At 41.8% G+C, this 66,406-nt stretch overlaps 1 pseudogene; it reads left to right on the forward strand.

Moving 5' to 3' along the window:
• The first annotated feature begins 17,917 nt into the window (after positions 1-17,917).
• On the forward strand, positions 17,918-55,948 carry LOC147917919 (CD48 antigen-like; annotated as a pseudogene).
• Positions 55,949-66,406: the final 10,458 nt, after the last annotated feature.

A 66,406-nucleotide genomic window follows, 5' to 3' on the forward strand; every position in this document is an offset into this window, starting at 1 on the left:
TAATTGCTTACATTAAGAAACAAGAGGGGGCTGCCCCATGGCTTAGTGGTTAAGTGCGCACACTCTGCTGCTGGCAGCCTGGGTTTGGAGCCCAGGTGTGCACCGATGCACCACTTGTCAGGCCATGCTGTGGCAGCATCCTGTATAAAGTGGAGGAAGATGGGCACAGATGTTAGCTCAGGGCCAGTCTTCCTCAGCAAAAAAAAGAGGAAGGATTGGCATGGATGTTATCTCAGGGCTGATCTTCCTTACAAAAAAAAAGAAAGAAACAAGAAAAATCTCAAAAAAACAGCCTAACCTTACAGATAAAAGGACTAGAAAAAGAAGAACAAACGAAGTCCAAACTTAGTAGAAGGAAGGAAATAACAAAGATCAGAGGGGAAATAAATGAAATAGAGACTAAAGGAAAATAAAAAATATAAATGAAACTAAGAGCAGGATTTTTGAAAAGATAAACAAAATAGAGAAAGTGTTAGCTAGACTCACCAAGGAAAAAAGGAAGAGGACTCAAATAAATAAAATCAGAAATGAAATAGCCAACAATACAACTGATCCCACAGGAATACAAAGGATCATAAGAGGCTACTATGAACAATTATACACCCAAAAACTGGACAGCCTAGAAGAAATGGATAAATTCCTAGAAACATACAACCTACTAAGACTGAATCATGCTGAAATAGAAAATCTGAACAGACCGATTACTAGTAAGTTGATTGAATGAGTAATCAAAAACTTCCCAACAATAAAAAGGTCCAGGACTAGATTCACCCTTCACAAGTATTCTAGGAAACATTTAGAGAAGAATTAATACCAATCCTTCTCAAACTCTTCCAGAAAAATAGAAAAGGAGAGAACACCTCCAAACTCGTTTTACAAGGCCAGCATTACCCAAAACCAAACCAGATAAGCCACTACAAGAAAAAAAACTACAGGCTAATATTGCTGATGAACATACACGCAAAAATCCTCAATAAAAAATTAGCGAACAGAATTCAACAATACATTAAATGGATCTTACTCTTTGATCAATTGGGATTTATTCCATGGATGCAAGGATGGCTCAACATCCACAAATCAAACAATGCAATATACCACATTAACAAAACAAAGGATAAAAATCACATGATCAACTCAATAGATGCATAAAAAGCATTTGAAAAAATAAAATATCCATTTAGGATTAAAACTCCCAACAATGTGGGTATAGAGAGAACATACCTCAAAATAATAAAGGCCATGTATAACAAGCCCACAGCTAACATCATGCTCAAAAAAACCTGAAAAGTTTTCCTCCAGTATCAGGAATAAGACAAAGATGCTTACATTTGCCACTTTTACTCAACATAGTATTAGGAGTCCTAGCAAGAGCAATTAGGCAAGAAAAAGAAATTAAAAGACATTCAAATCAGAAAGGAAGAAGTAAAACTGTCACTATTTGCAGATGACATGATACTATACAGAGAAAATCCTAAAGACTCCACCAAAAAACTGTTAGAACTAATAAACGAATGCACTAAAGTTGTAGGATACAAAAATAATATACAAAAAACATTTGCACTTCTCTACATTAATAACAAACTATGAGAAAGGGAAATTCAGAAAACAATCCAATTTACAATTGCATCAAAAAGAATAAAATACCTAGGAATAAGGTTGCCAAGGAGGTGAAAGAACTGTAAACTGAAAACCATGAGACAATGATGAAAGAAATTGAAAAAGACACAAATGAATGGAAAGATATTCCATGCTCATGGATTAGAAGAATTAACGTTGTTAAAACATCCATGCTACCCAAAGCCATCTATAGATTCAATGCAATCTTTATCTAAATTCCAATCACATTTCTCACAGAAATAGAAAAAACAATCTTAAAATTTGTAGGGAACAACAAGACTCTGAATAATCAAAGCAATCTTGAGAAACAAGAAGAAAAGCTAGAGGCATCATGCTTCCTGATGTCAAGCTACACTACAAAGCTTTAATGATAAAAACACTATGGTACTGGCATAAAAACAGACACATATATCCATGGAGGAGTATAGAGAGCACAGAAATAAAGCCACAAAATATGATCAATTACTTTACAAAAAAGGAGCCAAGAATATACAATGGGGAAAGAGTCCATTCAATAAATGCTGTTGGGAAAACTGGACAGCCACATGTGAAAGAATGAAACTGGACCACTATCTTACACCATACATGAAAACTAACTCAAAATGAATTAAAGATTTGTATGTAAGTCTTGAAACCATAAAATTCCTAGAAGAAAACATAGGCAGTTAGTGACATGACATTGGCGTTAGTGATGATTTTTTGGATTTGACACCAAAAAGAAAGACAACAAAAGGAAAAATAAACAAGTGGGACTACATCAAACTAATAAGCTTCTGCACAGCAAGGGAAACTGTCAACAAAACGGAAAGGCAACCTACAGAATGAGAGAAACTTTTGCAAATCATATATCTGATAAGGGGTTAATATTGAAAATATGTAAAGAACTCATACAACTCAACAGCAAAAAGACACAATCTGAACAAAAATTGGGCAGAGGAAATAAACAGACATTTTTCCAAAGAAGAAATACAAATGGCTAACAGGTACATGAGAAGATGGTCAACATCACCAGTTATTAAGGAAATGCAAATCAAAAGCACAATGAGATATCACCTCACAACTGTTAAAATGGATATTATCAAAAAGACAAGAAATAACAAGTGTTGGTGAAGATACAGAGAAAAGGGAACCCTGTGTGCAGTGCTGGTGGGAATGCAAATTGGTACAGCCACAATGGAAAATAGTATGGAGGTTACTCGAAATATTAAGAATAAAACTACAATACGATCCAGCAATTCCATTTTTGGGTATTTATCCAAAGGAAAAGGAAACCCTAAATCAAAAGATATATGCACCTCCATGTTCATTGCAGCATTATTTACAATAACCAAGACATGAAAGCAACCTAAGAGTCCCTTATTGATGAATGGATAAATAAAATGTGGTGTATATACGCAATAGAATATATTCGGCCATTGAAAATTTTTGCCATATGCAACAACATAGATGGACCTTGAGGGCATTATGCTAAGCGAAATGTCAGACAGAGAAAGACAAATACTTTATGATCTCACTTATATGTAGAATGTTAAAAAAAAAAAAAGTGAACTCATTACTACAAAGAACAGATTGGTGGTTGCCAGAGGCAGGGTCTGGGAGGTGGGTGAAACAGGTGAAGGCGATCAAAAGGTAAAAACTAAATGTAAAATAAATAAGTCTGGGGATGTAATGTACAGCACGGTGAATATAGTTAATAATACTGTATTGTGTATTTGAAAGTTGCTAAGAGAGTAGATCTTAAAAGTTCTCATCACAAAAAAATATTTGTAACTAAGTGTGGTGATGGAAGTTAATTAGACTTATAGTGGTGATCATTTTGCAATATATGTAAATATTGTGTCATTATGGTGTATACCTTTATCTAATAGAATGTTATATGTCAATTATATCCCAATTTAAAAAGACACAAAGACAAACAGAGATCTTTGAAAGCAGAAATTTAGAAGTTACTCATCACATACAAGGGACCCCCAATGAGATTAACAGCTGATTTAAGAAACCATAGAGCTCAGAAGGCACTGGGATGACATATTTGAAGTATTGAGAGAAAAAAACTGTCAAACTTGAATTTACTATCCAACAAAACTATCCCTCAAAAATGAAGGAGAAATTAAGACATAGATAAACAAAAACTGAGAATTTGTCACTAGCAGACCTGCCCTATAACAGATACTGAAGGAAGTCATTCAGGCTGAAATGAAAGGACACTTGTCAGTAAATAGAATGCATAGGAACAAATAAATAGCACCAGTAAAGGCCATTAAATATATAAAAAAGAAAACATGGACAGGTTTTTTGTGGTTGTTGTGTTTGTATTAGTTTTTTCTCCTAACTGACAAAAGAAATTCTCATAATGCAAAAATTATAAATCTGCATTAATGGGCACATAAGGTAGAAGATAGAATTGGTAGTATAATAACAGCACAAATCAGGATGAAACATAGCTATATAGGATCAAAGTTTAGTTTACTCTTTAAACTAAATTGGCATCAAGAGCCTACTGCCTGGGCCGGCCCCGTGGCTTGGCGGTTGGGTGCGAGCGCTCCACTGCTGGCGGCCCGGGGTTCGGATCCTGGGCGCGCACCGACGCACCGCTTCTCCGGCCATGCTGAGGCCGAGTCCCACATGCAGCGGCTGGAAGGATGTGCAACTATGACATACAACTATCTACTGGGGCTTTGGGGAAAAAAAATAAATAAATAAAATTATAAAAAAAAAAAAGAAAGAGCCTACTGCCTATATTTTCTTCTAGGAATTTTACAGTTTCAGGTCTTACATTCACGTCTTTAATTCATTTTGAGTTAATTTTTATGTACAGTGTAAAATAGTGGTCTGGTTTCATTCTTTTGCATGTGACTGTCCGCTAATTGATTTTTATGCTCTATTGTCTTCTATTTCCTCAGTGATCTTCTCTCTATATTTTCTCTCCACTACTAAGATTGGGATATTGAATTCTACAACTACTATTGTTGAACTGTGTATTTCTACCTTCTATTCTGTCATTTTTTGCCTCCTGTATTTTGGGGCTCTGTTTGTGTGTTCATATAGGTTTATAACTGTTATGTCTTCTTGATGGATAGACCGTATTGTCATTACAAAATATACTTCTTTGTCTCTAGTAACAATTTTTGTCATAAGTCTATATTATCTGAAATTAGTATATCCACTCTAGCCCTTTTAGCTATTGTTTGCATGGCATAAATTTTCCCATCTTTTTGTTTTCAGCCTATTTGCATCTTTGGATGTAAAGCATGTACCCTGTTGGCAGCATATAGATGGATCATGTTTTTTATTTTATTTATCCTGTCAATCTTTGCGTTTTAATTAGAACTATTAATCTGTTTATATTGAATTTAATTATTAACATAAAATTCAGCTCTGCCATTTGTAAGGTTTACATCGGCCATTTTTCTATTAATTGTCTATATGTCTTATGTATTTTTTGTGTCCCTATTCTGCCATTGCTAAAGTCTTCATGATAAAGAGTTATTTTCTATTGTACTATTTTATTTTTTTGTTATTTCTTTTACCATATATTTTTTCATTATTTTCTGACTGTTCTGGAGATTACAATTTAAATATTAACTTATAAATATTTAGTTTGTATTAATACCAACTTAATATATGTATGTTAATACTATTATAAGGTATATAATATTTATACATGAGAATTCAATTAAATAGACTGAATTTAAGACCAACATATCAAAGTTAATAGGCCATAATACATCAGTTGTACCAAACAGAAATATAATTGAAGGAAAAATGTTATAATTCCCGAGTAAAATAATGCCTGCAATTAAATGTAATAAATGGTTTCCCTTAACTGAAACTTGCCTCTCCCCTTGCAGATCATTATCTCCCCCTGAACTCCCCTGAACCTCTCAAGAAGAGGATGATCACTTTATCACACCACATACCTTAGGGTAGAGAGGTGGTCATGCCTTACTTGCTTCTCCCTCTTGTAGCCAGCTCACAATTCCTCCACCACATATTCAATCCCCATTCCTTTGAGGATATATCTGGCAATATTACATACTAACCGCCACAGCACAGTCATCTATCAACTATCCTTCCAATAACCTCTCATCAAAGAGAGGATCAGATTTTCCTGAGCCAAATTCCTGCACTCACTCAGCATGGCATCAGTACCGATGTGTATCAATTAGGATACTTGGCTGCCAGCAATAGAATACCTCAGCTGTGACACAGCAATCAAGAAGCCACCACCAGCACCGTTGGCTGAAGAGCAATGTCTAACCTGCTAGATACACATTAGTAAAAAATCAATATCCAACAACTTGTCTCCCAGTACCCATGGATGTGGTGCTGCAGAAAATCCAGTGACTCCATGACTGGCATTAACAAATAAACAGCATAAATAGCAAAGGGGTGGCTTCTCTCTCACTTCCACCCTGCTAGCCGACCTCTGAAAATAACACTCACATCACATCCAGAACCATAGCTGCAAGACAGTCTGGGAAATGCGAGTTAGCCCGCCTGCTCCTGCAGTACAGGAATCCCACTGAGTGCCTGTATACCGTATCCACCACAATTTCTTCACTGCCCTGTTAAAATTCCATGAGTCAACTCATAAACACTCTGGCCAGTCTCCTAAATGCGTTATTCTCACTGTCACTCAGTCCCACTTAAGTAGTAAATTATAAACCTTGGATGGATCTAATTGTCCTTCCACTCTGCACAACACTCTCACTGCCTGACAAAATCACTAGCCTCCCAGACAACACCATTAGAAATTCACAATATCTGGCCTCAAACAATCTTTAACACCACTCAGTAATCAGTAATGTGCATGATGGCTATTTAAATATAAATAATATAAATTTATAATAGCTTATATGTTTATATTTACACAAATAATATAAATTTATATCTAGCGTGTATTGAGTTCTTGCTATGTGACGTACACTGTTATAATCATTCTGAATGCTTTAACTCACTTAATTCTCATAAATACTCAGTGAGATAGGTATCATTATCCCCACGTTCCAGGTTAGAAAACTGAGACATGGAAAGACTAAGTCATTTGTTCAAGTCCACATAGATGGGACGTATTAGAACTAGCATTCAAATACAGGTGGTTTGGCTCCAAAGACCACCTTATTTCATCATTCTACTGGCTGCCTCTCACATTCAAAAACAACCATCAGCTATGGACCAAATGGTTTCCTCCCCAAAATTCATGTCTTGAAGCTCTAACTGCCACTGCAATGGTATTTGGAGATGGGGCCTTTGCAAGGATTTTAAGTTTAGATGAGGTCCATGAGGGTTGGACCTTCACGGTGAGATTACCACTGTGACACAGATCTCTCTCTCTCTTTCTCTCTCTCTGTCTCTCTGTCTCTCTCACGTGAGGACACATGGAAAAGGTGATCATTTGTAACCAGGAAGTGATTGTAAGCCAGGAAGTGAACTTCCACCAGAACCCAATCATACTGGCATGCTGATCTATGACTTCTAGCCTCCAGAAGTGTGAGAAAATTAATTTATGTTGGTTAAGCCACCAACTATATTATCTTGCTATGGCAGATGAGCAGACTAAGATACCATCCTACCTTATCACTCTTATCAAGTGACAGGGCCTCCTATTTCTCAGGGAAAAGTAGAGAGCAGAAAGGAATGATCTCAACTGCCTACCACCAAACTTTTAACTGACCTGCATTTGTTTATGTCTGCCTTAACCTTCTGTCTTGCCCCAGTGGAAGACATTGAGCTCCCAGTGTCTAAAGTTATTACCTTCACTGCACTTCAAGTCCCTTCTCCTCCCACCTCTCTGGGAACCTGGCTTTCTAATGTATTTCCTCTTTCTTTGGTATGTTCCACTGATCCATCTCTGCACACTCCTTTTGTGCATCCCTCAGATGTTCTCAGTACTCTCTCTTCTTAACATCCCACTTAACCTCACACCCCCAACTATTGTCCTATTTCTCCCTCTTCCACATAACAGTCACACTTCTACACTTTCTCCAAGACGCTCCATCCTCTTCCTCCTCTAGCACTCATAACATCATCGGGTGACCTCTCCAGCAGATGACATTATTGACCCCTCTCTCCTTCTTAAAACACCCTCTTCCCTCAGTTTCCTTGATATCACACTCTCCCTTTCCCACCTGACGTCCTCCTCAGTGTCTTTTCCTGGCTCCTCTTCCTCTACATCCATTCTTCCCTCAAATGTTGGTGACTCCAAGGGTTTTGTCATAGGCCCCTTTATCACATGTTTCATTCTCTCACTAGGACATCTACTCTGTGGGCTGCAATCATCATTCACATACCGCTAATGTCCAAGTTTATACCCTCACCCCACACCATCTGCTTAGCATCAGACCCTGCATTCAACTCAACAGGTATCTCCACTGCGGGCTCACACTCAACACGTCCAATGCTTCATTCGTTATCTTCATTTCCACCCTATTTATGTGTTCCCACTCTCAGTCAATGGTACACTCCAGACTCCTGGACGATTTCCTTAGCTCCTTCCTGTCCCTCCACCCCCTTGGGTGGTGGATCAAGTACCTACAACATGTCAGGTCCTGTGCTAAGCACCTCACACGCAATGATTTTATTTCATTGTCACAATCTTAAGAGGTTAAAAGAAAATAGTGAAACTTTAGCTGTTTCTAGCACTTATTGGTAAGGAAATTGAATCAGAATTCCCTAACTATAGCAGGCGGTAATGTTATTATTAACTACATTTCAAACAATCTATGGGAGAAGTGCACAACTTGAATTAAAAAATGTTTCATATTTTCAATTTAGACCAAATGGTAAGGGAGATGGCTCAGGAACTGGAGGTGAGTACACAAGATAACACCTACAGAGCCTAACAGGGCTCAATGCCACCAGTGACCTGCCACACCCTCTAATCCACTTCGTAGAGCTTGACTATCTTAATCTTCCCCTCTGCACACTCCTTCAAGAACCTCAATACATTCCTCACAACCTGGAATCCAAACTTTTTAACCTGGTGTTCAAGTCTTTCATTAGTATATAGAAGCATGACAATTTTTTCCTCTTTGGTTTCTTTCCTATAATCTTGCTAAACTCAATTAGTTCTAGAGGATTTTCTATGTAGACAACCATGTTCTCTACAAATAATGATAGGTTTCCCCTGCCTCTGTCCCAATTTGTGTACATTTTATTTCTCTTTCTTGCCATAATGCACTGGCTAGGACGTCCAGTACAAAGTTGAAGGAAAACTGCTGAAACTGGACATCTTTTCTTATTTCCAATACCAGGGAAAAAGCATTCAGTTTTTCCTCACTAAGACTGACTTGACTGTGGGTGTTGGGAATATACCCTTTTTCAGATTTATCAGTTTCATTGGTTTCTGCTCTTATCTTCATTATTTCCTTCTTCCTGCTTGTTCTAGGTGTTTTTAACTTTCAACTTTCAGAATATGAGAGCTTATTTATGATATATTTCTTCTTTTCTAATATAAGCCTTTAATCCTACAATTTTTCTATAAGCACTACTTTAGCTTCAGCCCACAAATTTTGATATGTTGTATTTTCATTTTCATTTAGTTCAGCTATTTCCTAATTTCCTTGGAGACTTCCTCTTTGACCCACAGAATATTTACAATTGTCTTGTATAATTTCTAAGGGTTTCAAGATGTTTCTGTTCTCTTTCTATTACTCATTTCTAGTCTAATTCCATTATGGTCAGACAATATACTTCATATTTTTCAAATCTTTTAAATTTCTCAAGGTTTGTTTTATGACCCAGGATAGAACCTATCTTGCTGAATTTTCTGTGTGCTTTGAAAAAAATGCATAGTCTGCACCACACATAGTTGTTTGGTGGAATGTTCTAAAACATGAATTAAGTCAACTTGGTTGCTGGTGGTGTTCACTTCATCTACGTTCTTGTTGATTTGCTACCTACAACTTCCACCTCTGGGAGAGGAGTATAACAGTCTCTGACAACAATAGTGGATTTGTCTTTTTCTCCTTTCAGTTCTGTCATTTTCTACTTCATGTTTTTTGAAGCTCTGTTGTTAGATGTATACACATTGAGGATTGTTATCTCCTCATTGTAAATTGACCCCTTCACCATTATGTGATACTGCGATATAATAGAAATATATATTTGGTTTTCCTCCGCATTTCTGGCACAGAGCTCCCAAAGGCCTAAGAATTTGCTGTGGTGAGAGAGATAAAGGTGGTTTTTGTTATGTTAATGAGGTGACTTTGGAATGCACCTAGAATGGCAGTTGGATGCCAGTGGGGTCAGCCCTGTGATTAGAGGGTTGGAACTTTCAGTTCTACCTCCCAACCTCTGGGGAGGGGAGAGGGGCTAGATATTGAGTTCAATCACCAATGGTCAATGATTTAATCAATCATGCCTATGTAATAAGGCCTCCATATAAACCTAAAAGGACAGAATTCAAAGAGCTTCCAGGCTGTTGAACAGGTGGAGATTTAGGGCGAGTGACGCACTCAGAGAGTTCATAGAAGCTCCATGCCCTTTCTCCACACCTTGCCCTCATCTCTTCCATCTGGCTGTTCCTGAGTTATATCCTTTTATAATAAACTGGTAATCTGCGAAATTATATCTGTGACTTCTGTGTGCCACTCTAGAAATTGATAGAACACAAGGAGAGGATCATGTGAACCTCTGATTTATAGCCAGCCAGTCAGCAGTACAGGTAACAACCCAGGCTTGCAACTGTTGTGTGTAATGGAGGGGGGACAGTCTGGTAGGACTTAATTCTTGAATGGTGGAATCTGATGCTATCTTCATGTAGATAGTGTCAGAATTGAGTTGAATTGTAAAACACACAGCTAACTCCCAAGAATTGTTTGTTGGCATGGGGAAACACCCCCAACAGACACACACATTGAAGTTGGTACCAGAACCCAATTACATATCCATCATTATTTCTGGGAATTTTTATCCTCTGAAGTCTACTTTCTCTATTAATTAGCCATTCCAGCTTTCTTTGAATTAGTGTTTGCATATTATATCTGACTCTCTTCTCTTACTTTTAACCCACGTGTGTTATTAATTTTAAGGACAAGACAGATGGAGAATGTTGTTTCCTGAGTGATCACAGTCCTTTAGGCCTATGTCCAATTGTCTGCTCCCACAACTGAGGTGTCCCCTCGGCCATCCTCTGCCTCTTCCTGTTCCTCCCCACCAGGGTCCTTGTTAAAGACCCACACAAATTGCATCACCACATTTTCCATGCAGGCCTTTGGTTTTCCTGACTGCTGATTTTTCTGAGATCCCCTCTCTCAACCCTCTTTTCTTCCTAGCTCTCTCATTCTCACTTACTGTCACACTGAGTATCATGTTTTTCTTGCTATCACAGAAACCATGCAGCCTGAGACAGTTCCCAGGGCCCCACCTACTCCTATCTCCATCCCCCAGTGGGGCTGAATCAAGTGTGACGATGATAACGGTTTCCTTCAGGCTAAAGTTCCAGAACTGGACACAAGAGGGAGAAGATATGTGGGGAAGACACCACTGGGTGAGGACTGGAGGGTTCCCCTCACCACTCCAGCCCCTGCTGAGGTCCTAAGGACAAGAACAATGACAAAAATTTATAGTGGTGTCTCTCGTCAGAATCGATTTACCTTTCATGAATTAAAGAAAAAATGCTATAAAAAATGAGTCAAGGGGACTGGATGGTGAAAGGAGAGAAAGATTGCCAAATATGGACAAGCATCCACAAACAGCCATGGTTCACATGTGGCAGGAGAGTCATTGACAGCACAGGCCAAGAGCAGGTGAGGGAGGACATGGGACACTAGAGGTGCAAACTCCCTGAAGAGACGGTTTTCATTTTAAATATTCACTTTCTTTTATTCTAGGTATAAAAGTATGAAGATCTTAAGTTCCACAAAAGCTGGCTCTGCTTCTGCCTCTTATCCCCTCAGATACGTTGTTTTATCAGTTATTCCCTCCCCAGTCTTATGCCAACTTCTCCCTCTCTCCTGAGTCTGTTCTCTCATCCTAAAAATATGACTGATCCTCTTCCACTAAAGAAAATCAAAAACTTTCTAAATGTTACAACCTCTCTGATCCATCTCCTTCTTTCTCGTCACAGGCAAGCTTCTTGAAGAAAAATCTACATTTTCTGATTCCACTTCTTCAGTTCCTACCCACGTCTCTCCCTGGCTCTCACTGTGCTCGTTGGTGTAATAAGGAAGGAAAGTCTCACTCACCAGAATTCCCCAGGGGCATGCTGATGAGTTCTGGAAGCCTGACAAGGTTGCTCTCTCAGAGAATCAATTAGAGTGAGGGGCAGTGGCTTATAACCCCAGAGGACATTACAGGGCAGGAGAGGGGACACGCGTGAAGACCTCAGGCTTTAGAGGGAGGCAGTGATGAAGGTGATGGCAAAGAGGGAAAAGCCTGTGTGTTGCCAATGAGATTTGATACCTCCCTGGGATAGAACAAAATCTACCATTATCTCAACAAACAAACTCGTTCATGGCTCAACTGGATTTTTTTCACGGAAACCAGGGTAGAGCAGAACCAAGAGAGCAGGTGTGAATGCAAGCAGGAAGGGGTTAATGTGGGAGTGAAAGGAAGTGGGGGGACTATGAGATGGTAAAGTTGTATATTTCAGAAGGCACAGGGGGACTAGTATTGTGTCAAACCCTGGAAAAGGGGCAAACCAAGTTCAATGACTTATTTGAGGACAAGATTGGCAGATACCATGAACTGGCTCATCCAACACCCATTAAGTCCCTGGTGGAGGATGCCTTCCTGTACTGCAGGGGATGAAAGCCAAGAACTACATTTTCCAGATTCCTCATGACTAAGGTCCCAGCAATTGTTTTTACATACACAAGAATTTTGTTTGAGACTCAGTTACACTGGGTCTAGGCAGGGTGCAGAGCATCTGTTTTGCTGGCAAGGAACACTGGCAGATACAGAAACGTTGCAGACCAGCAGGTTCTGATCCTGCAGTCTCCTGTTCATGGCAGAGGCAGCAGTTCTCTTAGCAGCCAAATTCTGCAGTGTGGTTCTGGAAGTCATTTCTGGAATCTGACTTGAGTTTGTTTCTTCAGCCTAATAAAAACATTGTTGAGTTAATAGATACACTTTATTAAACTTTTTCCATCTTACAGTAGCTGAAGAGAATAATGAGTCTACAACTAAAAACTTGACAAATACAACAAATATTATCAAAAATAGTTCCTGGCAAGAGAATCTAAAGGAAAATAGAATATGGAATTCTCTATCTGACAAGGGTGGGTGGGAAAGCCAGAAGGATGTAGTGTATTTTATTTCATTGATTTTCTATACTCTCAAAAGAGAAAATAAAAACAGCTGCACGGTTCTGTGTGAGACAGTTTTGAAATGTCTCCATTTTGTGAGGCTGGACAGCCTAAGAAACACTATTCTGGGGGTAAGGGGGCTCCAATGTTGGGGATGGTAGCTCCTGTGCTCAGGTCACTCAAACCACCCTCTGTGTCCACAGCAATGAAGTGGGAGCCCTGCCGTGAACTAAGTTCTAAAGGCTTCAGGTTGGGAGAAGCCTGACTGATGGATAAATGGGGTCACTGCTTAACCTGTTCCTGCTGAATCTCCACGACAGACAAACCCCTGGTCTCCAGTCAGTGAGGGACACCCAGAGGGCTAAATCATCATCAACACCTCCTCTTGTCTACCACTTTCCAGTTTACAAAGCACTTCCACCTGTGAGAGACAGCTATCTTTAGGATTACCTTCCCATTTTACAAACGAGGAAACTGAAGATCCAAGGAGGTTGGTGAAGAAACCCAAGGTCTGAAAGTCAGTAGGTGGCAGAGCCAGGCCTAGAACCAGGTCTCCAGCCTTTCAGACCAATGTTCTTTCTAGATCCAAGACCCTCTCAGGGAAGTGAATCTCTCACACTAAGATGTCTTCAGACCTTAAGAAGCCACACTGAGTGTGAGGGAGGCCTGTCCCAGAGCAGCCTTTCACATCCCTCACCCCACACCCAGGCAGGGGAACCAAGGTCTGTGTCTGCATCTCACAGCCTCTGAGAACCAAGGCAGCCCCTGGCCAACCACAGCCGCCTCCCCCTGTACTCAGTGCATCACAAATGGGCCTGCGCCTCCAGCCCAGCCCACACCTGCAAAGGCTGCTGGCCTGAGAAGCCTGAGCTGGTCTCCCAGCAGGGCCCGGGACTCTCACATCTGTGAGCTGGAGGCTGGTGAACCCCCCTCCCTCCCTGCGACAGTGGACACTGTCGTCCTAGGGAGTGTCTCAGTCTGGCTTTCACGAGGTCTTTTCATTTTACTCTTAACCATCCCGTCAGTCATGCCAACTACATTACCTTGTAAACCTGGAGAAGCCCTACTGGTACAGACTGCTCCCACCCCAGCCTGGGCCCAGCTCCCTTGCAGGGCTCCCGACTAACCTCAGTTTGTCAGTGACATTCACCCCAACCACATCAGTCAGGCCCTCTCTGCTGGACTTCCTTTATCACAAGGTTTCCCTCACTGGTCTTGGCTTGATGGGTTCCCAGCATCTCTATTCCATCCAGTGGGGGAGGACAGAACACGACACCCAGCATAAACTTCTGCCCACCCCAGGGGCTCAGGCCACCCACTCCACCCCACAGGGCAGTGGGTAGGCTCTGCAGATCCCACACGCAGACCCTCTGACCTTTGAGACCCCATCCCTATGAGAACACAGAGGGGAGGGAGAGCCCCAGTGGGAGCAGTTAACTGGGAAAAGACCTCCCCATTTATAGGGGTAACTCTTCTTCCCCTATGAACATAAGAAAGGATGCCCCATGTGCCACCAGTCTGTGAGCCAGCTCCCGCTCCCAGGAGTAAGACCCTTCCCTCCTGTCCTCAGTCACATGTCTGCTGACCCTTCCACAGCAGCTCTAATGGCCCCCCTGGGGGCGTGCCATGTCTTGTCTCAGATGGAATTAGGTGCTCTTTGTGCTGGGCTCTCACAGCACTTTAGTAAGTTGTCAATCATTTGTGACATCAACAGGTATCACTTGCTCTTGCTCTCCCCCGTCTGATGCAGGACACAGACCCTGTGAACAGGTGAGGCAAGGAGGCCACTCACGCTGGTGCAAGTGCAGGTCAGCACCTGAGAGTGGGTGTCTCATTGTCTCAATCCTGCCTGTGAGGACCCTGGAGTGTCACATATGCTCTCGATCAAGACAAGCAGCTCTCAGCTAAACTACGCACAGCGGCCATCACTGATTTCCATTCAGCAAATGTTTAGGGAGCACACCTGAGTCATGGCAGGGCCAGGGACTTCCCTTTCCGTCCTGGTCACCATCTGCTGCTTCACTGATTCCCAAGGTGGCTTCACAGGACTAGTGCTGGCTCACCCAGCACCTCCTCTTCCGACAGACACTCGGCCCCTGAGGACCCACACCACAACGTTCTGTGGGAAAACAAAGGCGAGCTCCTCTCTGCTAGTGGTCCCCATGGACCTTGAGCAGTCACGTGTGTGCTTTCCTTCCCCAGCTAGCACCACAGCCCACCCCGTCCTGGGTGGGTGCCACACCTCCCTAGGACTCAGGCATGACTCCATCATGGGTTGGGCCCAAAGACAAATTCCAGTGTCAGCCATCTTGCTTTCCAGTGGAGACAGCGTATACATCTTTTACTACTCAAATTCAGTTATTTGCCCTCAATAACAAAATAGAAGAAAGAGAAAAAGAAATAGAAACTTAAATTGTGCAGCAATTCTACTCTAGTAGTATTTACTTTATTCAAAAGCTGAAGGACTTGGAGTGAGCTTGACATGGAAGCTGTAGATCCACGGGTTCCCTTGGGATCCCTTGGTCCATCTCTCTGTTCCCAGCAGCATTTCCCAGTCGGCAGTGGTGTGCTGGTAACTGCCTAACAGCTGGCTCCTCAGGAGGAAAAAGCCCTGGTCTCTAGCATTTGATAATTTCTGTGGTGTAAATACTCCTACTAGGGCTCATTTCAAACTACCAGCATGTTGACACTGCACACAGAGTTGGGAAAAGATGCATGAAATCAGCTCTCACAAGCCAGTTCCAGCTGGCTCCAGCACACCACTGTCTGGGGGGAATCTGAGGTTTCAATATGCAGGACACGTTTCATACAGCATGGCCCCTAATACCAGCCAACCTTTTCATCAGGAAGAAAAGGCATCTCTTCCAGAGCAGAAGGAAAAACTTGTTGAGGGTGGTAGGTCAGCCTGCAATACAGCAGCATCCTAAGGGATTCACAGGAGTAGTGTTAACTGTATTTGAGTTCCAACTTAAAACCGAATTCTCCCCTCCAATAACCAAGCTAAGGCTTTGGTACTCCTCAGCAACCCTCCTCCTTCACTAGACAGTCCTGGCCCAAACTTAAGTGGGGACCCCACATCCCGTCTACCTCCCCATGAGGCTGTATATCCTAAGGGCACAGAATGACTTTTACCGTGGGATCCAAGCACGCTTGGAAACAAGACTCTGGAGACAAACTGATGTTGATTCCATTCCTGCTTCTACCACTAGCTGTGTAATCATAGGCAGATCCTCAGTGGGCTCATCTGTAAAATGGGATTTTACCTACTTCACAGGGTTGTTGGGAGGACTAAATAAATATAGTACAAAGAGCAGCCAGCACAGAGCACCACCAACAGGCACAACATCACTACCTCCCTCCTTCGTCTCCCCAGGGGAGTGGGGCATGAGCGATAGTCAGACAATGTTGCCACTTCCAGTGGCTGAGCTCAGAATCGCCCAAAGGCCTGCAGGTCTTTCTGGATTTGAGGAAAACTGCATAGAGAAGAGAAGGGAGTTTTCATAGATTATCTTGAACAGACATTTCTTTTGCTGTTTGTCCTAAGGACCATTTTCATAGGCTTTAATTTTTTTTTTAATAATTTTACCAGTTTCACTGGGGGGTAGGTCAACTGGTATCATGCCAGAAGTCAATCAATCCTTCCAATACAATTTTGATTGCTTTTATCAATAGGCCTTAATAATACCATCTGTGCTATAGCTATTACTTAGCTAGTCCAGCAATAAGCCACAGACTCTCACTCTGTTTTCCTTGCCTAACAATCAACTTTTCCACATTTTGGGAGCCAAATGACATTTCCTTTAGTGGCTTTTATTTTAACTACTCTTACTTCTAAAGATGTTTGTGATAATTTCCTGATACATTTGTGCCATTAAAGACTACTCATTTCCAAAGGAACAGGACTATAATGAGGCCTGTGGATTTGGGTGGAATCTGTGTCTATGGATGAGAAATCTCACTCTCAATTCCTGACACTTGAAAAAGTGCTACCACCTCAAGTAGCACCAAGCAGAACTAGTGCCCAGATCTTAGTTTCTACTACTGTTCCCCATAAGAAGAACTAGAGGTCTTTGGAGAATTGGCTGAGCCTACAAATCCAGCAATTTCATGGCTGGGTATATAACTGAAGGAAATGAAATCAGGATCTTGAAGAGGGTCTGTCCACCACCCTCATGTTCATTGCAGCATTATTTACAGTAGCCAAGACATCAAAACACCCAAGTGTCCACAGATGAATGAGTGGATAAAGAAAATATGGCATGTGTATATACAGTGGAATATTATTCAGCCATAAAAAGAAAAAAATTTTGCCTTTTGTGACAACATGTGCGGACCTTGAGGGCCGTATGCTAGGTGAAATAACTCAGACAGAGAAAGACAAATACTCTATGTTCTTACTTATATATGGAATCTAAAAAAGCTGAACTCATAGGCATAGAGAGTAGACTGGTACTTGCCAGGGCTGGGGACTGGGGGAGACGGGGAGACGTTGGTCAAAGACTACAAACTTCCAGTTATAAAATGACAAAGTTCTGGGATTTAGTGTACAGCATGGTGACTATAATTAACAACACTGTATTATACACTTGAAATTTGCTAAGAGAGTAGATCCTAAAAGTTATCATCACACATGCAAAAAAATGGAAATTATGGGAGGGGATGGAGATGTTAACTATCCTCATTGTGGTAACCATTTTACAATATATACGTGTGTCAAATCGTCATGTTGTACATCTTAAACTTACATATGCTATATGTCAATAATCTCAGTAAAGCTGGGGGAGAAGAATGTTTATGGTGGTTAGCTTTGTGAGGTGTGATAAGTGATTTTTATTCTTCTGTGCAATTTTCTTGTTTACCAATTTTTGTGAAATCAATATGGGTTATTATCAGAAACAAAAAACCCTTATTATTAAAAATTCATGCATCATTTGGCTCATCAGGCAAGGAGAGTGTGTGCTGAGAGGATTCAAGAAGAGAGTGGGGATGGGAAGGGGTGGAGTCAGGGAGATGAGTAGCCAGGGACTAACCTCCCTCACCCAGCAGTCATGGACTCCCTACGCAGCAGCTGGTTCCCCTGCCAGACCCTGATGCTCCAAATCAGCCTCATTCTAGGTGAGTAGCAGAACAGGTGGGGCTGCTCCAGGGAGGGTTTGGCGGGAGGCTGAGGAGTCAGGCGTGAGGGGGACTGATGGGCAGCTGGGGCTTGCCTGGTGTTAACATCCTGATTCCTCAAGTTTTTTTGAGGTTGATTGGGAGGGAAAGGGGTCTAGGGCTTTTCTGGGATGCCCTCAGGAAATTCCTCAGAAGATGAAACCTCCATCAGACCTCTACTTCAAAAGGCAATTATTTGCCCTGCTGTGTTGGGCTGCTGCCGCTGAGATGTCAGAGCACTGACTCATTGTCCACCTTCCTGTTTGGTGGGAACAATCTCTACAATCTCAGGTCCTTCTCTCCGTCCCCTACCCATGGCTCAGCCTACTTCCTTCTTCTACTCCCCGGCAGAGGAGGGCATGTGTGGTGAGTGAGGGGCCAGGACAGCTTCCCACTGCCCCATCATTGGGGACAGCTGAGCGGTGGCACCATCTGCAGAGGCAGGGGAGGCGGGGAAAGTGGGCCCTTCCCCCCTCACTCTGCTGGTGACCTTTCTGTGTGGTTACAAGTTGTTTCCAAGCTCTCCATGGGGGCGGGGGTTATGCTGCAGGTGCTGCCTCATGGGAAGCAGGCTCTGACTTGGTGGCCTGGTGCCCCGCACTTGTCCCCAAAACGTCCTTGTGGTGGAAAGAGGGACTGAGCTCTGCTGTCAGACCCACTGGGTTACAAATTCTGGGCCTACCACATATTGGCCATAAAATTTTGGACAAATTATATATAGCCTGGAAAAGTGGCTTTATCTTTCTGAGCTTCAATTTCCTCAATTATATTCTACCTCAATGGGTAGAATAATACCTAACTCGAGGTGTTATTTGGGACATTAAATGAATTAGTGCACTTTTCAGCCAGTATCTGACACAGGGACACAGATTACTCATGTATGTAGCATTATACGTTGCTTACTTGATGAAAAACTTGCCAATAGACACTGTGAAAAAAAAAATGATGTTCTTTCCTTGTTTTATAATTGATAGTTTTATCATGATCCAATGATTTAAAAACAGGGAAGGTTTTTCTCCAGGAAGTGAGGTACTTGTGGTGATGCAGAGATTGCACACTTTCCTATGCTCCCCACTCCTCCTCTACCTCCTACACAATGGGGAACATTGTAGGAATCTTTAAAACAAAGTCCATTCCCCCTTACAAGTCAACGAGAGAAATACTACCACAATTGTTGATTAATGAGAGGATATGAAAAGATGAAACATAAAGAAAAAATAGATAAGATAAATAAGATGAAAGATAGTCATCCTCACAGGTAATCAAACATGCAAATTAAGAAAATTGGATATCATATTTTGCCTATCAAATTAGCACGGTGTATTTTTAATGTGAATACTCAGTACAGTAGGAGACAGTGCGACAGGCACTCTCATATATTATAGGCAGTTTTTTAAATGAATAAAAAGCTTCTTGGTAGTTCATTTGATGTCTCAGAAACATTTGAACATTTAAAATATTTGTACCTTTTCCTCGGTAATTCCACTTCTGGGATTTACCCCAAGGAAAAATCCTTCATGCAGAAGAAACTTATGCACAAAGACATTGATTTTGGTCTCTTTATAGCAATGAAAAAATTGGAACCCAATAAAGATAAATGACATAGGGGCAAGTTACAGCACTAAGGAGGTGACGATGACTGCTCTAGGTAGGCAGTGTTGGCTGAGCGACCGAGAAGATGAAGAGGACTTGGTCAGAAGGAAGACAGGAATGAATACGTATTGAGCATCCACCAGATGCAAGATCTATACTCGGAGCATCACATGCGTTCTCTCATTTCAGCCTCATATTACCACATGTTTCCTGAGGGGCTGGAAAGGATAAGGAGGCAGGGAGACCAAGACAATGGAAGAGCCCTTGCTAATCACTAGGCACTGTGACATACGACAGGAATCTGGCTTTCTGTGTGGCCTCATTGAGTAGACGACACTACCCTCGTTTTACATTTGAGGAAACCAAGGCTCAGAGAGGCCAATTAACTTGCCTGAGATCTCAGAACTACTAACTCTCACACTAGGATTCTAGTGCCTCCAAGGCCACATTCCACCTCAGACTGCAGAGAGCTGGGGACTCAGGCTGCATTGTCCTCCTCTCCTAACCCTCCCCCACCCTCACTCCCACACCCAGACCTCTGAATTCTTAACTAAGGGAATAGGGGAACCTCTGCTATTTGAAAGAAATTTCTCTCACGTCTTCTGTCCCTCCCTACCCCAGCCTCTAGGAAAATTATTCTATTTACGTTTCTCAATAGGGAAACAGCTGCTCCCTTAGTGCCTTCCCCTATCCGAATTCTCTTTCCTTTTTCTACTCAACAAAGGCTATCATTTCCTAGTTAGGGTCACGGAGTCTGTGGGGTCAGTGAGCAGTTTAGGGAGTCCTGCTGGGGTTTTTTTAATTGAGATGTAGTTACATCTAGGCTGGCTCCTCTGTGCTCCCAGACCACTTCCAGTGCTCTGCCATTATAGCATTTGTCGACATTCTCAGGGACTTGTGTACATGGCAGGGTGAGGGGTGCACAGGAAGCCGCCTCTGCCCCCAGCGGCCCTCTCTTTGTGTGCTATTGGTTGCCACATAACCGCTGAGGGTGGTAAGTCCCTCAGAGAAGGAAATGCAACTGTTCCTGCCTCGCCCAAGTAGGCATTAGCCTTATCTGAATTCTGAGCAGATTTAGAGCAGCCATTACCAGGCTGCATAGAGTCTCATATGACAAGAGAGGGCAGAGAGGTGGGAGGGTCCTAGTGGCTCTAGCCACAATGTCCTTTCTAGCCCTTAAACACTGACAAAACAAAAACTCTTTGTTGTAAACACATCTTGGATTAAAGCAGATTCAGGCAGCTCTGAGTTCATGATTAACTCATTTTTATTAAGAATCAAAGTTGAATGAGCTAGTGAACTCTTGTTCTTTTTCTAAAAGAGTAATTTTTAATATGTTCAAACAATATGGCATCATATCATCATATTTAATTTGAGTTCCTTACAAATTCACGAGGGAAAAATTTTGAGGAAGTATATTTGCGTGTGTCCTCAAGGAGGGCACAAGATGTGTTGGTATATGAGAGATGGAAATGGCTGTAACTGCACTGCCCTTACCTAGTCTTTCAGTCATTATTGGGTTTGGTCCTTTTCCTGTATGTTTTACGTGTTCCAGACGTGTACTAGGAAGAGAACTGGAAATCAGGAACCTGGATCTTATAAAGACAGTGGCACCAACTTCCCTGTATTGATTTTTCTCAGTTTTCTTGTAAATTGGAACTGCATCTCCCTGTTCATAGTAAAGAATCTTTTCTGCAGCCTGTGAGAAATAGCTTAATAAATTTCTTTAAATATACAAGGGAAAGAGAGAGTGGGAGAGAGAGAAAACAGAAGTCAGGTGGCTCGAGACCACACAGATACACAGATCTAGCTTCACTGCTGTGTGAAGGTCTGGCAGCTCTCTTCATTAAATTGTTGGTCTTGGGAAATTCCCTCATTCCTGTCTTTTCCTGGACCCTGGCCACTTGTCTTCTCTTTAACAATTTAGGTCTGTCATCACAAATAATCCATGATCAATCTAAATCAAAGTTGGGGTGAGTTTATTATGAGACAGGTTTGAGAACTACAGCCTGGGGCCTTCCTTCCCCAAGGACGGAAGGGGACCAAAGAAGTGGGGTGTACAGAGTGGTTATGTACTGTGTTGGAACAAGGAGCATGCATCACATACGACAGGAATATCTCCTTTACTACTATCATCAGAGATTAGCTGGCACAGCAATTCAGTGGGCAGCAGGTCAGTGGTCACAAGGTGAATACAGCAGGTCAGTACTTAATCCTTAGTTCCCAGGAAGAGATGTTTATCCTTAAAGAAATGTCAATATGGGGGAAGTTACATCTCTATCTTTAAGGGCATCATTCCTGACTTTGGGACATTGTAAATGTTTAAGGCAGATGTACAATGCATGCTCAACAGGCCACGTCAGGCCCTTTTGGAAAAACAAGTTCAGGCCAAATTAGTTTTAAACCAAATGGCTTCCTCATATACTCCAATATATACTATTGCTTTTCATTTATTCCTCATTTTCCTCATTTTGATCTATAATCTTTCAGTAGAAAGCACTGATGATCAAAATATTGTCCCTTGGCACCAAGATGGTAGGTGCCCGCCCTGGGTCCATCATGTCCCTCAGTGCTGGGCTTTATCTCATTTATTTGCCCAGTTATCCACATTGGGGCAAAATAGTCAGAGAAGCATAGAGGTATATATTAACAGAGGAAGCATTTTATAGGTTCTATAATTTTTCAATTAATGTATATTGTCGCACAAACATTGTACATGTGCTTTTACGTGACTCTTCATACTCACATTGTTTACAATTATAGAATGGTATGATAACAATGATGACAATTCAATTATATGAAAAGATTAGTTTTAAAATGAGTTCTTTGGGGGGCCAGCCCAATGGCATAGTGGTTAAGTTCACGTGCTCTGTTTTGGTGGCCCAGGGTTCTCAGATTCAGATCCTGGGTGCAGATCTACAAACCGCTTATCAAGCCATGCTGTGGCAGATGTCCCACATATAAGGTAGAGGAGGATGGGCACGGATGTTAGCCCAGGGCCAGTCTTCCTCAGCGAAAAAAGGAGGATTGGCAACAGATGTTAGCTCAGAGCTAATCTTCCTCACCAAAAAAAAAAAAAAAAAAAGAACTCTTTGGCATAGTCTTTATCAGAAAAGGAAATTCATCCAGGTTTGTAAGATTGATCGTCTATCTCAAGTCACTGAGCAATCATTACTCTAGGCTGCATGCCACTCTTAACAACACTGAGTAAAGAAACTAGGTAATAGTTTGAATATTATGACTAATACAAGAATTCCAAGGAGTACAGAAATAGGAATTGCAGTCTGGATCAAAAAAGAGAACCAATACCGGAAGGGGCCAACCAAACAAATCAAGACTGGGTGTAGAATCACTTAAGGCCTTTGGCTTTTTTTTTTTTTCATGTGCTTTAGCAGAGATGACACATTGGAAGATTCATCACGTATAAAAACACAGCATTCAGTTTGATTGTACATGTATCACCTCAGGATGCAGTTAGAATATCTAAAGCCATTCTATTTGGAAGGACAGAATTTCTCATTAAAGACATTTTAGTATTTAATAAGGCTATTTCTGCTTGACAATCATTAAGGGCTTGTTGAATAAATTTAGTCAGGGCTTCTATATGTGGTATGACATCTTCTATCCCCAAGGAAGGAACAAATATAGCCACTAGGTGACCATACCAGTGGAACACTGAATGAGCCCACCTGGCCTTAAAGAGAGGAAGATTGGCAACAGATGTTAGCTCAGGGTGAATCCTTCCCTGCATCCAAGGGAAGCTCAGGGTGCAGTATTTTAGCCATCTGGGCAGTAGCCAAGGCCAGAGATTTGTTCCACATAACAATTGGCTTCCATTCAGAGCCGCCTGATAAATGCCTGGTCTTCAAGACCTGTCTGTGCCAAATCAATCACTTTCTTTAAGTATGATACTATTCTGGAAACCTTAAATGGAACAATTATAAAATAGGTATATGATTTAAGCATTACAAAGGTTTAAATGAGGAGATATAAGGTTGGGAATACAGGCGTGGTCCAGAGTCTTGGAAAAGCTGTCTACAACAGATGCTGTTTTCTTCTCATCCTAGTTTGGAGATATTTGCATCAGTCAGTTGACGTCAGGTACCAGAAACAGGAACTGAAACCCACTCAGGTGGAGAAGCTTTTTTCTCTTTTTTAAAAGAGAAATATGAATCCATGAGTCTACACCTTTTGATTCTGAAGCACATGAATTGATCAAAAGTACCTGGTATGGTCGTTTCAAACAGGGCTGCAAAGCGTCTTTTATCTGGTATCTTTTCCAGTAAACAAAATCTCCAGGTTGAAATCCATGATCCTTAAGGTCTTCATCTCCCAGGAGCTCACTGTGAAAAGAATCAGCTACCAACATCTCATTTCTTTAAGTGTCTCAATGAGACCTTGACAATAATGTAAGATATCTCCTTTAAGCAAAGTTTGTTCATACATTCCTTCTTCTAACTGCATAGACTGTCCAGTTATTATCTTCAGAGGGGACAGCTGATGTTTACCAGACAGTGTAGATCTAAGATTGAGGAGCACTTAGTGGAAGGGCTTTTGGCCATGAGACATTAATGCTTCTGAAAGCTTTGCCAATTGAGTTTTCATTGTACTGTTAGTTAAAATGTTACATTATTGGCCAAATGTTGCAAGTAGATTTAATTATTTGTCTGGTGAAATAAGTTCCCTGATCACTGTGTAACTCAGTACGAATTCCTCAAACAGGAATTATCCTTTACAATAAGAATTTAACTAAAGCCATCGCTCTTCTGCAAGGAAAGGCCTCAACCCAATGTGAGAACACACAGATCTTTATAAGATATATTTATCCTTGAGATGGTGGCAACTGAACAAGCCCAATTGCCATACCTCAAAGGGCCCCTCAGGAGGGGACAGTGGCCTTGTGAACCATGAAATAATTTCCCTAGATTGTATTTTGGACTTATAGCACGAGTATAGGCTTTATGAGCCACCATGGGAGAAAGTTTCCAAAAATATTGTTTTCCCCATAAAATCATCCCTTCACTTGCCCAATGGGTTAATTGCAGTATATGCTGGAACAGTGGCAATTGTGCTCCAGTAGGCACTATGGTTTCTTGTTTTTTATTGAGCCCAAAACACCTCTGCATGGTGGTATCAAAAATTCCCCCTTTTTGTTGCCACCTTTGTTTCTCTTCTTCCATGGTAATTTCTTGAGCTTGTAGAAGGAAAACATTTACTGGGTTAGCAGAGTAGAAATAAAAAGTAGTGGGCATTCTCAAGGCTGGACAGCATATCCAGTTTGATAATGTCCTTGCTTAATTAACATTTAAGACCAATCTGTAAACTAAATTAGATAACAGAATGCAACCGTAGTTGTTTTCTTCCTGTGGTGCTGGAAGCAAGGTAGCAGGGTTAAGATAGTGAATAATATTTACCTATGCAATATAACCTAAGAAAGTTTATCATCATTTACTTGACAATGCTTCCCATGCAGTTTAGCATACCAAACAAGCCTAATTAGTTTAGTATCTCCCTCTTTATGGGAAGAGAGAACAAATTTCTTTGAGCTGTCCCGGGGGCCCTCTAAAAATTCTCAGAGAAATTTTTTTAAGTCAGAAGAAAGACTTCATTTAAGACATGAATTTTGGGGAGCTTGTTGAAAATATCAAAAGGTTTTAAAACACTTGGTCAAACAAGATCAAGTGTTTGCTGATCTTGTGGCACTGTGAAACAGTGGTCACTGTGAAAAATGCTTAGTTATCTTTTTTTTTATTTTTTTTATTGTGGTAACATTGGTTTATAACATTACATAAATTTCAGATGTACATCATTATATTTCAATTTCTGTATAGATTACATCATGTTCACCACTCAAAGACTAATAACAATCCATCACCACACACGTACCTAATCATCCCTTTCACCCTCCTCCCTCCCCCCTTCCCCTCTGGTAACCACCAATCCAATCTCTGTCTCTATGTGTTTGTTTGTTGTTGTTATTATCTACTACTTAATGAGGGAAATCATACGGTATTTGACCTTGTCCCTCTGACTTATTTCACTTTGCATAATACCCTCAATGTCTATCCATGTTGTCACAAATGGCCGGATTTCATCATTTCCTATGGCTGAGTAGTATTCCATTGTGTACATATACCACATTTTCTTTATCCATTCATCCCTTGATGGGCACTTAGGTTGCCTCCAATTCTTGGCTAATGTGTATAACGCTGCAATGAACACAGGGGTGCATGTATCTTTACACGTTGGTGTTTTCAAGTTCTTGGGATAAATAACTGCTGGATATTTACTGGTGTTTTCATGTTCTTTGGATAAATAACTGCTGGGTATTTATCCAAAGAACATGAAAACACAAATGCGTAAAGATACATGCACCCTTGTGTTCATTGCAGTGTTATTCACGTTAGCCAAGACTTGGAAGCAACCTAAGTGCCCATCAAGGGACAAATGGATAAAGAAGATGTGGTATATGTACACAATGGAATACTACTCAGCCATAGGAAACGATGAAATCTGGCCATTTTTGACAACATGGATGGACATTGAGGGTATTATGCTAAGTGAAATATGTCAAAGGGACAAAGTCAAATACTGTATGATCTCACTCATAAGTATAAGATAAAAACAACAAAAAACAATCACACAGAGACAGAGATTGGATTGGTGGTTACCAGAGGGGAAGGGGGGAGGGAGGAGGGTGAAAGGGATAATTCGGCACATGTGTGTGGTGATGGGTTGTAATTAGTATTTGGGTGGTGAACATGATGTAATCTATGCAGAAATAGAAGTATAATGATGTACACCTGAAATTTATACAATGTTATAAACCAATGTTACTGCAATAAACAAAAAATTTAATAAATAAATAAATAAATACCCAGCAGTTGAATAGCTTCATGATATGGTAGTTCTATCCTTAATTTTTTGAGGAATCTCCATACTGTTTTCCATAGTGGCTGCACCACTTTGCACTCCCAACAGCAGTGTATGAGAGTTCCCTTCTCTCCACAACCTCTCCAACACTTGTTGTTTCCTGTCTTGTTAATTATAGCCATTCTGATAGGTGTGAGGTGATATCTCATTGTAGTTTTGATTTTCATTTCCCTGATAGTTAATGATGTTGAACATCTTTTCATGTGCCTGTTGGTCATCTGTATATCTTCCTTGGAGAAATGTCTGTTCAGATCTTTTGCCCATTTTTTAATTGGGTTGTTAGCTTTATTGTTGTTGAGATGTATGAGTTCTTTATATATTTTTGATATTAATTCCTTATCAGATATATGGTTTGCAAATATCTTCTCCCAATTGTTAGACTGTCTTTTCATTTTGTTGATGGTTTCCTTTGCTGTGCAGAAGCTTTTTAGTTTGATGTAGTCCCATTTGTTTATTTTTTCTATTGTTTCTCTTGCCCGGTCAGACATGGTACTCAAAAATATGTTGCTAAGACCAATGTTGAAGAGCATACTGCTTATATTTTCTTCTAGAAGTTTCATGGCTTCAGGTCTTAAATTCACATCTTTAATCCATTTTGAGTTAATTTTTGTTTATGGTGTAAGATAATTGTCTACTTTCATTCTTTTGCATGTGGCTGTCCAGGTTTCCCAACAACATTTATTGAAGAGACTTTCCTTTCTCCATTGTATGTTCTTTGCTCCCTTGTTGAAAATTAGCTGCCCATAGATGTGTGGGTTTATTTCTGGGCTCTTGATTCTGTTCCATTGATCTGTGTGTCTGTTTTTATGCCAGTACCATGCTCTTTTGGTTACTACAGCTTTGTAGTATATTTTCAAATCAGGGAGTATGATAGCTCCAGCTATGTTCTTTCTTCTCAAGATTCTTTTGGCTATTTGGGGTCTTTTGTTGTTCCTAGTTATCCATTTAACCAAAGTTAGACTCACTCAAAAGTAAAGAAAAACTTTTATAATCTTTTTATTTAGAGCAGACTAAAAGTCTAGGAAAATTATCCTTTTAAGAAAGGGAAAACCAGAGGAAAATCAAGATGGCAGCGTAAGCAGACTCTGAACTCACAGCCTCCCATGGACACAGCCAATTTACAACTACTTGTGGAAAATTACCCCTGAGACAGAACTGAAAACTGGATAAGAAGATCTCCTGCAAAAACGGACAATCCTAATTGAGGTGGAAGAGGCAGAGACTCCCTACTGGAGAGGAAAAACGCCGCCCTCACAAGCTGCCAGCTTCACGGCCGCCGGGGAGCAGCCCACAGGTAGGCAGCCCTCCCTGGAGGCGCGGGGCCCTGAGCCGGGGAGCACCCCCGCTGTGGGCATTTTGTGGACCCGGCACAATCAAGACAAGTAGCATAATATCTGACTTTGCCTGCTACTAAAACATTGGGGAGTACCCCCAGAAAAGCTGGTTCACAAAGAAACTAAAACCGGCTCTTAAAGGGCCCACGCACAAACTCACCCGTTTCAGAAAGCAACCTAAAATCACCAGAAAGAATGGTGCACAGTGCTGTGGTGAAAAGAGACTCACCTAATAGGCCCTGAGTGCATCTCAGTGAGAGGTGAGACCTCTCCAGGGACTGGGACATTGGCGGTGGCCATTGTTGTGGCCTGGTGTGGGCATGCTGACACAGACGCCATTGGAGTTCTCTCTGAGGCCTGCTAGCCCAGGGTCTGCCCCACCAGCTAGAACACCGATTTGATCCAGCTCAGCCAGGGCAGGCAGCCCACCCTAGAGACTGGCCCCACCCAACAACAAGCCCTCAGGCAACTTGTGGGCCTGCATAGATTGGTGACTGGATTCTCTGCAGCCTGGCAACTGAACCCACTTCAGTGGGGCAGGGCATGCACAAGGAGAGAGTGGAGAGTGTGGGGCGGTGGCGGAGTGTGTGGGGCTCCCGCCGTGGAGAGACTAGGTCTGCTTCAGGAGGTCGGGGCACGCACACGGGGCAGGACAGTGTTGACTGTGTGTGTGGACCTGTGGGCGGCAGGGCTTGTCAGCTGCAGAAGACTTGTGCTTCTCAAAGACCCACATAGGGGGTTTGCCCCACTTTCCAAAGCCTGAAACAATTGGGTGCTCCTGTGCCTGAGGCCAGCCCCACCCAGCTGCAATCCTCAGAGAGCTGACAAGAGACCTAATAGGCTAGAGGCTTATAGCAATTGTAAGGCCCTGAGCCTAACAACCTGCCACACTGGGGGCCTACTCACTTAAAAGAAAAACTGCAACACAAATGTGGTATTAGAACTTGCAGCCAACTGTGCTGGGGCTCCCCACACCTGATAAAGAGACTGAAGGGCCCACAACAACTACAAGCAGCTGAGCATTACAACAGCTGGCCAGGAGCATAACTCAGCCTCCCTGGGCGCCTACAGGGAGAGCAAACAGGCCACAACAGAAGGACACACGTAGCCCACATAGGGGTCACCCCTGGAACATTGAGAACTGAGGGAAGCACACTGGAAGCCTCCTAAGGCATCACTTACATAAAGTCACCTATACAAGAGCAGGAGACAGGGGAAAGCACAGGGAAAGAGGCAAAATGAGGAGGCAAAAGAATACATTCTAAGTAAGGGAACAGGATAAAACCCCAGAAAAGGAACTAAGTGAAACAGAAATAAGCAACCTCCCCAACAGAGAGTTCAAACTAAGAGTGTTAAGGATGCTCACTCATCTGGGGAGAAGAATAGATGAACTCAGTGAGAATGTCAACAAAGAAATGGAAGATATAAAGAATAACCAATCAGAAATGAAGAATACAATACTGGAAATGAAAAATTCATTAGAGGGACTCAAAAGCAGAGTAGAGGATACAGAAGAACGGATCTGCGAGCTGGACGAAAGACTAGAAGAAATTACCCAAGCTGAATAGGTAAAAGAGAAAAGAATTAAAAAGAATGAGGACAGTCTAAGGGACCTCTGGGACAACATCAAGTGCACTAACATCCGTGTTATAGGTGTCCTGGAAGGAGAAGAGTGAGACAAGGGGGCAGAGAATCTATTTCAAGAAATAATAGATGAAAACTTCCCTAACCTAAGGAAGGAAACAGACATCTAGGTACAGGAATCACAGAGAGCCCCAAACAAGATAAACCCAAAGAGGCCCACAACAAGAAACATCATAATCAAAATGTCTAGAATTAATGACAAAGAGAGAATTCTAAAAGCCGCAAGAGAAAATCAAGTTACATACAAAGGAAACCCCATAAGGCTATCAGCTGACTTCTCAGCAGAAACCTTACAGGCTAGAAGAGAGTGGCACGATGTATTTAAAGTGCTAAAAGGAAAAAACTTACAGCCAAGAATACTCTACCCAGCAAGGTTATTATTCAAAATGGAAGGAGAGATCAAAAATTTCCCAGACAAGCAAAAATTAAAGGAGTTTGTTAACAAGAAACCAGTGCTACAAGAAATGTTAAAGGGACTGATTTAAGGGGAAAAGAGAAGACCACAAAGAGGAAAAATTATCTGTTTCCATGATAAGAACATAATGGATACAAATGCACAAAAAAGAGGTTAGATATGATATCAAAAACATAAAAGGAGGGAGGAGGGGAGTTAAAGAGTACAGCTTTCAGACAGAGGTCAAACTAAAGTGACCATCAATTCTGCATAGAAGAAGAAAGGAACAGAGAAGGACTACTAAAACACTGAGAAAAAAAAAAGTTAAAAAATGGCAGTAAGTACATACTTATCAATAGCTACTTTATTTTTTTTTTTTATTTTTTTTTTTATTGCAGTAACATTGGTTTATAACATTGCAAAAATTTCAGGTGTACATCATTGTACTTCTATTTCTGCATGGACTACATCATGTTCACCACCAAAATACTAATTACAACCCATCACCACACACATGTACCGAATTATCCCTTTCACCCTCCACCCTCCCCCCTTCCCCTCTGGTAACCACCAATCAAATCTCTGTCCCTATGTGTTTGTTTATTGTTGTTATTATCTACTACTTAATGAAGGAAATCATACGGTATTTGGCCTTCTCCCTCTGACTTATTTCACTTTGCATTATACCCTCAATGTCCATCCATGTTGTCACAAATGGCTGGATTTCGTCGTTTCTTATGGCTGAGTAGTATTCCATTGTGTATATATACCACAGCTTCTTTATCCATTCGTCCCTTGATGGGCACTTAGGTTGCTTCCAAGTCTTGGCTATTGTGAATAAGGCTGCAATGAACACAGGGGTGCATGTACCTTTGCAAATTGGTGTTTTCAAGTTCTTTGGATAAATACCCAACAGTGGAATAGCTGGATCATATGGTAGTTCTATCCTTGATTTTTTGAGGAATCTCCATAGTGGCTGCACCAGTTTGCACTCCCACCAGCAGTGTATGAGAGTTTCAATAGCTACTTTAAACGTCAATGGACTAAATGCTCCAATTAAAAGGCATAGGGTGGCTGATTGGATAAAAAAACAAGACCCATATATATGCTGCATACAAGAGACACACTTCAGACCTAAAGACACTCACAAACTGAAAGTGAAGGGATGGAAAAGGATACTTCATGCAAATGGCAATGAAAAGAAAGCTGGGGTAGCAGTAGTCATATCAGACAAAATAGACTTTAAAACAAAAACTGTAAAAAGAGACAAAGAAGGGCATTACATAATGATCAAGGGAACAATCCAACAAGAGGATATAACACTTGTAAATATCTACACACCCAATGTAGGTACACCTAAATATATAAAGCAATTATTAACAGACATAAAAAGAGAAATAGACAGTAACACAATAATAGTAGGCGGCTTTAACACTCCACTTACACCAACGGGTAGATCATCCAAACAGAAGATCAATAAGGAAACATTGGCCTTAAATGACACACTAGAACAGATGGACCTAGTAGATATATACAGAGCATTCCATCCAAAAACCGAAGAATACACGTTCTTTTCAAATGCACATGGAACATTTCCAGGATTGATCACATATTAGGCCACAAAACAAGTCTCCATGAATTTAAGAAGAATGAAATAATACCAAGCATCTTTTCTGACCACAACGGTATGAAACTAGAAATCAACTATAGGAAGAAAATCAGAAAAGCCACAAATACGTGGAAATTAAACAAAATGCTACTGAACAACGACTGGGTCAATGAAGAAATCAAAAAATACCTGGAGACAAATGAAAATACGACATGCCAGAATTTATGGGATACAGCAAAAGCGGTTCTAAGAGGGAAGTTTATAGCAATACAGGCCTATCTCAACAAACAAGAAAAATCTCAAATAAACAATCTAATAATGGACCTAAAGGAACTGGAAAAAGAAGAACAAACAAAGCCCAAAATCAGTAGAAGAAGGGAAATAATAAAAATCAGAGCAGAAATAAATGAAATAGAGACCAAAAAAAAATAGAAAAAATTAATAAAACCAAGAGCTGGTTCTTTGAAAAGATCAACAAAATTGACAAACCTTTAGCTAGACTCACCAAGAAAAAAGAGAGAAGGCACAAATACGTAAAATCAGACATGAAAGAGGAGAAATTACAACAGACACCTCAGAAATACAAAAGATTATAAGAGAATACTATGAAAAGCTATATGCCAACCAATTCAACAATCTGGAAGAAATGGATAAATTCTTAGAATCATACAATCTTCCAAAACTGGATCAAGAAGAAGTAGAGAATTTGAATAGACCCATCACCAGTAAGGAGATCGAAACAGTAATCAAAAACCTCCCCAAAAGAAAAGTCCAGGACCAGATGGCTTCCCTGGTGAATTCTACCAAACAGTCAAAGAAGACTTAATACCTATCCTTCTCAAACTCTTCCAAAAAATTGAGGAGGGGGGGAAGCTCCCTAACTCATTCTATGAAGCCGACATTACCCTGATACCAAAACCAGACAAGGACAAAACAAAAAAAGAAAATTATAGGCCAATATCACTGATGAACATCGATGCAAAAATCCTCAACAAAATACTAGCAAATCGCATACAACAATACGTTAAAAAGATTATACACCATGATCAAGTGGGATTTATTCCAGGGATGCAAGGATGGTTTAACATTCGCAAATCAATCAACGTAATACACCACATTAATAAAATGAAGAATAAAAATCACATGATCCTCTCAATAGATGCAGAGAAAGCATTTGACAAGATACAGCATCCATTTATGATAAAAACTCTGAATAAAATGGGGATAGAAGGAAAGTACCTCAACATAATAAAGACCATATATGACAAACTCACAGCTAATATCATCCTCAATGGTGAAAAACTGAAAGCTATCCCTTAGGAACAGGAACAAGACAAGGATGCCCAATGTCACCACTCCTATTTAACATAGTACTGGAAGTCCTAGCCAGAGCAATCAGGCAAGAGAAAGAAATAAAAGGGATCCAAAGTGGAAAGGAAGAAGTGAAACTGTCACTATTTGCAGATGACATGATTTTATATACAGAAAACCCTAAAGAATCCACCAGAAAACTTTTAGAGTAATAAACGAATATGGTAAAGTTGCAGGATACAAAATCAACATACAAAAATCAGTTGCATTTCTATACAATAACAACGAAGTAGCAGAAAGAGAAATTAAGAATACAATCCCATTTACAATTGCAACAAAAAGAATAAAATACTTAGGAATAAACTTAACCAAAGAGGTGAAAGATCTGTACACTGAAAACTATAAAACATTGCTGAAAGAAATTGAAGAAGACACAAAGAAATGGAAAGATATTCCGTGCTCTTGGATTGGAAGAACTAACATAGTTAAGATGTCCATACTTCCTAAAGCAATCTATAGATTCAATGCAATCCATATCAAAGTTCCAACAACATTTTTAATGGAAATAGAGCAAAGAATCCTAAAATTTATATGGAACAACAAAAGACCCAGAATAGCTAAAGGATTCCTGAGAAAAAAGAACAAAGCTGGAGGTATCACACTCCCTGATTTCAAAATATACTACAAAGCTATAGTAACTAAAACAGCACGGTACTGGCACAAAAACAGACACACAGATCAATGGAATAGAATTGAAAGCCCAGAAATAAACCCACACACCTATGGACAGCTAATCTTTGACAAAGGAGCCAAGAACATACAATGGGGAAAAGAAAGTCTCTTCAACAAATGGTGTTGGGAAAACTGGATAGCCACATGCAAAAAAATGAAAGTAGACCCTTACCTTACACCATACACAAAAATTAGCTCCAAATGGATTAAAGACTTGAATGTAAGACCTGAAACTATGAAACTTCTAGAAGAAAACATAGGCAGTACGCTCTTCGACATCGGTCTTAGCAACATATTTTCAAGCACCATGTCTGACTGGGCAAGAGAAACAATAGAAAAAATAAACAAATGAGACTACATCAAACTAAAAAGCTTCTGCACAGCAAAGGAAACCATCAACAAAACAAAAAGACAACCTAACAATTGGGAGAAGATATTTGCAAACCATACATCTGATAAGGGCTTAATCTCCAAAATATATAAAGAACTCATACATCTCAACAACAAAAAACTACCAACCCAATTCAAAAATGGGCAAAAGACCTGAACACATATTTCTCCAAAGAAGATATACAGATGGCCAACAGACACATGAAAAGATGTTCAAAATCACTAACTATCAGGGAAATGCAAATCAAAACTACAATGAGATATCACCTCACACCCATCAGAATGGCTATAATTAACAAGACAGGAAACACCAAGTGTTGGAGAGGATGCGGAGAGAAGGGAACACTCATACACTGCTGGTGGGAGTGCATACTGGTGCAGCCACTATGGAAAACAGTATGGAGATTCCTCAAAAAATCAAGGATAGAACTACCATATGATCCAGCTATTCCACTGCTGGGTATTTATCCAAAGAACTTGAAAACACCAATGCGTAAAGATACATGCACCCCTGTGTTCATTGCAGCGTTATTCACAATAGCCAAGACTTGGAAGCAACCTAAGTGCCCATCAAGGGACGAATGGATAAAGAAGATGTGGTATACATACACAATGGAATACTACACAGCCATAAGAAACGATGAAATCCAGCCATTTGTGACAACATGGATGGACATTGAGGGTATTATGCAAAGTGAAATAAGTCAGAGGGAGAAGGTCAAATACCATATGATTGTCTTCATTAAGTAGTAGATAATAACAACAATAAACAAACACATAGAGACAGAGATTGGATTGGTGGTTACCAGAGGGGAAGGGGGGAGGGAGGAGGGTGAAAGGGATAATTCGGCACATGTGTGTGGTGATGGGTTGTAATTAGTATTTGGGTAGAGAACATGATGTAATCTATGCAGAAACAGAAGTATAATGATGTACACCTGAAATTTTTACAATGTTATAAACCAATGTTACTGCAATAAACAAAAAATGTTAAAATAAATAAATAAATAAAGCAGTAGCAGATGAGAGGATGAATTTGAGAGAGAACTGGGAAGCAGAAATCAGAGTGTAAGGGTAGGTGCAAAGGGGACAGTGGGAGAGAACAAAGAATCTGAGGTGATCCTTGTATTCTGATTTGATTGACTATATGAATGAGAGTGCTAGTTACCAGAACACAGTCTGAAGAGAAGGTGAGACAGGAGGGATGAGTTCATAGATGCCTATGAGACTTTCAGGAAGACATATTTTGTAAGCAGTTAGTGACCTCAGGCTGGAGATACAGAGTTGGTGGTACCCTTATCTAGTGGTAACCATGAGCATGGGTGAGGTAGTCCTGGGGTAGAATATAGAATAAATAACCCTGATCTGTTATTTCCTGGTGCCTACTGCAGTGTATGGTCATCATTTGGGGAGGGAACTGATGTAACACTCGTTGTCGGTAATCAATATTGGAGCTAGAAATAAAGGTTGGAAGAAAGTAGGATGGAGAAAATTTTGGTATTTTCAAGTTATCATTTTTCAGCTTTAGAGTTTTTTCCTATTGAGGAAAACAACCTTATACCTGTAGAGGAAAAAAATCTATTGAGAACCATATAATTTAAAAGCAAAGTAAGTGATTTTTTTTGTCAGAGAAAATATCTGTTCATATGTCTAAATTAAGAATTGTTCCTAGCACATAATGCTCGATAAGTATTTGATGGATGGGTGAATGTGGAATTCTAAATCATAGTCAATAAATATGGAGATAGTAAAAAAAAAAAAAAAAAAAAAGGAAAATCAAGCAGGCCCCGTGGCTTAGCAGTTAAGTGAGCACACTCTGCTACTGGCGGCCTGGGTTTGGATTCCGGGCACACACCAACGCACCGCTTCTCCGGCCATGCTGAGGCCACATGCCACATACAGCAACTAGAAGGATGTGCAACTATGACATACAACTACCTAGTGGGGCTTTGGGGGAAAAAAAGGGAGGAGGATTGGCAATAGATATTAGCTCAGAGCCAGTCTTCCTCAGCAAAAAGAGGAGGTTTAGCATGGATGTTAGCTCAGGGCTGATCTTCCTCACAAAAAAAAAAAAAAAGAAAGGGAAAACCAAATTCTAATTTTTATACCAGCTTACTTTTGATATTAAAACTTACTTAATTAAATTCATTTTAATCATAGCCAACTTGACCATGTACAAAATTCTTTCCTCAGAGTTCCTCCCCTCTATACCTTTCTTTTTACATTCAGAATTTATCCCAGGCCTTCTTTCCTTCGTAGTACTGTAGGATAAATTTATCTTTCTTAACAAAAATTTTTCCATTCTTTATACCTTCTTTACTGAAAACATACATCTTACTTTCCTTGAATACAAAGATGTCTTCTTTATTAAATTTTAGTAGCTTTAATCACATATATTAGAATTTTTAACCTTTATAGACCTTAATTTTTAGTAAAAACTAAGAAGTAAGCAATTATAAACTGTCATTTACATTAACATACTGTGGCTTGGCAAATTTATAAATACTTTTTATAATTTCTAGAAACATGCTACTCCATAGTACAGTCTTTATTAAAATAAAAACATGTTTAGGGCCAGCCCCGTGGCTTAGCAGTTAAGCTCGCATGCTCCACTGCTGGCGGCCCGGGTTCAGATCCCAGGTGCGCACCGATGCACTGCTTGTCTGACCATGTTGAGGCCATGTCCCACATACAGCAACTAGAAGGATGTGCAGCTATGACATACAACTATCTACTGGGGCTTTGGGGGAAAAATAAATAAATAAAATTATAAAAAAAAAAAAAAGAGAGGAGGGTGTTTAATTTTAAAAAATATGTTTACTAATAGACCCAAACATCTTTTGGTTTCCCTGTAATAAGAAGCCAAAAGTAGATCAACCTATATTTAATAATTAATATCTAATATTTTGTCTTATTTGGAAATGATCTAGATAATCAATAAATTTTATCATTTAACTCAATTAGCAAAGCTCTAAGGTTTCAAGTTACCAAAAAGTTTTGAAATTATTTTAAGTATCTACACCATAACACATAATTATTGTTAAAAATTTCACCCCACATTTTTATCTTTTTCACATCTATTTAGTTTGCTCGTTTCCATGCTGATAGCTCTGAAAACATATTTATTTTAATCAAACCAACAAACTTAAATAAGCTTTCATTTACCAAATATTATTTTATATCATGTTAGTTTGAAAGACATTTGGGTTAGTTTCTATTGCATTTACAGAAGTGCTTACTTTAAGCCAATTAAATAGAGCACTTTAGAAATTATACCATCCAGAGGTAAAAATATCACACTTATATAACATACATATAGACACACATACACAATGACTCCACAGCTATTGTTTTGAAATTACTGCCATGAATCACGTACAGTAATATAAGGCTCACTAGTTATGAAAGAATAATTGAATTCAAATATACTTTTAAGCTTTTTTCACTAATATTTGTGAAGAAGACCCTCAAGATGCTAGATTTTGGGAAAGGGTGCTCTTATGCTGGTGTTTCTTGCCTTTTTTCCTTTTTTTCTTCAGTCTTAGGAATTGGTGATGGGATAGATAACAGTTCCTGGAGAGGTGATAAGCCTTTTGAAATGAGAAATGAGTGGAGTCTCTAGAGCTGCATTTCCAGTCTCGCAAGCAATTTTTTTTTAAGGACAGTTGCTCTTAATTCTTCAGAGATTGGGTTGCAAGTTAAGTGACATTGTATGTCGATCTACCTGTCCAACTACATCATCCCTAATTTTCTTCTTTCCCTCTGGGAGTTTAGTTTTATTTTAACTTAGGGGAAAAGGCCTAGAAAGAAAATTCTTATCAGGTTTTGAATATCAGCTTCCTGTTTGGCTGAATTTCTGACTGTAAGTTGCTAAATCTTTTCAAATATCTTGTCAGGTTTCAGCCAGGACAAACAGTAACTATCTGGTGGTATTGAACCATTCTGGTAACTTTTAACATAGCAGTTTCCCAGAAAGTCACTCAGAGTCCCGTTAAATCTGGGAGTAGTTTACAGGGGTGTCTGTAAAGCCATGGCCTAATACATTTTCCTCTAGGTAGCTTTTATAACTGAATTTTTATTAGCTTTTGGCAACAAAATTTTCAATAAGGTTATTTTCAAATTTGGAAGCCTTTGCTTTTAAGTGTACTTCTCAAATGATCTTATCTAATTGGAACATTCCTTCTAGTGTCCTTTTTTTTTTTTTTTACACTATTATGTTTTGATTCTAAGGGAAACAGCTTTAGTATTTTTTTTTTATGTGAGGAAGATCAGCCCTGAGCTAACATCCATGCTAATCCTCCTCTTTTTGCTGAGGAATACTGGCTCTGAGCTACCATCTATTGCCAATCCTCCTCCTTTATTTTTCCCCCAAAGCCCCACTAGATAGTTGTATGTCATAGTTGCACATCCTTCTAGTTGCTGTATGTGGGACGCGACCGCAGCATGGCCGGAGAAGCGGTGCGTCGGTGCACGACCGGGATCCGAACCTGGGCCGCCAGTAGCGGAGCACGTGCACTTAACCGCTAAGCCCCGGGGGTGGCCCTCTAGTGTCCCTTGCAATTCCTCTGAGGCTGGCAGCAGTTTGGTAGGACCCCAATGGAGTGCAACTTGCATTTCTGTCCGACCAGCTCTGACCAAAAAGTGGGGTGCAATTGTATTTTTGTCTGACCATATTTTGGGACTCCAACCTGATGATTATTAGGCCAAGCCCTCAGGACACAAAACAAGCTTGGTAAGTTTTTTTGCTATTCTTTGTAAATATTTACCCCTTCTGGAACATTTAGTCTTGAGCAACTGTGATGGATGGTGGCGAGCTCAACTCTTTAAAACTTTCTGTGTTACCTGGCTCTTAAAAAGGACCCCTACAGTGGCTACTGTAAATTTAAATTATCCTGGGTTATCTTGCCAGCTGTTTACCGTTATCCCCATTTTGTTAAGCACTTGAAATTTTCAGCATGAAGCCAGCCAGAGTTCCAAGAAGGTTTATAGAGTCTCAATTTCCCATTTTTCTTTTAGTTTAGTTTTACTATAAAGTCTGAACCATCTCTAGGGACAGTGTAGTAGGTCAGAAATGTGCTGCTTGTGAGTATTACTCCTGAAAGAAAGATCATGAACACTCTCTTATGTTCCTCAGTTTCTCCCACCAGCAGTCTAAAACTGCAGTTGGGGCTCAGAGCACTGGGAGACGACTACTAACATGCACGTCCCTGGATAAGCCTTTAATTAATTAACGTCAATGATAGTGGAGTTCCCTATGGGACCACTACATGTCACGAGGATTGATCCTCTGACACTTCCACGAGATTCTCAGTCTCCTGAGAATGCTTTTCAGCTGGAAGGAGCTGGTGTCCCTTCTCTTCACAGCTGAACAAGCTCAGACTCCCATTTCTCTATCAAGCAGTTTGTTCAGACTTTATAAACACAATAGTCTCCAATTTAAAGCCAAATTTAAAAAGTCAGCCTGCTCCATTCACTCCGAAGTTTCCCCAAGGCTCCCTTGGCCTAGGAAATTCCCACTAGGTTCCTCTTTCCTAGCAATTCCCCCTAGGTTCCTCTTACCCAGGGTATGACCGGTTCCCCCTTAAGACAGCTGGTCTTAAGGCTTGAAACAGCTCATAGGAACTCTGGACCATCTACTTAAAATAAGGAGGTCCAGGTTTCAGGAAAACTCACTGGGGTGACCTGAAAAATGCAGTGATCCAGGGAGCTCAATGGGCCCCTACTGCTACTAAATGCTGGTTCATTGTAGATTCCAGGTGGTCTCCAGTGGGTTTTTCTGAAATCCTCCCATGACTGTGCCAAGAAATGTTGATGCAAATAATCCATAATCAATCTATAAATCAAAATCAGGGTGAGTTTATTGTGAGCCAGATTTGAGCACTATAGCCTGGGGCCTTCCTTCCCCCAAGAAAGGAAGGGCACCAAAGAAGTAGGGTATACAGAGTGATTATATACTGTCTTGGAACAAGGAGAATACATCATATATGACAGGAATATCTCTTTTACTACTGTCATGAGAACTTAGCTGGCACAGCAGGTCAGTGGTCTGCAGGTCAGTGGTCACGAGGTGAACACAGCAGGTCAGTACTTAATCCTTAGTTCCTAAGAAAAGATGCTTATCCTTAAATGAATGCTGATATGGGGGGAAGTTACCTCTCTACCTTTAAGGGCATCATTCCTGTCTTTGGGACATAGTAAAGGTTTGTAGCAGAGGTACAACATATGCTCACCAGCCACGTCAGGCCCTTTTGGAAAAACAAGGTCAGGCTGAATTAGTTTTAAACCACATGGCTTCCTCATATGCTCCAATATATCCTATTGCTTTTCATTTACTCATCAGATCACTGTTTTAAAAACCAGACATTGCTTTGGGAGAACAAACTGTCTCCTACTTTAAAGTGTTTTGTCTGAAAGAGATAAACACCGCCCCTATTTATTGCCACGAGCACACAAGCGTGATTGAGTGGTTCCAATCTTTCAAAAACCCTCCCTTGAAAGCCTAAATGCCCAAAAGAAGAAATGAAAAAGCAGGAAATAACCACATATACAAAGGAAGTTAAACAAAAAACTATTTTGCTTAACTTTACACAATATATGGAAAACTGAGATGAAATGGATAATTTCTAGGAAAATATAATTTACCAATACTGACTCCAGAAGAGAAAGAAAATCTAAACAGATAAATTTAAATAGACACATTCCTGTGTTTCTCCTTTACTCTCACACAACTGCCACACTACTTCTGACACTAGATGTGTGTGTTCTTTTCCCCACATGGAGCAATTTTATGATTTCTCAGACACAAGCTGGGTGTTCTACAATTTCACTCAATTCTAACATTATTTACCTGCTGTTTGTGTCAGATCCCACAGGTTTAGGGTTCAGTCCCACAAGACTATCATCCCCTCACTTCAGACTCCAGTCACAAGTCCAGATTTTTACCAGCCGGCTTCTGACTGACTGGCTAAAATTCAGAGTTTCCCATGACCTTCGTCTCAGGTTTGATTAATTTGCTAGAGGAGCTCACAGCACAATGGGAAAACAGTTTACTTACTAGATTATTGGTTTATTATGAAAAGATATAACTCATGAAGAGCCAGATGGAAGAGACGCGCAGGACCAGGCATGTGGGAAGGGGTGTAGAGCTTCCACGCCCTCTCCAGGTGGGCCACCCTCCCAGCACCTCCTTGTGTTCACCAACCCAGAAGCTCTCCTAACACCACCCTTTTGGGTTTTTATGGAGACTTCATTACATAGGCGTGATTGATTGGGGGTTACCAGAGGATGGGGGAGGAGGAAGAGACAGTAATTATTTAGTGGGTACAGAGCGTTTTTCTGGGATGATGAAAATGTTTTGAAACAAGAGAGAGGTGGCAGTTGCACAACATTGTGAATACATGAAATGCCACTGAAAAAATACACTTTACAGTGTTACTTGTATGTATGAGAATTTCACTTCAATGAAAAAAAAAAGACCTGCACCTAAGAGTAACTGGTATAATTCTTGAAATACCACAAAGAAGAACAAAAATTAGAAAGCTTCCAAAGGAAAAATACTTTGAAAGGAAAAATAATCACACTTCTTGTCTGCAACACTGGAATCTTGATCACAGTGAAAGGACACTGTGTGCTACTTAAAGGAAAGGACAGCAATCGACAAATCCTCGCAAATCAGCTAGACGGCACTTACTGTCAGGATAAGAGAAAATGCACTGAAGTAAGGATGAAGAGAATGTCACCCACAGAGCCCATTTGAGGGAAATCCTCAAAAAGTTCTCCATCAAATAAGAAATTCATCATAACAGAGATCTCCAGAGTAAGGAAAGATAGAGTCAACAGTGGTCAACAGTGGTCAGCTGTTCACTAAAGAACAGTTTTCTTTAGTGAAAACTAAAGATTCTTGAAATAAAGTCATATGTTCGGAGAAAATCTAATAATGTCTAGAAATAGAACACTTGATTATTTCAGTAAAACCTCTATGTTGGAAGGCTGTTACAGGGAGAGGGGTAAGAATATTACAAGACAGTGAGGTGGGCAGAGTATGGGAGCTAGCGAATATTCTGCGATTTCATCCTACTTGGGGTGATGGTGAGCAGTGGGAAATAGAGGGCAGAGGGGTATAATTTGAATATTTTAATATAATAGCAGAGAAATGTATGTATCATGGGGGTAAGTACTAATGGAATAGTGAAGCACAAGAGAATTTTGGAACTACTAAGGAGGAGAAGAAAAGAAAAGGAGGCAGCCTGGCCTCACCTCTCAGCAGGGCCATCACAGTACCCACCCCTCCTTTCCTGAAACTCTTTCTTTGGCTTTTGTGACACTGCGCTCACCAGGTTTCCCCACTGGCTGCTCCTTCTCTATCTCTCTTCATGGTGGTTAGTGCTGTGCCATCTTTTCTTCCCTAGCTATAATCTCCCCATTGGTGATTTTAGCTAATCCCACGGCTTTCAGTAGCATGACTGGGCTGAGGGCCACATCTCCAGCCCTGACCTTCCCCTGAGCTGCAGACGCATACCCTATGGCCTGTTTAACATCTGTTAACATGTCTAAAACCAGATTCTTGCTTTATGCCTCCCCTCACCCCAAACCCCCTGCTCCTCCCTAAGCTTTAATAATAATTACAGCTCAAAAAATGTCACACCATCTACCCACTTGCTTAAGCCGAAAACCTGGAAGTCAGCGTATGTTCTTCTTTTCCTTGACTCTGACATCCAGTTCATCGCCAATCCCTGTCAGGTCTGCCTCCCAATTTTTCCTGAATCTCTCCACTTCTCCCCATCCCCCGCCACCATCCTTCTCTCACTTAACCTGTTGCAAGAACCTCCTAACTGGAATCCCTTTTCCTACTCTTGCCCTCCTATCAACCATTCTCCAGATGGTATCTAGTCTAGAGTGATCATTAAAAATGTAAATCACATGATACCCCTCTGCTAAAAACCATCTGGCAGCTTCCTGTTGCACTCAGTCTACATCTAAACTCCCTACCCTCCCTGCAAAGCCTTCCCTGCCTCCCAGTCTCCTGTCCTCAGCTCTCTTCTTCACTCCTTCTGCTCCAGCCATGGCGCTTCCTACTGTCGCACATGCAGGCCAAGATCATTTCTGCAGTGGAAACTTTGCACATGCGCTTTCTTCTGTCTGGAATAATTCATTCGGTCCAGTCATCATTTAGGACTCACCTTAATTGTCACCCCCTCATAGGAGACTTTCTTGATGAACCATTCACACCCTACATCTCCACCAAACCACCACTATTATCCTAAGTGTCAGTCAGGGTTCACGGTTACAAGCAAGAGAAATCAACTGACTAATTGAAGATGTATATATTAGAGGCTAGCTGGTAGCCCACAGACCTTCGAGGGGTCCAGATGACCAGGCTTTGAGACCACTCATGCAGAGCCACACCCTGAGTCATACCACCAGACCTGGTCCAGTAGAAGCTGGTCTGTTACTCCTGGCCCAGACATCACAGCTTACACCCCCACACTGCTGACTCTGGACACGAGTCCTGCCCCAGAACTGCTGCCACCGTTGCCTCAGGCAACTGCATGTGGCTGCTGCCATGACCGCCATTGTCAACAGCACAGATCCTGTGGGCCTCCTCCCTTCATGTCACTAGCTTGTGTTTGAAAGTCTGGGGTAGGTACATCTCACTGGAGGAGCCCAGGTCTTGTGCAGTCTCAGCAACAAAGGAGGCTGTGAAGGTATCTGGCATTTATAGTGGGAGATGGACTCTGCCTCATAAGGTAGAAAATTCCACAAATATGTGAAGGAATTTCAGATGCCAGGCAACAGATATGAAATCTCTGCCACACCCTTTTTATTTTCACCACAGCACTTATAATTTTGTGAAGGCATTTGTTTATCCCTGCTTTTTTCAGCAGTCTCCTTCACTAGAATGGAAGCTCCAGGAGAGCAGGGACCTGGTTTGCTTGTTCACCATTGTGTCCCCAGCAACCTCAATAGAGCCCAGCTCATTGAGGGTTTATTGAAAGAAGGAAGGCTAAGGGCACAGAGGGGTAAAAATTTGTATCAAATAAGTAGAATTTCAAGAAAGAGAGAGTAGTCATATGTCAAATGCGAGAAGTTGGTCCTGTAAGACTAGGAGTGACCAGTGACAATTGAATTTGTTAATTTTAGGGCATTATGAGTGACCCAATCAGGAGCAATTTCAGAGGAGTGATGGGCCAGAAGCCATACTGCAGTGGGTTGAGGGAAAAATGGCTGCAGCAGAGAAAGCTGAAATGATTTTCTTTGGTCTATACAAACTAACGGGAAAATTGAATTCTTGTTTATCAACTTTAATATTTTCAGTTTCTTTTTTCTCCAGTGAGACCAAGACCATGTGAGGTGCAAGCTGCAAACAAAAGAAACAGCCTGAGCCTGGGAGGATGACAGACACAGGCCTGAATCAAAACTGCCGTGTTCTAGGCAAGACCAATGCCTAAGCAAGTTACCTCTCAGTTTTGTGTCCTTGTCTGTAAAAATGGAGATAATTCCCCTTTTATAAATATAAAATTAATGTGATGTGAAAGAAAATAGTACATACAGCGTAATGTTTGCTCTGCTTCTTTCTTCAATCTCAGCTATTCTTTTACCAGGTTCCCACACAGCCAAAGACCCCAGCTTGTCCTGCACGTTGAAAAGGACTGTGGGGGGAATCTGTCCAGCTGCAACTGAACTCCTCCTTGTCTCCTACCATCCAAGAGACTGAGTGGATTTGGGATTCTGATGATGAGAAAAAAATGTATCTGGGGTCCTGGAAACCTAATACCCCTAATCCTGATTGGTATGACCTTGAAGAGAAATACAAGCACAGATTCAGCCTAACAGAGCTGGCTTTCTTGATCATCAGAAATCTCACGATGGAAATGAGTGGACTATATACAGCGAAAATCAAATTCCAGTCAGGAAAAGCCCAGGAGGAAGACTTTAGGCTCTGTTTATATGGTAAAGTGTGGGACCATGCCTCTACCAGGCATTCCAACAACCACTTTATCTAAAGTAAGTTAGCCTAAAATCAGGAAAAAAAAGAAAAAAAAAACAAAGAACTACTTTTTAGGAGTTTTTGCATTTCTTCCAATGCCCTAAAAATAAAATGAAATTTTAAAGATTACATCTCAGGAAAAACTAGCTAAAATTTCTTGAAATTTCTTATAAAGTATAAAATGTACATGAAATTGGGGGGGGTGGAGGCCACCCAAAAGGATAAAAAAAACTTTCTTCAATCCTAAAAATACTGCAAAATTATTAAAAATATGCAATTATATCAAAAATATCCTTATGGTTGGTTGAAAACTGATTTAAAAATTCTTAATGACCCAAAAAAGTTGGCAAAACCAAAACAGCAGAACTGAACACCAAAAAAGATGAAGAAAGAACACCAAGAAGGAGATTGAATGTTAGGGCTAGTCATTAAGTAAAATGCTTTTAGATCAGTTGACCTGAAGTCCAGCTAGACAGATCTCTGGACAAAGCTCTGTCCTGATCTGTCCAAGTCGAAGATGCAGGAGGAGACCCAGCCCCTGTGCCCTGGAGCTCCCAGGCCAATGAGGAGCCCAACAGCCTGTCCCAGGAAACAGACAGCCCTGGGCAGAGGCGCAGTGGAGAAAGCAGCAAAAAGAGACGAGAGTGAGCAGAGCCTGGGGGTATCCAACCTGCCAGGACTCTCTCCCCTTGGTCCTCTCTGCCTCCAGCCTCCATCTCCTCTGCTGGGTTATTACAGCAGCCTCCTAACTGGCCTCCTGGCCTCTGGTCTCTTTCCTCTTCCAAATCACCTCCAAGCCACTGATATTTGATCTTTTAAAAATGTTATTTTTTTAATTCCTCTTCCTGTTATTCCCCAAATAATGCTTCTTGTCCCCTTACCCGACAAGATAAATGGCACTCAGAAAAAGAAGTCCAACGCCACACAGGGTCTGGTTCCTGGCTGCCTCTCTAGCCTCGTTTCCCAACGCTTTCCTTCACGGGCCATGCTCCACATTTGCTACCCTCACCTCACCCATCTCGCCCTTTCTCTTCTCCTTGACATATGCTGGTGGGTCTCCAGGGAGTGTCCATCTCCCACACCTCCCCTGCACAACCGGCAAATCCTCACCTAGTGGGTGCGGGAGGGGGTGAGGGACTCCAACATAGGAGATGGGAAAGCTTAGAAGAAGAGACTGGGTTGACTGGGTTGACTGTCCATGCTGGGGTTTTCCGTCGTGAAGGGTGGAGAATACACCTGCTGCCTCCCTGGCCTCCAGCTCCTGATTCCTGATCTTGTCTCTCTGTCTCTTTGGCTGATAATTCCTTGCATAGCTTTCTGAGTGACATCATACCAATACAGGCTCATCCTATCTCTTTGGGCAGCAAGAAATGGAAACCCACTCAAATTAGGTCAATAAAGAGCGTTTTCATTGTAAAGATACATAGATCTCTAGGAGGAAGATAAATACAGGAATTCCTCGGGCGCTCATGCTCACAGGGACTGGAAAGCTGATGGGCACTCTCTTCTCTCTGTCAGGGCCCATATGGTCTCTCATCTTTGCTCTCAGTGTCTCTCTCTCTCTCTCTTTCCTGTCAGCTTTATTCTCCTGGGCTTCTCCACATGGAAGGGAACATGGCCTCTGAAGCTATGGGTCCCACTCAATCAGAAAACAAAGGGACTTTCCTGGTCCACTCCACCTGGAAAATTCCAGGGAAGGACTCTTACTGCCTGGGCTTGGGTCAAGACAGCCCCTAGATGGGTCACTGGCCAGAGGAATAGCATACTCTGATTAGCACGGCCTGGTACTTGTGCCCTCCCCTGTAACCAGGGTCAGGGTGCTGTGATTGACAATCATATCAAAAACACAAGGTTGGAGCAGAAAAGAAGTTGCCAGAAAGAGAAGTGTTACTAGCTGGTTTCCTTTTGTCTTCCTTTCCATTTCCTGACAACACACTAGTGCCCAAATTAAATCTTACAACAACACTTGCTCCCTCCTCATCGCCTGTAGAACTAAGTACTCATGTCAGCATTAGCGGCCCTCCACCAATTGATGCCTTCATTCTAGCCTTGTTTCTTGCCAAACACATTGTTCCTGAAATATAGCCTCTCTCTCCCTCACGGCTTTCAGAACTGCCAAGTCCTAAGAAAAGGATTTTCTGATCCGTATCAAATGAGTATTTCCATTTTGAAGTCTCAAACTTTTTCCTAATTCTTTTACGGACCGTGTTTCTCTCTGCCTTGCACTACAATTATTTGTGTGTGGTCTATTCTCCACTTGAGAGCAGGGTCCATGCCCTACTCTCCTTGGCATCTGCCCAGTGTTTCGTACAGCTCCCAGGAGGCATTCAGGAGGTACTATATTCCTTTAACCAAATAGATTAAAGCAATATCTAAAGGATACCTACAGAAATACATGTACTGTTTCTAGAATTTTTGATTGTTCAAGCCTGATTCCTTCACCTATTGAAAAAAGCCTAATAAAGATTCATATAAACCAATTATTGAGTGAATACTTTAAATGCCTAAGAGCATAAGCTTTCTAAACACCTGGCTGTGCTTCATAACACTTTGTAATAGACAGTCCATTTGGTTTTACATTTAAATTATTATCTGTTCATTAAATCAGATCTTTTAAGAAGCTACTTAAAAATATCATTTTCCCCAGACATATGTTCAAAGAGTCTTGGGAAAGGCCCACAAATTTGTATTTTTAATAACTGTCCCAGATCAGAGGCTGGCAAACTACTGCCATTGGTCAAATACAGCCCAATGTCTGTTTTTATAAACAAAGTTTTATTGTAACACAGCAACAGCCACAGCCACATCCATTCATTTACATGTTGTATTTGGCTGCTTTCTCCCTGTAATGGCAAAGTTGTGTAGTTGTGACAGAGACCATATGGCTGGTAAAACCTAAAATATTTACCATCTCGCCCTTTACAGAAAAGTTTGCCTACCCCTCCCTAGATGACTCCACTGACACAGCTGATCCATGTAAGTTTATAGGGTTATTATGAGGATTAAATGAGTTAATGTAAAGGCCTTGAAGCTGTGCCTGGAAATATATACCCGCTCCATAAATGCTAGCTACTTTTTTCTTTTCATCTGCTAATGGAGTAAATTACATTAATAAATTTCCTAGTTCTACTATCTTTCTATTCCTCTAATAAACCCAACTTGATCACGATGTATTGTGTGATTATATTTGCTAATATTTAATTCAGGAATTTTAAGTTATCTGTTTATAACTGACATTAAACCATGTGTATCCAAGCGTGTTTTGTTTTGTTTTGGTTTTGGTATTGAAGGAAGTAAAAATTATATTAAAAATTAAAAAGTTACTACCTTAGAGACGGGCACCTCCACACCCTAAGGATTCCTGGTATAAGGGGGAACGTTTATCGATCCTGACTGACTCTATTCATGGAAGACTTGCCCTAAACTGTTCGGGGAAAAATTGAGAACAAGAGAGTGCTCCAGAGGGGTAAGTTTGGGAGGGTCGGGGTGGAGGGGGTCCAGATGGGGACGCGTGTGTGTAACCTGATAATCGCTTCGCGCCATAGCAATTCGCGCCATAAAATGTAACTGTTTAAATGTTTTAAATTAGCCAATCATGTAAGACTGCGCCAACCTTTTCCCGCTTTGTGCTCCCAAACCCTATATAAGAATTTGCCCTTTAAGGTCCGGGGTCGACTCCTCTGTCTCCTGCGAGAGATACGTGTCGACCCGGAGCTCTGCTTAATAAACCTCTTGCGTTTGCATCAAGCTCGGTCTTCTGTGTCTGTGGGTCCGCGCCTTCCCGAGACTGGAGTTGGGATTTCCTTTTTTGGGATCCTACAGTATTCTCCTTGTCTGATGTGAGTATTAAAGTTCAACTATCCTTTCAGAATGACCTGAGAAACATTTTGTCTTTTTCTTTTGTTTTCTTAATTTTATTTATTTTATTTTTTCCCCCAAAGCCCCAGTAGATAGTTGTATGTCATAGCTGCACATCCTTCTAGTTGCTGTATGTGGGACGCAGCCTCAGCATGGCCAGACAAGCAGTGCGTCGGTGCCCTCCCGGGATCCGAACCCGGGCCGCCAGCAGCGGAGCGCGTGCACTTAACCGCTAAGCCACGGGGCGGCCCCTTTTTTGCCTTTTTCTAACCTCTGAAACAGTGTGTATGACGCAGGAATTTTCTTTCCCTGGGCCATTTGATAGCACTCACCCAAAAACCGTATGCACTTCATGCCCTTTATAAGGACAGATCTTTGGCCACTTTTCTAATTTCTTCTAAGACTATGGGTGTATTCGGAGTCATAGTTTCTTAATGGAAGTTTGATTATTTAAACTTTCCTACAAAAGCGTTATTTCATTTATATTTTTAAATTTATTGATGTGTAGTTGTACATGTTTCCTTATAATTTTTAACATCTTGCTTATAGTTATTCCCTGATTCCCATTCCTAGTGGCATTTATTATAGGTTTAATTTTTTAGTCAGATATCAGTATTTTTTCTTTTGATTGGCCTTCTTTTAAAAATTCAACTTTGATTTTGTGATCAAATCTCCTTTTTTATTGTTATCTAAAAATATGTTAGGAATGTGTTTGTAATTAGCATAGAACTTGATTTTCAAAGCCTTAAGCAAGTGGGAGGTTATTTTTCTCACGTAACAAGCAGTCAAGAGAGCATCTGCTGGTGTTGGTCCACCTGCTCAGCACTGTCACGGGGACCCGGGCTCGCTCTCTCTTTCTGCTCTGCCGTCCTCGGCACGTAGACTTCTGTCCTCGTGCTTGTTGTCTCGTGGTCCCGAGGTGGCTGTTGCTCCAGACCTCGTTCCACAATAAAGAGAGCACAGGGGCGAAGGACAAGGGGAACGTTGTTCTCGTCTTGAGGCCTTGTCTTTTCAGGAGTGAAGAACTTTCCTCCTGCCAGCAGATTCCCCGTTCTTCAGTGGTCAGCACCAGTGCAGCTGTAAGATAGACCGAAACTGGGAATTTAGCTTTCTAGATTCTACAGCAGACGAAGCAAAGACGGGGAGGGAAGTGGGGCTGAGTGTGGAGTGAGCCGCCTACCAGATGGGCCACGTGGTCATTACTGTCTGTTTTTACCTGTATTACATCCTCCCCTCTAATCTGTTAGGTCTACCCACCACAGGGAAATAGTCTACTATAGTAATAGTGGATTTGAAAATTTCTCCTTGAATTTCCAACAGTCTTTGTGTTTTGATTTTGTTTTGTTTTGCTTTATAACATTCATACATGTCCAAACCATGTTGTTAGGTACATATTAATCTAAAATGTCTCTATTTGGCCTGCTTAATGTTTTTTATCTCAAATTTTCTTTGGTCTCGAGTGACTATTGCCACACCTGCAATTGTTTTGTTGACATTTTCCTCATCTGTTGTTTTCCATCTCTTTCTTTTGAATCTTTCCAAGTCATTAGGTAATGCATACAGCTGGCTTTACCTCGTCTGAGTCTTGGCTTTTTAACAGGGGGATATAATGCATCCAAATGTATCTCATGTTTTTTACAGATATAGATCTACTCCTGGCGTCTTATTTAATGTTTTTTATTCTCCATTTTTTTCTTGCCTTTTGTTTGATTACTAGAGTTTTCTTAGACCCACACTTTTCTAGTAGTTTGGAAGTTATACCATCTTGTATTTTTATCCCAGTGGTTACTAAAATTAAATTTTTACTTCAACATTTAAAGATAACCAGTATTTTTGTCTTTCTCTGAACAAAACAAGAACGTTAACATGTTTTTCCACTGTGTTCTCAATACCTCCCATGTTGTAGTTATTATATATAAGAATATATAATTACTATCATCTATATGATTATAATTTATACATATAATTATATAGTTATCATATATATCACATTTATTTAATTATCTAGACTTAACTGAGCATGGAAGAGATCAACCATCTCCCCCTTGGGGCAGTCAGAACCCCTTGGGCAGGTGGAGAAGTTTCTTTCCCGAGGCCTGTAGTTAGAAACCTCACACAGCTGCATCACATTGGTGAGAGTGGGTGATATATTTGAGGGGGCGTCCAATCCTGAAGTTCCATTTCTCTTTTGTGCCCTCTTACCCCAGAGCCCATGCCCCACCACCAGATTCAGACTCATTCATCATCCAACACATCAGGCTGGTGCGACGTCAGCCTGGAGTGTGGGACCCCAGGAGCCACAGAGAACCTGACAGTGACCTGGCTGAGCAAGAGCCTCCCCAGGGAGCTGGAGGAGAGAGAAAGAGAGAGAGAGAGAGAGAGAGAGAGAGAGAGAGAGAGACTGGGGCCAGCCCCCAACTCCAGGAATCTAAGCCTGAGCCTGGCCCTGAGCCAGTTGAATGGCCACCTCACCTGTGTGGTCAGCAACCCTGTGGACGAGAAGAACACAACCTTACACCTGGTGAACATCTGTCCATGTGCAGGTGAGTGTGATCTGCTGGGAAGGATGATGAAAATGGTCTAGCAGACAATGGGGGAGGGACAAGACTGGGTAGACTCAGGGAATATGGTGAGACTGGGGAACATTTTAAGGCAGTTTATGTGGTGCAAACGAAAGGTCCCCACCCCAGTGAACGGCCACACCCTCATTATAGTCTTTAAACTTGCAAGTCCAGAAATTGGACCAATATATGGAGACTGCTGCATCACCCAGGACATAAATATGGGACTGGAATGTTGGCACCTCCTTTCCCAGCATTAAGGAGCCCAAAAGACTAAATTAGTCATCAGAATCCGAGGAAGGGAGCAGAAGGACTTGAGGATTAAGGACTGATGATCCCTTAGCCCTAGAATATTGTGTCCCCTGGACTCAGGCCCCCTCTCTGGGTGGGCTGGACATGCTTAGCACATTCAGGCTGATAGATGCTCGTTTCTTGCTGGATGCCAGACATGCCCTTTCTGAGAAGATTACCACTTCTGGGTAGGTAAACCACAGTTCAACCCTCCTCTGAGAAGTGAGAGCACCTGCAGTCACTACAACCAGTTACCACACTTCCCCTTCAGCCTAGGGGGTCACCCCAATATATAAAGGGACTATCCAGGGTAGGTTAGTAGGTGGGAGCCCCTACAAAGGAGTCTCAAGCCCTGGTTTCATAAAATACCAAACCCCATACTTTCCCTATAACTACAAGTCAGGAACAACTGACTTGGACAAAGGAAGTGTAACGATGAGTTCACCTGCCCCCTCCCACCCAAGTCCCCTGAGCTCTGCTTGCTCACATGGGGCTCCATCTGAACAGTCTCTTCCCTGTCATTTCACTCACTCAGCCACTCAGCATTCAACCCTCACACTAGGACTGAGTGCCTACTATGTGCTGGGGGATGTCAGTGAGAGATAAGATAAGCCCCTGCACTCAAGGAACTTACAGGGCAGTAGGGCATCACCACATACCAGCTGTGTGACCCTGGACAGGTCATTTGATTGTTGGAGCCTTTCTGTAAGATGCGTAATAGTTGTATCTACTTCATAGGGCAGTTGTGAGAATTAAAAGGGGAATCTATGTAAAGTTATCAACACAGTAAATGGCACATACTATGTCAATAATTATTAGAAAATAGTTCAAAGAAAAGGAGGAGTAAATTTCTAACTATAAAGCCACATATTAAGTGCTGAAGTTGAGGCAAATAAAAAGGATAAGGTTCAAGTACACAAAAGAAAGAGAGAAACTGAGGAACTGCTGCAGGAGTTAGGAAAGGCATCCCAAAGAAGGGAACACCTGAGTTGGGCCTTGAAGGATGAATAGGAGTTTTCTTGTGGCAGTGTGAGAATGATACCCCAAACAGAGAGCAGAACATGTCCTGAAGTTGGAGACACCAGATTCTTCCATTCCCACTCCCTTTTGGAATGTATTTCTCTTCTGGGAGTCCAACAAGAGAAAACAGACATGGGCTGAGGGGATGAGCAATGGCACATCCAGCCAGTGGGAGCCTCTGAATTTCCTGTGTAGAGATAAGACAGAAAGGCTGGCAGAGGAAACATTAAAGCGACAGTGGCCAGTGTGCAGGGAGACTGGAAAGGAGACCTTTCAGTGCTGCATCAAGGATGTACACTTGGGATACAGGGCCTGAGCCAGGGTGGTCCCGCCTCCTCTCCCCTCCTGCCCACTAGGCCTGACTGAGGCAGAGCTGACACCAGCCTTCGACCCCAGGTTCACTTCAGAGCAAATGGCTTTGGAAAGGCATCCTTCCCACAGTTCTGATGGTGGACCTGGGGGCTGGAGTGTGGATCTGAATGAGGAAGAAGATGAAGACTGGGAGAGGCAGGTGCTAGGGAGACCCTGAGGGGAGCGCAGATCGGGGAGCTGGAGGAGACCCCAGGGAGGGGGAAGGGCTGAGCAGAACAATGGGCAGATAGAGGCTCATTGACATCTCTTGTGAATCATCCCTGTAAGGTTGGGGTAGAGCAATGCTGAGGGTGGGAACTGAGTGCATGCCCAGGAAGGAAGGGTGAGGGGTAGCAGGGACAGGGCAGGGGTCCAGGACCTGAGCTTACAGCCTGGGGAGCAAGAGCTGCCCTCACCCAAGGGCTGATGAGGGCTCACCTCAATTCCATACACTCTCATTGAGTGCCTGCTATGTTGAGGTGGGTCCACTCTCCTGCCTGAGCTGCCGAGATCAGCAGCTGCTCCCCGGGCCCTTCCCACAGAGGAATCTGCTGACCTACAGACTGTTGGGAACCACAGCCATGACTCTCCCTACTTGTTGATCAGCCTCCTGAGACACACTAAGGTGGGTCTAGGGCAATCAAATCAGGTCGACCAACGTGTGCTCAGAGGCCGTGAGTCCCGGGAAGTCCAGGGTACTCTGTACCTTGTCAGGGTCTGAGTCCAGTGCTTGCTTTGGACAATATGGTTGCTGTGCCCGGGCACTCACAGGATGCTGGGAACTGAGGTGCAATGGGAGGAAACCAACAATGGGGAGGATACCTCGATTGTGTGTCCACAATCTCGTCAGATCCTCACTGCCATCCAGGGAGGAGGGGTGCAGAGCAGGAGAGGCAAGAATGTAAATGAGCAGGTGTCTGCTAGACCCTGCTATCTGTATAGGACCCAAAGGAAGTAAAAGTAGGGGAGACTAGCACAACTTGGAGGAGGGGCAGACCCAAGGATCTGAGGAGTGTCAGGAAGTCTTCTCCTCCCCACAGTCCCTCTCCTTCCTACCTGCCTGAGATCCTACAATGAATGCCACCTCTTTGGATAAAGGCGTTGTTGCCCCACTGATGAGATGCCCCTGGGAGAGCATCTCATGTGGCCACTGGCCCTTAGATGGACACTGGTGCTATGGTCACAGATGGAATGATTCCACCAAGGAGGAAGACCTGGAGACAGGACAACTGGAGGAGGAGAGAACACTTAAGGGACTTCCCCAGAAGCAATGGTTCTCAAACCAAGCTCGCATCAGAAATCCCTGGAGGGCTTAGTAAAATAAAACGAAGGTTGCTGGGCCCACTCCCAGATTTCTGATTCAGAGGGTCTAGGGAGAACCAAGCATTTGCTCTTTTCTAACAAGTTCCCAAAAGATGCCGACACTCCTGGTCCCACACTTTGAGAACTACGGGGCTAAAGAGTGAGCAGAGGGAAAGCAAGTAGAGCTGCTGCTTGGACGTCCAGGACTAGCCAGTGTCCGAGGCCTCTCCTCAGTCGTCCTTTAACTTCTCTAAAGAGGGAGCAACTCTGATCACTGTGCCACTGACCATCAGGATCTTAGAAATCCCTGCTCTGGTCCCAGCAGTTTATGTTGGGGAAAGTGGGACCCAGAAGGAACACTGGGGCTGGGGCAGAGAACCGTGGAAAGCACAAGGTAGAACAGGGGTGTCCTCAATCCCAGTCCAGTGCTCTGTGCACTGTCCCCAACTGCCTCAGTGCCTGCCACATTGTGACTTCCCATCTCAGCCCCTCTGAGTTATGTCCCCATCTGACCTGGGCCTCAGGGGACTCAGGAAATAGCTCCTTCAGACCCAAACCCCGATACCCCCTACCAGAGAAGCACGGGAGGGGAGCAATGTGTGGATTTGGGATAGAGAAACAAATCAGGCCACATCTGATCCAGACACGCATCTCTGCCCTGAAGCCCCCTGCCGCTGTAGTCCCTGCGCTTGGGGTGCTCCCAGTCTGATGGGGAAAATGAATTCCCTGCCAGCACAAGCACAGAAGAGAGATGCGGGTAGCATGAAGGAGCAGAGTCCAGAGAAACGGGTGTGAAACCCAGCTCTGATACTGGCTTCTTGATCGACCTTAGAAAAGTTACTTTACTCCCTGGGCCTCAGTTTCTTCTTTTATAAAATGAGGATATACAGTGATAACACCTTACATTTATCTCTTGCTTTGCAGTTTTTAAAAGTGCTTTCGCAATGAGAGCAATCAAGGTGATTTACAAATTTGTCCAACAAATATTTACTGAGTGTCTGTTGTGTTCACAGAATTGCTCTGATCTGGGCTACACAATTCAAGAGAACAACAAAAATCCTTGGCCTCATACAATATGCATTCTAGGTTGAGGGAGAGGAGAATGACAAATAAAATAAGTGAAATATGAAGAGTTAGACTATGATAAAGCAGGGAAGGGGGACGGAGGGATTGCGCATGATTTTAACTAAGGCTGTCAGGGGAACCTCACCAAGAAGAAAGACCCTGAAAGGGATGAAGCAGTGAGGAAAGTGGAGGTCCTGGAGACAGGTGGGAGGAGAGGGGTAGCATCCTGGTTCTAGGACAGAGCAGGTGCAAAGATTCTGCCGTGTTCAAGGGAGAGGTCTCTGCCAAATCTGTATTTTGGGGAGTTGTCAGGGTCGAGAGCCAGAACTACCTGTCTCCTGAAGACAAGAAGCACATGAAGAGATGCAGCTTGAATGACTCCTGTTCCCAATTCTTAGAAATTGACCAAGACCACTCCTAAACTCTGCTTGAATTCTAGAAAGACATGGAGAAGGGCAGCTGCCATTCATATAGCCCCGGGCATGCTCTGGCAGTCCACGCTATCTACGAGAAGATCCAGAAATGCCCAGAGGCCCAGGGAGACGCCTAGACCATGAAGACACTGGGGCAGTGAGGGGCCTTGGCAAGATATGCCCCACCCCACCCTTCACTCCAGGGTCCCCAGATATCCCTCCTTAAGGTGGAGCTTGGCCTAGACCCATCCCACTGAGACAGCAGAGCAGCATGAACTGCTCCCCGGGGCTCCCCACCAAAGTTTTCTCACTTCACAGATTGTGGGCAGTGACTCTGCTACTCGAATATCCAAGTATGAGAGGTGAACTTTTCAGTGGTCAGCCAGATTTCTGACCTGTGACCCACTTATCCCCCTTAGAGAACACCCATTGTTAGGCAGGACTTGTGTAGGGATGGTCAGGGGACAGAGATGCTTTCCAGGACAGGGAAAGGCCTGGTGCCCCTGAGAGGGATGGGCCTTGGGTGGAGCACCTTCAGGATGTCACAGCCCAGCCCACTACCCAAGAATAGAGAAACAGATGGCCTTTGACTATGGACAGAGCAAGAGGTGGCAGATATAAGATTCAGGGTCAATTGTGCCTTAGAAGGGAAAGGTGGAAAGGGAGGGAAACATTTTTTGAGCTCCATCACCTACCAGGCTTAATTCTAAGCACAGCAACTGGACTATCTCAGGGTTTCGCAAATTCAAGTAATTCACAGACCCTTTTATTTTTATTACGTGATATATGTACTCAGTATAAAAGTCAAAAGGCTTGTCTTGTTGAAATGATAATGTTTCATCATTTTGTTGCTGTTGTAAACAGAGTCTTGTTCCCATTATATCTTCCAACTAGTTGATTAAAATAATATATGCATAGCATATATTAATTAAGCCGTGTTACTAAATTTCTCTACTGCTCGTAATAATTTTTCATTTGATCCCTTTGAATTTCTGGGTAAATAACCATATTATCAACAAATAATTAGAATATTTGCTTCCTTCTTTCCAATTTTTATGCCTCATTCCCTTCTCTTGTCTAATTGCATTGGCTAATACCTCCAAAACCATGTTAAATAGCAGTGATGATAAAAGATATCCTTGTATTGTTCCTAACTTTAGTACAGATGCTTCTAGTGTTTCTCCATTAAGTGTGATATTGTTGTTTTGTTAAGGCATATATGTTTTATCATGTTAAGAAAGTATGTATTTATTTCTATTTTATCAAGAATTTTACTGAGAATAAAATGTTAAATTTTATTGTTTCTCTTTTCATCTGTGAAAATATCATATGGTTTTTCTTTTTCATCTATTAATAATACATTAACAGATTTCCTAATATTAAACTATTTTTGCATTATTGGAATAAATCCCATGTGATGTATTATTCTTTTAATGTCCTACTCTTTGATAATATTTTTATTTGGGATTTTTGCATAATTATTCATAAATGAAATTCTCTGTATTTTTTTTATGCTTTACTTTGTCAGTTTGGTATTTGTCTTATACTTATTAAAGATCCCTTTTATCCTCACTTCTTGTAATAATTCAATAAAAATTTGCTTTATAGTCCAAAAAAGATTCCTTTTAAAGAAAAGAATTCCCATTCCCCAGTGTTGATTTAAATTATTTTTATTATAAATTTACTTAAAGATGTATAAACATGAAACTATATATAAACATGTTGTGCTGATAACTTTTATACTATAAACCAAAAAATGTGTATAAGGTAAATAAAATCAAAGCAATAAAACAATAAAGCAATGGTTAATCAAACTAATATTCAAACCTACAACTTTAATGTAATGGATGTTTTTGTTTTCCTGAAACTAAATCATTAATGTTGGGATTATAGGAAAAAACTGTAGATTCACATGAGGTTCTATGTTAAATTTATTTTTTTAACTTTAATACAAAGAATGCTAGTTCATCTACATTTATTGTACAACACTGGATTAAAGTGTTTGTTTACCAGTTCAAGATAGTCAACTTCATCCTTTTTTGTGAGTGTGTGTGAGGAAGAGTGGCTTTGAGCTAACATCCATTGTCAATCCTCCTCTTCTTTGTTGAGGAAGATTAGCCCTGAGCTAACATCTGTGTCCATCCTCCTCTGTTTTTGTATGTGAGTTGTATGTGTATTTTGTATGTGGGATGTATTTGGTATGTGGGATGTGTGTGATTTTGTATGTGGGATCACAGCATGTCTTGATGAGCGGTGTGTAAGTTGGCGCCCGGGGTTCTAACTTGCAGACCCCTGGCCCCTGAAGCAGAGTGCGCGAACCCAGCCACAACACCACAGGGCCAGTCCCAGTCAACTTCATTCTTAACAAAAACTCTGCCAGGTGACAATTGATAGATCTGTAAAATTGTTTTATTCACCTGAAAAAAAATTAACATTACAGCATTATTGAAATCTTCACTCAATACATATCTGTCTACTTACTATTGAAATCACGGATCAAAAAAATTCTTCATTGGATATTTGCTACCGTAGTGAGTATTTACCACGTTACCGCTAATGAACTTGTGTAAGTTGTTACTACAAAGATAGAATCCCATGCCTCTGCTTGCAGTCAGATATGCCCCTGACAGCTACAGAGCAGGAACTTTTGAGCTTGACATGCCTGTTTGAGAAGCGCTGAGGGCCAATTAGCCAGATGCCAATTCAGTGAATGGTCAAGTCATCAAAATGATCAAACCTATCCACTTACCAGAAAGTTTTTTCTCTTAACTATGTATAAAGCTTAAAGCAATTCATGTTGGATAGAACAATTTAACAGCTTTTGAAGATTTCTGTCATTTTCATTGACAGATTTCATTATTTCATTATCCCTCCTAAATCTCAAAGGATTTCCTAAAGGATTTCATTATTTCCTCCTAAAAACACATAAAACAATGTTCGATTTTTCTCTACTCAGCTCCTTGCTAGGAGAAAGAAAGAGAAGTCAGTTTACAACATAGCCTGACTTGGCGATTCCTGAAAGGGGGAAATTGGGGGGCAGAGACATGAGGAGACTGACAGGTAGAGAAAGGGAGAGACTGAGGTTCAGGAAGGCAATCTGAACCCAGAACCCTGGAGACTTTGCTTCCTGAAGTTCTCATGGGCCCTATTGATCCATTCAATTCAAATAGTTATAAATTTTATCAATAATTGATAGAAATAAATATTTTATCAATTTAACGACTCAGCAAATTGTCTAGTGATTTGCTCATTTAGGAAATGGATTCTTCTGTAAACTGTTTTTCAGGAAACTAGTTTTAGATGAATTGACCTTTGGGCAAATTGATGTGAGCCTTACTGCTTAACGGGTAAAAAATTTGGCTCTGGGGCCAAGCTGCCTACATTAAGCCCTCAGTCCACTTACTGGCTGCGTACTCTTGAGAAGGGACTTGACCTCCCAGTGCCTCAGTCTCCCATCTGTAAAAGGGGAGTAATAAAAGGCTTCCTTCAGACATTTGTTGGAAGAGTCAGTGAGTTAACACACTCATAGCACTCAGAGCAGCGCTGGCATCGCCAGTGCTCAGTGCATGTTATTACTGTCCTTCTGCCCTGCCCCATCTAATGGTCCATCCTCCCACCTGTCTCCTCTACGTGAACCACACACTGGGCAGTCCCCATCAGGACCACGCTCTGTGTCATCATCTGGTCCTCCTGTGAAGATGCTTTAACACAAAAGCAAGCAGAGCCCTGAAAATATCTTTGTTATAAGGTGGTCACCTACAGGATCCAGAACACGCACACGTTAATGTTCAGATTATTATCAAAATGAAAGCATTGCATATAAACATTCCAATGGAACGCTTGCAGGTGCCTGAGATTACCAAGCACAGCAATTTGGGAAACCCCATTGTAGCAACAGACCCAGACAGGGAAGGCAGCAGACAAAAGAGCAGGAGGGGCAGGGGTTAGGGGAAAGCCTGTGAACCACAAGGATGTCACACCACACGGCTGGCCCAGACTGATGGGAGGAGGGGAAAAGGAATGGAATCCCACAGGGCATTCCTCGTGGAACAGGAAGACCCCACTCAGTGGAGACTGTTTCTATGTGATTATCACAGAATTGGAGCAGAGGGAGCAGACAGGATTCTCTAACTCTTGTTGCCCAAAGTTCTTGCTCTCTTCCTACACTTCCCAGGCTACTGTGAGACCAAACAAAGAAGACAAGCCATTGTATCTAGTTCTCTGACTTCTGTGCTAAGAGTTCAGTGTCTTGACAGAAAGCAAAGTCAAAAGCAATCCAAACACCCATGTTTGCTGAGGCAAACAGCAAAACAAATAGAAAGACCTCAATCAAAGACGAAAAAGCAGAAAAAAAACAAAATCCAACATGAGACCTACACGGGTAATTGGTCCTCCAAAATAAAGGAAAGGAACAACAGTTTGCAAAAGACTGATGAAACCAGAGATGAAAGATAACTAAGAGATCAGAATAAGATTAGAGGGAAGGGCTAAGAAAATAATCAAGGGGAAAAGTAATTCTTTTGCAGAATTTAAAAATGCAAAGTGATGAATAAATGACAAGCAATAGGATGTATTGGAGCATATGAGGAAGACATTTGGTTTAAAACTAATTTGACCTGAACTTGTTTTTTCACAAAGGCCTGATGTGGCCTGTTGAGCATGCATTGTACATCTGCTTTAAACATTTACAATGTTCCAAAGCTGAGAATGATGCCCTTAAAGATAGGGAGGTGGACACTAATCAACACTACAGGAAACCATATCAACGATGTGGAAGACAGAACGAGAAAATAATATAAAAAACAAGAGGGAAGCAAGTAGAACAAAGAAGAGCAATGTAGACTGACAATGGAGATCAAATGTACAGATAACTAGTGTACTCCAAGGAGAGATAGAAGGAATGGAGAGGGGAAAATACTGTGAGCAACACCATTCAGTTCATCCCCCCAAGCCACCTCTCTTCTCACTAACGGAGCCTATCCGTTCAACTGTCAGGAAGAGATATCCTATCTCAGGGAGACGGTGGGGGGATTCCCCTGATCTCATGGTGAGCATGTGACCCTATTCTGGCCAATGATATGTAAGAAAAGTTCACTGGGGGCTTCTGAGAATGACTTCCATCCCCACAAGAGGAAGGAGAGTGAGGAGAAGCTCCTGCCCCACGCTGCCACTGGCTCTTGCCTCTGAATGTGCCCGTGTGAGACTGTGGTGCTTAAGACTGTTGCAGCCATCTCAGAGCAGAGGGGAGGTCAGGAGATGGCAGAATCTGACCCAGAGCCTGGGCATCCCTGACCCTGGTCCAAACCCAGCCACAGTATATCTCTGAGCTTGGAAATTACCAGGGGATCAGCACGAGTGATGTTACAGATGTGGGAAGGAGCAGCGAGTAGACAGGTGAAAGGGAACGGTTTTGGAGTTTGCTCATTTGTTTGTATCTGCTAAGTTATAGAGTGCAAAGAAGGAGGGGGAGAGATACAGTTGGACACGGTGATTGAAATTAGGTTTTGGACTTCTTGTTCAAGGTGTTCATGAAACAAGTGGATGCATATGTCTCCTCTCCTTCCCCTGTACCTTAAAACTATACTAAATTTATTTTGATTAAGTGTATAAATCACAACATCAAAGAGAGACAGGGAGGTAACTAATCAGCAGACCAGAGATGCCTGGAGTTTCAGAGAGAGAAGGAAGAGGGCTACCTAGTGGGGCAGAGCCAGACCCCAGACCAATTACATGAGAATCTCTGGGCTAGTGCCCAGGGAACAGTCTTGTTTTAATGACCCGGGTAAGCCCAATGTCAGCCAAGTTTGAGAACCACTGACCTAGGATACACACATAGGGGCACAGCAGGGGACAGAGCTGTATGCCCAGAGGAACTCAAAGGGACTCTGAACTCAGAGGGCCAGGTAGGATGGAGGGTGGGGTGAGAATGGGGCTGAAACACGGAGAATACTGGGAGGTCTGTGCATGGAACAGTCAACCCCCAACCCTCTGTCCAGCTCCAGGCAAAGAACGCCTAGGAGCCAGGCATTTCCTTCTCAGACACCAACAAAGGAGAGCTCTTCAAAAACCACAACCAAAACCAAAAAACCCTGAAAGCACTGTCTGGAGAGAACTCGGGCAGCTTGTGTGGGTACAGGAGCCTCAGCAAAGCCCTCCGCATTCTGACGTTTAGGGGTTCCCCAGCATAAAACCCAGCTCTCCGCCCCCACACTAAGGTTGAGCTTGATTTCCCACAGAGCTTCGTGGCTCATTTATAAATATAAGAGGAAAACCAAGGACACCAGGACCAGCCGCCTGTACCCGGGCCCTGGCTGTGAGGCTGCCCCTGAGCCAACATCAGCCTCACCTGTGTGGTCAGCAACCACATGGACCACAAAACTGCCACCAGTGACATCAGGGAAATCTGTCAGGATCAAGAAAGTGCCCAGCAGGGTGAGTGTGCCCAGTTCCTGAGACTCCTTTCCCAGGATATTGGGGGTACGGTGGTGGTTGCTCACCATCCCCAGGAAATGTGACATCCAACATCTCCAGCCCTTGGGCAATACCAGGTGAGATGAATCAGAGACAGTGAAAGTTGGCATGTGATCCAGGAAACTGTGTGAGTTGGGTGGAATAGGGGCTTTTAGAAAGAGTAAAGAACAGCTATCCAGGCACTGATGTTTCTCTCTGCTCTGCTCTAAGTCCCACTAGGAGAACCATCCAGTGGACAAGGAATCATATTTGTAATAAGCGACCTCAAGACAGAAACTTGAAGATAAAGAAATGGAGGTTTTGACTCAATATTAGAGGAGAGATTTCTGTAGTCAGAGTCATACAAAAATGGAATAGAAGCTTTGGGACACAGTGAGGTCCCTGTCACTGGTGGAATGTGACCACAGGCAAAGTCACTTGGTGGGTTGTTATAAAGTGTAGGACGGAATAGAACTCCACGGTGAGTTTGCTTCCAACACGGACATTCTTAGATTCTAGGAAACTCTCTGTGGCAAAATCACATAGGATTATTCCAAACCCCAGAGTCCCAGTTTCCTCAGAACCATCAGGTGGAGGAGAGTGCCTGCACTGAGCCAGCCCACTGCAAGGAGCGTGGCCAGTCCAGGATCCATCGCCTGTGGACAACACTGGCAAATGTCTTTGCTTTTCTGGTTCCTTGGGAGTCTGGGAGTTCAGCTCACAAGAAAGCTTTCCAGCAGAAGAAGGGAAGTGAGAGGAGCCCAAGCAGCCTAGACAACTCGATTGGGACCTTATTTCATTTGTTGAGCTTTGTCGAGTTTTTTAAATCATAAATGGGTATTTTCTATATTCTGCCCAGTTTTAAAACATATTTGTTAGCACAAAAATTTTTAAGATTTGAAGGAATCTACCTGCAATACCATGTGGCTCTTATGCCCTTAAGGAGAAAATATTTACATAAGTTTTACAATATTTTCTGTGTTGATTTTTTGAGGTTTATGCACACAAGTAAATCGATTTAAGCCATTCATATTTTTCTAGAAATTCTCCATTTCATGAAGACTTTTAAATTGAATAGATGTTAATTACGTATTACATTTTCTTAGAGTTTTTCCTAGTTGTTATTGTTGTTTTGCTGTTTTAAATATGAGAGGATCTTACTGAAAGGCTAAGTGATAAATTAGGTGAGGAATCTGGCCCTGAGAGCTACAGAATCTCATTATTCAGTTCACAGCTTTTCTTTTTGGGTCTGTTTGCAAAAGCAGTTTGGTGGTTCAGCTGCTAGAATGTGGTGTATTGAGGGGTGTCCTCTCCCTCCACTCCCTCCACTATGACTTGAAATGAGAGAAATAAGTGTGGGTATTTTTTTGTTTTTTTGGTTTCTGGAGATTAAATAAAACATCACATACCTGGACCACAGAAAAGGTATAGAGATTCCAGCTCAAACCAAGGCAAGACTTAATCTCACAAATGATCATGACCAAAGAAAAATATGTCAATCCTAAGGAGGTTACTAAGAAATGGAGCATAAAGAGAGGTGAAGGACAGAGATAAGTGAAGTTCTGTCAGGCCAGCAGGAGAATCCCATGCACCAGACAGGTACGTCCTACCATGGGGATGAAGAGCTCAGACGAGAAAGCCATTGGCATCCACACCAGCACCATCTACTCACCTGCCCTGACTCAGGCTCCCCAAGCAGCCTAGTGACACCTTATTTCCCGTGTGGCCTGTCTCTGGGAGACGACACACTGGTCAGGCTCACGGGACTATCCAGCCCAGTTAGCAAGTGTGCTTCTTACTGTAAATTGATAAATCAGCATTCTGGTTTTGTCTTTCAGTGTCTTTTGACATTTGTTAGCAAGATTTTGCATCCCCAAGGCAAATCAGCACAGGGCAGTGGATGAAATGGGGCTTCTGGGCTTAGGCTCAGAATCTGTGTGTCAGACTCTAAACCTTGGTGAACACATCAAAGTAACTCCAACCTGTGGGTTCTCGTCATTCACTCGTTCTTTCACTCAACCAACATTTCCTGCATTGTGTGCTGAGCACACACCAAGAACCATCTTGGAAGACAAACTCTCAGTCTCTCCTTGGTATCTATCTTCCCATTTGAATTTCGCTAAGACTCCACGTAGACCAAAGGTTTCAGTTCTCAACCCGGTTCATGCATCAGAATTTACCTATTGAGTTTTTTAAAATACAGATGATACCCAGTTTGGGGATAGGTTCCAAGCTTCTGTTCTCAAAAGCTCTTTGAGGCCAGCCCCATGGCCTAGTGGTTAAATTCAGCACACTCCACTTTGGCACCCAGGTTCGGTTCCTGGGCACAGACATACACCACTCACCAGCGGCCATGCTATGGCGGTGACCCACGTACAAAATAGAGAAAAATTGGCACAGCTGTTAACTCATGGTGAATCTTCCTCAGGCAAAAAGAGAAAGATTGGCAACAGATGTCAGCTCAGGGTGACTATTCCTAAGCAAAAAAAAAGAAAGAAAAAAGCTCTGTACTTGATTTGCTGAACAGCCAGAGTTGTGAGCTGGCTCATGGGAAGTGTCCATGAAATCAATTAGACAAAAATTTTCACTTTGCCCGTAGTGTGTAGACAGATGCAGAGATATCTGGGATTATTTCAATAAAGATTCTGAAGGTATCAATTCAACACAATAGAAAGTGAAAATGAGCATAAATACTTTAACGAATTTCCAAGATGATAAACTTCCTGTTGGTACATATGTGGCTTTTCTATCTGAAAAACAGCTCTGCTCATGTCACTGCCCTGTTCAAACATTTTAATAGATAATCTTTTCTCTGATAAGTGTTATAGAGAATCTGATGATACAGAAAAAGAGACAGATTCCAGAGGATAAGCACTGTCAACTTCTTGACATATCAGCTTTTAGACTTCCTTTATGCCGACATAAACATATGTTTATATGTATTTACAATACAGGATAATACCATACATACCATCCCATAACTCATTTAATATTTCACGGACAATTTCCACTTAAATATATACAGAGGTAATTTATCCTTCCTATTACATCTATAGTATTCCATCATGTGGATGCACTATACTTTATTTAACCAGTATATAGTCATCAAGAGCAGGGGCTTTAGAATCCAACTCCAAAACTTAATCGCAGCTCTGCCATTTATTAGTTGTATTAACTGGAGCAAGTTCATTAACTTATCAGTGTTGCAATTTCCTGGGAATAATAATGGTACTTGTATAACACAATTTGCAATTTACACTTTGAGGTCTCAGTTCCCATTTATCTTTAACTACAGCCCAGATTAAATGCACCCTGACTCACAACCTCTTGAAGTACTATAAAGAAAAATAGAGCCTGGAGAAGGGAGGATGGCACCTGGAGGAGTTTGCAGCTATAAGTAGGGAGGTCAGGGTAGACCTTACTGAGAAGATAACATTTCTACAAAGACCCGAAGGAGGTCAGGAAATGAGACATGCAAATACCTGGAGGAAGAGAATTCTAGGCAGAGCAAAGGTCCTGAGGCAGGAGCATGCATGGTGTATTGAAGGAAAGGCAAAAATCCCAGTGTCTTAGAGTGAATTAAGGGAGAAGGGGAGCATGAGAGATACCATGAGATGGTAAGGGCCTTGCAGATAAAGTGGACCCATGGGGGAGTTCTGAGCTAAGGAGTAATGTGATGCAACTTAGGTTTTGAAAAGATCACTCTGGGTGACATTTTGATAACGGATGTTAAGGCATTGAGACAAAAGTAGGGAGACTGAGGCTACTATAATAATCCAGGTGAGAAATGATGGTCCTTGGACCAGGGGGGTGGTGAGAGGTATTTTGCTATGAATATATGTATATATGAAAATAAATATTTCAATAAGTATTTTGAATGAAAATATATCAGTATTTGCTAACAGAGTGTGGGGTATGAGAGAAAGAATGAAGTCAAGGATGACACCAAGGTTTTGCGGCCAGAACAAATGGAAGGACTGAGGTGATTTCTTGGGATGGGAAACTGTGTGGGAAGCATGTTTGGGGAGTTCGAATTTAGACATATCCAGCTGGAGAAGCCTGATATACACGTAGGTGGAGATGGCAAGTAAACAGTTGGATATTTATAATGTGGAGTGCGGGGGAGGGATTGAATCTGTAAGTCC

This window comes from Ceratotherium simum, chromosome 2, assembly GCF_057802395.1.
Source record: "Ceratotherium simum simum isolate JZ-2026a chromosome 2, ASM5780239v1, whole genome shotgun sequence".
NCBI lineage: Eukaryota > Metazoa > Chordata > Mammalia > Perissodactyla > Rhinocerotidae > Ceratotherium > Ceratotherium simum.